The 67,510-nt window shown below is 49.5% G+C and overlaps 6 protein-coding genes and 1 long non-coding RNA gene across 15 annotated transcripts in view; 2 read left to right on the top strand and 5 right to left on the bottom strand.

Annotated features, from left to right (window-relative positions):
* Positions 1–847, bottom strand: part of Ppp1r18 (protein phosphatase 1 regulatory subunit 18) — a 10,957-nt gene extending 10,110 nt beyond the window's left edge. The window contains exon 1 of one of the 2 annotated variants that reach the window (XM_048440770.3): positions 471–847. The gene's annotated coding sequence lies outside the window, so the exon portion shown is untranslated. Of the gene's footprint in view, positions 105–470 lie in introns of those variants that run through there. The other variant, XM_085680023.2, reaches the window with a different exon arrangement.
* A 443-nt stretch (positions 848–1,290) lies between these two features.
* Positions 1,291–4,723, bottom strand: Nrm (nurim). Of its 2 annotated transcripts, XM_048440825.3 has the most exons (4): positions 4,533–4,721; positions 3,171–3,367; positions 2,374–2,550; positions 1,291–2,166 (listed from the first exon to the last, which is right to left on the bottom strand). In XM_048440825.3, exons 1-4 carry the CDS (start codon positions 4,663–4,665, stop codon positions 1,885–1,887), a joined length of 789 nt encoding a protein of 262 aa, XP_048296782.1. In that variant the 5' UTR covers positions 4,666–4,721; the 3' UTR covers positions 1,291–1,884. The 2 variants fall into 2 exon arrangements, with proteins under 2 accessions (XP_048296782.1, XP_048296783.1); XM_048440826.3 differs by lacking the exon at positions 2,374–2,550 and having other exon boundaries at positions 4,533–4,723.
* A 1,372-nt stretch (positions 4,724–6,095) lies between these two features.
* On the bottom strand, positions 6,096–25,331 carry Mdc1 (mediator of DNA damage checkpoint 1). Of its 6 annotated transcripts, XM_087898595.1 has the most exons (16): positions 25,177–25,194; positions 24,860–25,039; positions 22,113–22,248; positions 20,516–20,896; positions 20,359–20,434; positions 18,624–19,831; positions 18,434–18,499; positions 18,195–18,287; positions 15,433–16,131; positions 15,284–15,327; positions 12,510–14,168; positions 12,313–12,435; positions 12,052–12,234; positions 11,672–11,797; positions 11,474–11,584; positions 6,096–8,267 (listed from the first exon to the last, which is right to left on the bottom strand). In XM_087898595.1, exons 3-16 carry the CDS (start codon positions 22,243–22,245, stop codon positions 8,100–8,102), a joined length of 5,070 nt encoding a protein of 1,689 aa, XP_087754721.1. In that variant the 5' UTR covers positions 22,246–22,248; positions 24,860–25,039; positions 25,177–25,194; the 3' UTR covers positions 6,096–8,099. The 6 variants fall into 6 exon arrangements, with proteins under 6 accessions (XP_087754721.1, XP_087754722.1, XP_087754723.1 ...); XM_087898596.1 differs by lacking the exon at positions 24,860–25,039 and having other exon boundaries at positions 25,177–25,331; XM_087898597.1 differs by lacking the exon at positions 24,860–25,039 and having other exon boundaries at positions 25,092–25,185.
* A 3,235-nt stretch (positions 25,332–28,566) lies between these two features.
* Positions 28,567–32,076, top strand: Tubb (tubulin beta class I). Its single transcript, XM_048440802.3, has 4 exons — positions 28,567–28,784; positions 30,113–30,221; positions 30,585–30,695; positions 30,830–32,076. Exons 1-4 carry the CDS (start codon positions 28,728–28,730, stop codon positions 31,885–31,887), a joined length of 1,335 nt encoding a protein of 444 aa, XP_048296759.1. The 5' UTR covers positions 28,567–28,727; the 3' UTR covers positions 31,888–32,076.
* Positions 30,829–42,278, bottom strand: Flot1 (flotillin 1). Of its 2 annotated transcripts, none has more exons than XM_085680016.2 (13): positions 42,138–42,278; positions 41,783–41,839; positions 41,458–41,537; positions 41,292–41,382; positions 40,986–41,129; positions 40,765–40,884; positions 40,361–40,456; positions 40,041–40,193; positions 35,687–35,868; positions 35,552–35,597; positions 34,990–35,127; positions 34,674–34,838; positions 30,829–33,587 (listed from the first exon to the last, which is right to left on the bottom strand). In XM_085680016.2, exons 2-13 carry the CDS (start codon positions 41,801–41,803, stop codon positions 33,558–33,560), a joined length of 1,266 nt encoding a protein of 421 aa, XP_085536142.1. In that variant the 5' UTR covers positions 41,804–41,839; positions 42,138–42,278; the 3' UTR covers positions 30,829–33,557. The 2 variants fall into 2 exon arrangements, with proteins under 2 accessions (XP_085536142.1, XP_048296762.1); XM_048440805.3 differs by having other exon boundaries at positions 41,462–41,537.
* Positions 42,279–42,346: 68 nt separating this feature from the next.
* On the top strand, positions 42,347–43,052 carry LOC125404717 (uncharacterized). Its single transcript, XR_007233346.2, has 2 exons — positions 42,347–42,579; positions 42,768–43,052. It is a non-coding gene; the product is annotated as an uncharacterized LOC125404717 (long non-coding RNA).
* Positions 42,727–43,992, bottom strand: Ier3 (immediate early response 3). The gene is made up of 2 exons (XM_048440828.3): positions 43,740–43,992; positions 42,727–43,630 (listed from the first exon to the last, which is right to left on the bottom strand). The coding sequence occupies exons 1-2, from the start codon at positions 43,947–43,949 to the stop codon at positions 43,358–43,360; spliced, it is 483 nt and encodes a 160-aa protein (XP_048296785.1). The 5' UTR covers positions 43,950–43,992; the 3' UTR covers positions 42,727–43,357.
* Between the last annotated feature and the right edge of the window lie 23,518 nt (positions 43,993–67,510).

The raw sequence follows: 67,510 nt of genomic DNA, 5'->3' as shown, positions 1-67,510 counted from the left end.
GAAGGGGAGAGCGGAAAGCCGGCAAGGGCGCGGGCGCCTCTTCGCACGGGCCCCGCGGGTCCCGGCTGCCTTCCCGGCGGCGCTCGGCCCCGCCCCTCAGTCCGGCCCCCACCCCAACGCGTACTCCGCCCCAGAGGCGGGTCAGGGGAAATACCCTCCTCGGGGACTTTTGGTACCCGAGCGGGTGTGCTACCTACGCATTCTCAGAACTCTGGCTTCCACCCGCGTCCAGTCCCTTCAACCTCGTCTGCCTCCCCCACCAACTACGCCCTAGGACCCGAACGCTCGGAGGACCCGCTTCATGCCTCTGCTGTCCCCAACCAGGGACCCCGCTCTCAGGGGGACCTTGACCGAGAGGGCCATGCACCCGCGGGAACTGCACGGACGTGCAATCTCTGCACAAAGGGGAGGCACTCCAAGGGAGATCAGGAGACACTTCCCTTAAAGTGGGAGCCCCACAGTCAACTTACACGCCTTGGGGTCCCTAGGAGGAGGTGCGGTGGAGCCAGGCGTCGGAAGAGAGGAAAAGGAGAGAGTCAAAGGGAGATCTGGAGGGAGGGTGGGAAGCAGAGGAGGAGGGAAGAGGGCGCCTAGGAGGAGGGACGGCGACTCAGACGGGGGCCAGGCGGGGGCGGCGACCGCTTTGTCTACGGACAATGGGGCGAGGGAAGGGGGCGCAGGGCGGAGCCGGCGAAGGGCGGGGCTTCGCTGCCCTCCTTCCCGCGTGGGACTCTGGTGGCACTCCTCTCTTGCAGTGGCAATCCACAGCTCTTCGTTTTCTGTCTCCAGAGGCCCTCACCCACTTCCTCTGGCAGCCCTGGAGAAGCTGGGTGTCCAGACCTATTGCTCCAGCTGGCCGACCCGGGGCGGCGGCCCGTGACTCAGGCCCCCTGAGGGACGTGGGGAGGAAGCGGCAGCTGCTTGGAGTCAGACCCGCCCTTCCCATCATTCGCCGCCCCTCCCCGTGCTTTTGCTTTCCCTGGCCAGTCTTTGTTACCGTGGTGGTGTGGGCGGCTGCCAGGCCCCAGAGTCTGAGAAGAAATGGCTTTGGGAGTTTGCTCCCCCTCACAGAGATACTCTGTCTCCCATGGGTTCCCTGATCTCTACGCGGAGAAACTAATATTCGGAGGGAGCAGGACTGGGTGACTGGGACATGGGGGCGGACCCGTGGGGTGTGGCCCCAGCCCGGCGGTCGTCAGAGGCTGCTGCCACAAGAACTTGGCCTCATTGGCCTCAGCTTCCTTCCCACACTTGGTCCGGCGGCTTGAGAGACATGGACAGACAACTGGGTACCATATGTAGAAAATTTTTAATTTTTCTGCAGCGCATATCCTTTGAGAGAGCAGGAAGCCCTGAGTCAGCCCGAGTTAAAAACGGGAGACTCCGCGGTAGGAGACCGAGTTAAAAAACAGGAGACACCTAGGATCTGTAGGGCAGGACCTATAAGGAGGTGGAGAAATGAAGGCAGGAGTGGGGAAAACGCATAGCGGTACAAGAGATATCCACTACCTGCAAACTTGCAGACTGGCCCTGGCATAGCTCCTTGAAGTGGAAACTAGGAAGGGGATCCCTGAGGTGCAGAACCCAGTAACAGTACCGGGGAGGGAGTGCTCAAGGCAGAGCCCTTAGCCTTGTATCACACCCCAAGAGATGACATGACTTTGTACCCACTCTTGGTTGGTGAGAAATGGACCCTGGAGGCCAGTGGCTGAAACTCTAAATTTAGAGTAGGGGGATCTGGACCCTGGAACTGAGGTCTCAAGCAGGGGAAGTGACAGCCCCTTCAGCACATGGTTTCCAGCCTCTGGTCTGTAACAAACGGCCTGGAAGCTAAGGGATTTTGATTTTTGAGGAAGAACAGGCCCTAGAAATGGAGCTAGCTCCTCACTCTGCTTCCCCGTCCTGGGGTCTGGAGAGAAGCTGTAGTTTTCTTTGTAACTGAGACCGAAGGTAGCGGAGATCTTGCTGGTCAAGCCCGTGGGCCAAGCCAAGGTAGAGGGTAAGGAGAAGAGCCAAGAGGAGGCGGTCAGTGCCCAGGGTGGGAACCACCCACAGCACTGTTAGAAGTTCCACACATACTGGGTGTCGAAGATGAGAAAAGAGCCTCAGAGCCCGAGGAGACTTCAGAGCCAGAGGCTCACCCAGCCCCAGTACGTGGTAATATACCTAGGAGAGAGGGAAGAGCACGGAAATCAAGCCCGAGCCTCTGGTCCAGGCATCCTCCTCAAACCCAGAGACCTATAGCGACTGACCTTTGAAGGCGAGCCGAAAGAAGACCGATCAGAAAAGGAGGCAAGGGACTACAGAGCCAGGAGCAATCACAGTATGGGAGGGAGAGAATTGTAGACTCAGGCAGGGATGTGGGATCCTCACCTGTTTGAGGCCCATTAGTTCAGCGTAGTCAAAGACCAGAAGGATGCTGAAGATGAGGAGCCAGGAAATGACGTGGAGCACAAAGCAGAGGAGGGGCACCCAGGTGGCCCAAGGTTCAGCTCGAGCCTCCCACAACACTGGGCCCCTGGGTACAGTCTCCCAGTACCGCATCACCAGCTGGGGAAAAATGAGAAACTAAGCATGCCAGGGATCTCCCTGGCTCCACAGTAACCTACCGCTCTTTCCTCTGAGTATAAACAGTAAATATTTATCATGAAGAGGGCTCGGGATGGGGTATGGAGGATATGAAGATGATCCATTTCTACACAGGATTTACAAAACGGATAGGATGGGGGCTGCTGGATACCCTACCAAACTAGCCTATGACAAACACCCAATGAGAAGACTAATTGGAAGGCGTCTTCTCTTGAAGACCTAGGTTTGGAAGACAGGAACTAAGAAGGATTTAAGACTTGAAGCAAGCCAGGCAGTGGTGTGCAGGCCTTTAATCCCAGCACTCAGGAAGCGGAGGCAGGAGGGAGTTTCAGGACACCCAGGGATAGGCAGAGAAACAAAGAAACAAACTGAAGCAAGACAACATGAACAAAGTTGCAAGGGTGAGACTCCTCAGGCTGTGCTGGGGAATGTCAGAAACACAGGACTCTGCTGATGAATGGGGCATGTGCTCTGGGGGGACAGGAGCTGAGATTCGGATCCCCTGCTTTCTTACACACTCATCTTGTCCCTCCAGTGTAAGCACGCCACGAATTATGTCTCCCGTGGCAAAGGCCTCATACCTGCAAGGCCAGCGCTGTGCAGGCCACATACAGTGACCTCTGAAGGACTCCAAAGTACCGGGATGTCCACGCCTTCACTGTCTCAGTTGCCATGAGGCTATGTTGCACCACAAACAATAGCAGAAGCCCAAGATCCCAAGCCAGGGAGGTAAGAATGCTTCGGTCCTGTAAGGCAGCCAACCACCCATAGCGGGCATCTGAGGGAGTTGGTTAGGGAAGACAGGGACAAAGGATCAGTTAAGGTTAGAACATTCCCTTACCCTCATCTTCTTTTGGAGCCCTATTCCACGTCCTTGACGTTTTCAAGATCTTGTCAAGGCCAAGCCCAGTTCAATTTCCTGTTCCTTCAATCTCTCATCTTCTCTAGCCTCCTTCTGGGGAAGATTCTTAGAATGCCGGTAGGGTCATTATTAAAACCAATGCGGGAGGACTGGAGAGATGGTTCAGTCCATGTAGTGCTATGTAAGCACCTGAATTCGATCCCTGGCACCCCTACAAAAAGCCTGGCATGGTGGGGTGTGTGCTGGTAATCTCAGTGCTGGGGAGGCAGAGGCAGGAGAACTCCAGAGGGGCTGGTGCCATGGATTGCGGTTAAGAACACTTGCTGTTCTTTCGGGGGAACCAGTTTGCTTCTTGGCACCCACATGGCAGCTCACAACCATCTATAACCCCAGTTCCGGAGGACCCATCTGACCTAGATGATAGGCTTCTGGTTTCAGTGACAGATTCTGTCTCCAGAATACATGGGAGACGGAGGCAGGTGGACCTTTGAGTTTCAAGCCAGCTGGGGGTACATAGTAAGACCCTCTCTAAAAAATAAGGTGGCTAGCCCCTGAAGAAAGACACTCAAGGTTCCCTTCAGCTGCACCTGCACACACACAAACAGAAACACAAGCACACATTCCACATATATTCTCTCTCTCTCTCACACACACAGAAAGGCTAGAGAAATCACCTTTGGTGTAGTTTTCTTTCTTTTTTGTTTTTCTGAGACAGAGTCTCTCTACAAACATAACCCTTACTCAATAGACCAGACGGGCCTTGATCTGAGAGATCTGCCTCTGGAATGCTACCACGGGCCCACGGTCGCGGTTTTCTAATGTTTCCTCTTTTCATCTTTCCCGTCCCTAGTTCTCCCCACAAAAGCTACCCCCACCGCACCCTTACTCGGTCAGTCCTCACTCCCCAGCTTCTGCACAGGACGAACTAATCTTGGAGTTTCTGATTTAGCCTTCTGTTCCCTTCCCGTTGGCGCCTGGCAGCTTTGGCCTTTCCCTGTCATTTGTTTCCACGCCCCGCCCTCTCCACGTTGCTCTGGCTCCTCCTCTCCGCTTCAGCTCGCCCAGGATCCCTGCGGCTCACCCGGACCACCGTACTCTGGGATCCCTCCAAGCAGCGGCCGCAGGGAAGTGAAGCGCACGAACTCCACTCCGGTGCCAAAGGCCAGGATGAAGGAGGCGAGGGCCGCCGGAACCAGCAGCAGCGCCGGGGCCATGGCGAGCGCCAAGGAGCTTGCCGAGGAGGCGGGCTCGGGGTTCCCGCGGCTGCTGGCCCCGCCCAGGTCCCGCCTTCGTGGGATGCTGGCCTCAGGGCGGGGACCGCGAGAGGCGCGTCATAGCGCGGAGCCTGGAACCCTAGTCGTCGTCAGGGCAGCGGCTCTGCAGCCACCCGCGTGGGTCGAACCTCAGTCAGGCCCGTGTTCACGTGGAGTGGAAAGTGAAGACTGAGCCTCCCTTGCGTGCAAACCAGACCTCAGCCCCTGGTGTGCTGGGGTTGCAGGCGGCGTCACCACGCCCAACATAGATTTTTGTTTAGTGATCGTTTTAGAGCTGTTCGTGATGGTTCGTGCCTGTAATTCCAGTACTCAGAAGGCTGAGGCAGGAAAATTTGAAGTTAGCTTAGACTGCACAAGGAGACCCGGTCCAAAAGGGCCATAAGAAAAAAGAAGACTACGTGGTGAAAGGATCTGTCCCCACTGTAGCTCTCCGAGTACAGGGTCCTCAGAAGACACGAACTTATTCCTTTAGTTTGCAGATAAGGCAGGGCCAGGGAGATAAAAATACCCAACACTAGCAAAGGCAAGGCCCTCAGGTTGAGGGATAGAGGAACATCCTAGCAGCACCCAGCCTGGGCGCTCCCACAGCCTCTGGATCAAACTGCCATGCATTGTAAAGCGCATTTCCTCCCCACCCGGCTCTCGGCTTGGGAAATTTGTACTGAGAGGGCTGCGTCCGAGAATATCAGTTTTTTTGAGGAGGTTCTGTCTGCATACTGCTCTCTCCACTTATTTAAATGGCAGAATCTTCATGTAGCCCAAGCTGGCGACGAACTTGGCAATTATATAGCTGAGAATAGTCTTGAGCTGATGTTCCTGCCTCTGCAGGATTGCACCGGGGCATCAGTCTAGCTCCACTGTTCTTGGATCTCTGAGCGGTCGCAGAAGGGCTTGTAGGTGGAAAACGAGGATTGCACTGAGGTTTCTCTTTATCCTGCTTCACCCTTAAAAACATTCATAATCCAAGCCCTAGAAAGGAAGATGCCTAGGGCTCACTGGCAGTCAGCCTAGCCTAACCAGGGAGCTTCACGGTCCTAGTGAGATACCCTGTCTCAAAGAAAAAGTGGACTCCTGAGGAAGGACAAAGGCTGACTTCTGGTTCCCATAGGCACCAAATTAACAAAGGTCTGGGACTACAGTTCAGTGGTGAAGGATTTACTTGAGCAGTATTGCTTCAAGCCTTAGATTCAACCCCCAGCAACCCCCTAAAAGAAGAATCATAAAGCTTCAGTATATACTTGGGGTATAAATGAGTTGTAAAGCAGTTGCCTAGCGAGAGCAGGGCCCAAAATGATGTCTACCACACGGAGAGAAAGCAGGCTATATATACTACACCAAAGTAGTTTTCTAACACAGTTCACAGCAGAAAATTATACAAAGCTAGCAACTATGTTTTTATTGAAATGAAATTTACATAGCAAGGTGGCATTTAGTACAGTAGCATTTAATATTCTGCACTATGTACAATCACTTCCTCTTTCTGGCTCCCCACAGTGAAACTCTCCACCCCTTTAACATCTCCCCTGTCCTTGGAGTCTGGGATGCATTGATCTACTCTTTGTGCATTCCCCCATCCTGGATATTATCATGCAGGTAGAATCAAATGTCCTTTGAGTCTGTTTCTTTTACTTAGGGTGTTCTTTACACTCATCATCAAATACCGGGTTTTTACTTCATGTCTGAGCATTCCTTTTGGTACACACAGCATATTTCATCATTGCTGGACGAACATCTACAGTTTCTCTTTTTGGTTTTTCAACACAGGGTTTCTCTGTGTAACAGCCGTCTTTGGCTGTCCTGGAACTAGCTCTGAAGACTAGGATGGCCTCAAACTCAGAAATCTACCTGCCTCTGCCTCCCAAGTGCTGTGATTAAAGGTGTGTGTTGTTAACACTACCCAATCATCTACACTATATCTGTATCTATTATGAAAAGCAATAGGGGGCTGGGAATGAGGCATGGCGGCAAAATCATTGCTTATCAAGCATAAAGAAAAAGAAAGCCCCACCCAAAAAACAAAAACAATTATCAAGTGCCTGTTTTCCATTGTTGAGTCTTGTAGTTTTAGACTGGGCTCTCCTTTGCTAAGTTGCCAAAGCTAACCTTGAACTTCTGATCCCACTTGCCTCTACCTGGACTGTTCAGATTGAAGGTCAAGTATAGAATTTCCCAATAGGAGAAAGAACAGCATTGCTGGTCATATGGTAAGCAGGTAGGTCAAATGAATACTGACCTACCGTAAAAATTATGAAAGCTAACCGCAAAAAAACATTAAAAAAAAAAACCCTTTCTTTCTTTTAAGACGGGGTTTTACTCTGTAGTCCAGGCTGAACTGGAATTTGTGAACTTCCTGTTTCAAGCCTCCTAAGTAGTGGGAGTACAGGAACTGCGCCCATGACTAACTTTGCACTCAACTTTAAAGGAACTTAAACTGTTCACTGCGGAGGCTAAACCAAATACCAGCAGTGCCCAAGAGTCCTATGTTCTCCATCCTGGAAAGTGGTCAACTCTTAAAAACAAATACAATTTACTCTAAATTGATACTGATAAATAAGTATAAACTCAGTCTGTCTGGTGTTGTCACACCAAAAATTCGCCATCAGGCAGGTTGAGTGAGCGCCAACCTACACAGAGATGACCACAGCTAACAGAGAGCATTGCAAAAGCGCATGAACACCCTTTCTAACCAGGTCAGTCACAGACCAGAAAACATGCCATGAGCCACTCACATCTTCTCAGTTAGGCACTCCTGGGAGCTGCTTTACTTTGAGTAAGAATCCTGGGAAGAGCCAGGTGCTGGTGGCGCACACCTTTAATCCCAGGACTCGGGAGGCAGAGGCAGGTGGATTTCTGAGTTCGTGGTCAGCCTGGTCTACAAGAGCTAGTTCCAGGACAGGCTCCAAAACTACAGAGAGACCCTGTCTAAAACAAAACAAACAATCCTGGGAAGAAATGGGAAGTGACAGCTTCCAAAGACGGGCACACTAGGATGCTGGGCCTGGAACAGCACTTTCACCAGAGCCCTCAGCACGACGGCAAGTGCTCTGCCACAAAACTACCCCCAGCTTGGGTTTGGACAATTTAAAAATGGACATCTTACGGAAAAAGTCCTTTTCTTTTTTCTTTTTCAAAAGCCTTACCCACATTCCCAATATCTTAGGTCTTTGTGAAGCCCTGAGGGTTTTTTGTTTGGTTTTTGAGAAAGGATCTCATTATGTAGCCCTGGCTGGCCTGGAACTCACAAAAATCTGTCTACCTCTGCCTCCCAAGTGCTCACATTAAAGGTGTGGACTACCTTGCTGGGTCTTAATTGTGTATTTATATTTCTTTTTCCAAGTGTTTTCTAGGGGTGTTTGCTGATAGATTTGTATTTTTTAGGAAGATAACATTTCTAAATTGGAGAGAACAAAGGCCTCTGGTGTGGCCTCCTGCTTCAGCACTCCCGTCAGGAGGAACTCAGAAGAGAGGAGGGGCAGCCGCAGGCGAGCGGGGACAGCACAGCACGGAAGGTCTTCAGTGCAGGTCACGACAACTCGCCGAGGCTGTGAGGAGCAGAAGAGACAGAGTTAGAAAGGAACAGATCAGGATGCCCTATATATATCTACAGGCACACACACACACATGCGTGCAGGAACATACAAAGCATACATGAAATACACCGTCCTGCCTATCAAGTATTCTTGCCTCAAAGGTTAACTCAAAACACATCAGCCTACCTTTCACTTTCTTTTTTGAAAAGCGGTCTCATACTAAGCTGGCCTGAAATTTATTATGTCGCTAAAGATGATGAACTTCTGGTCTTCTTGCCTCTACCTTCAGATGCTGGGATTACAGGTATCTATTACCAAGGCCAGTTTATGTGTGTTAGGCATCAAACCAAGAGTTGCTAAATATGCTACCTAGGCAAGCAGGCTGCCATGTGAGCTCCTATTCCCAGCCCCCATTGCTGTTTTTATAATTATAATTTGCACAAACCAAGCCGGGTGGTGGTGGCGCACACCTTTAATCCCAGCACTTGGGAGGCAGAGGCAGGCGGATCTCTGTGTGTTCGAGGCTAGCCTGGTCTACAAGAGCTAGTTCCATGACAGGTTCCAAAACTACAGAGAGACCCTGTCTCAGAAAAAAGAAAAAAAATCACACAAAACATAAAATATAGTGGGATAAGATAAAAATGATACAAACAAGGAAACACACAGAAAAATCCTGACTGGGGAATATTCTCAGGGACAGCTGCCCTAGTCTTTGTTGGGAAGTAAATTCCTACAAAGGCAGGGGGTCAGGTGGGTGGAATCTTACACAGTAAGAGAATCAGGAAATATAACAAATATATGGGCTTTATATGAACTTTAGCTTTTTGTTTTTAAGAAATGGGGGTTCTCGCCGGGCACTGGTGTCGCAGGCCTTTAATCCCAGTACTCAGGAGGCAGAGCAGGCAGATCTCTACAGAGTTTCACAGCAGCCAAGGCTACACAGAGAAACCCTGTTTCGAAAAACGAAACAAAAGAAATGGAGTTCTCACTGTGCTGCTCGGTCTGATTTTGAACTCTTAAATCCAAGTGACCCTCTTGCCTCAACTTCTTTGAGCAAATGGTAGATACTACAGGTATGTACCACCATGCTTGGCAAAATTCTGCATCTTTCAGCTAGCTGGTCACAGTAGCACAGACCTATAAACCTCAGCACTTGGTTGAATAAGCCAAGAGGTTGGTCTGGGCTACATTGCCACGAACCAACAATGGCACAAAACCAAACCAAACCAAAAAAACAAACAAACAAACAAAAAAAAACCAAAAACAAACAAACAGCTCACTGTCACCATCAAAACAACAACAAAGCTTTTAATCCCAGCACTCAGAGACAGAGGCAAGTAGATCTCGGAGAGTTCAAGGCTTGCCTGGTCTACAGAGTGAGTTCCAGGACACTGAGGGTTATGTAGAGACCCTGTCTCAACAAACAACTTAAAATAACAAAAGCCATCTTTAAGGTAACTGGAAAGTTTGTTGAATGGAGAAACTATGATGAATTTTGCTGGAGATCTGCAAAGGTGCTGTGACTACTGAAGAAAAGGCAGATACTTCCCACAAGTGTGTATTTAAACACAGAGGAGGAGGACATCATGTAAGAGAGGCTCTTGCTGTGGAACATTGGCTAAACCTTAAGTTTGCCTCCCGTGTCAGGTTGGACCACAGAAGTAAGCGGCCACACCCTAGTAAAGTCATTTTCTGTTTGACGGCTGTGGGAGAATCTGAGACACTCGAAGACAGCCCAAGCTGGCCTCAGACTTGCCAAGGATGACTTAGAACTCCTGGGCTATTCTACTTGGGACCCCCAAATGTTGGAATTCATAGGCATGCTCTGTTTAGTGAGGTACAAGGGTTACTTTGTGTTTCTTGCCAGCCTCGATTTTGCAGTGAGCCAAAAACCAAAATAAAACAAAATTAAAGGAGGGGGGAAAGCCAGGCATTGCTGGTTAGCAGTACTTCAGTTGAGGCAGCAATTCTCAACCTATGGGTTGAAAATTCTTGTGGCAATGAATGAACCTTTCACAGAGGTCACTTAAAGACCACTGAAAACCACAGATATTGGGGCTGGAGAGATGGTTCAATGGTTAAGAGCACTGGCTGCTCTTCCAGAGGACCTGAATTCAATTCCTAGCACTCACATAAAGGCTCACAACCATCTGTAATGGAATCTGATGTCCTTTACTGGCCTGCAGACACACATGCAGGCAGAACATTCACACATTTAAAAAAAAAAAAATGCCGGTGGTGCAAACCCTTCAGAGGCAGGGACAGGTGGATCTGTGAGTTCAAGGACAGCCTGGTCTACCAAGTGAGTTCCAGGACAGGCTCCAAGGATACAGAAAAGCCCTGTCTTGAAAAAACAAAAACAAAAAAAAGAAAGAAAATCACAGGTATGTTTACATTACGATTCAAAACAGAAGTTACAGTTTTGAAGTAGCAACAAAAATAATTAATGGCTGGGTGGTGGTGGTAGCACAAGCCTTTAATCCCAGCACTCGGGAGGCAGGGAGATCTCTGTGAGTTTGAGGCCAGCCTGCTCTACAGAACTAGTCCAGGACAGGCTCCAAAGCTACAGAGAAACCCTGTCTTGGAAATAAACAAAACAAAATAAAAAAACCAAAAAAACCCTCCCACCAAAACGAAAACAAAAAACCCTCCAAAACTAATAATAATAATGAATAATGTAATGGCTGGGCTGCAGTGTCAGAAGGTTGAGAACTGCTGGGTTAAGTCTAGGGGGCTGCTGCTAAATTGAGGCCACCTAATTACAGAATTTTAAAAAAAGATACAATCAAAACTGTTGAATATGGGCACAAAGTATATGGATTTGGGTTTTTTTTAATTAAAAAAATGGGGGCTAAAGAGATGGTTTGCAATAACAGGTTTGGTTTCCAGCACTCACATGATGGCTCCTATTCTCCATGCAAAATATAGATATTAAAAAACAGTCTGGGTGGGGGAACAGTCACGCGCAGTCCAGGCTGCTATTTTATGAGTATATACCTAAACTTCTGTTCCTCCTGCCCTCAAGTCCCAAACACTAGACTGCCAACGTGTGGCCCCACATCTGGCTACTTGAAAATATTTCACCCTCAAAACAAAACTCAGTCCACTGCTGTCAGCAGCTCTCTTCCCTTACTCTTGTCAGCCTTGGTCCCCACCCTGTCCTCACCCCACAGCCTCTCCGGCTGTCCCCCCTCAGGCTCTGGACATGCCCGTCATACCTTGTAGGAATGGGGCATGCTGGGCAGGACGGTGCCTCCACAGCAGCCAATGATCTCTGCCATCTGAGCTGGAGGTGGCTGCACGCGAGGGGTCACATGAATCTCATAGCCCTAAGAAAGAGGTGGAGACAGGATCTGCACTGAGAGGCGAAGGCCACTGGGCAGGACTGAGGCATGTTGCAGAAGGCAGCCCCTCACCTCCAGTAGTTTCCGTTCCCGAGCCCGGCTCAGGGCATCCCGAAGGCTGAAGCTAAAATTCTTCTCTTGTTCAGGATCAGTCACCAAGTAGTCATCAGGTGGCAAGAAGTAACCGGCCTTTCTGGACTAAGAGGAAGAACAGGCAATGGTTCATCTGAAGAGAACTCATTATGTCTTCTTTCTCCTTTCCAGTGCTGAGGACTCACCCAAGACTTCAAGCACACTAGGCAAGTGCACTACCACTGAGTCATTCAGGCCCTTACAATAAACCTCTTCAAAGCAGCCTCTGCCTCACTAACACTCCATTCTCCACCTCAGCTCCTGTCACTACTTCCTGAGGGTAGGTGAGCAGTCCTTTCCTCTACTCACCATCTTCTTACCTGATACAGCCAGTTCAGGGAGAGGATGGGGATACCCTTCCCCAGAGCACACAAGAACTTGACTGTCCTGCGGATGCGATCTGTGACTAAGTGGGAGGCCTCATTTACTGAGCTGGCCAGACTGCCTCCCAGAGCCAGGACTGCACGCTCTCCACGAGAATCCACAACTCCTGTGAACAGGACCTAGGGGACGGTATGAAGATGGTCACAGCAACCCACATCAGCAGCATACACCTCAGTTCCCAGCCACTGGTTTCCTACCTTGGGAGCTACTGCTTCTTGGTTAGTTTTAGTCCGCCGGCTTCGACTTGGGTTTCCCTGGGTCTCATCTTCTGCACGGCCCCTCTTTCTCTTGCCTGGTGCCGGAATTGCTCTCTCCTGAGGCTGAAAATCCCATCAGTGGGTATTTGAGTCCTGTAGCTCCTGTTCCTAGCTAGGGGGCCCTGACTGACTCTTACCTCTTCCTTCACTGGCATTTCTGGAGGATCTTCTTCCTTAGGGACAATGGTCATCTGGGGAACTTGTCTTCGGGGACGTTTTTGAAGTGGTGAGTTCGCGGTAGTGGAAGGCTCCTTGCGGACTCGAGAAGTCTCAGGCTGGGGTTTGGGAGTGAGCCCTGATCTCCCAGCTGCTTCCTTTTGCATCAGAGGAATGTGAGGGGGGGTCTCTGGAACCTGGGCAACGGCAGCCTCAGGAGCGACTGTAATCAACTCAGCTGCTTCTAATGTCCCTGAGCTTTGGCTGGTTGAAGATTGGGACTCAGGTTTAGAGGGTGTAGAGTAAGGCTCATGGTCAATGGGAACTATGTGGGAGTCCTGTTTCCCAGCAGCCTTCCGCCTCCTTCGGCGATTGCCTTGAGGAATGGGCTCTGAGGTTCCAGGTCCCAGGTCAGGGGTAGTGGATGCTGGGGAAGCACTTAGTGGTGAGGACTTCAGTCTTATGCTCTGATCTATCACCTCAGGGGTAACAAGACGGTCTGTGGAGACGGAAGGCTCAGAATCAGGGGCTACTGGTTCAACTGATTTAGAATCCTCAATGGAGGGCTTACATGTCCTTCCCCGAGTACCCAGAGCTGTGGGCTTGGAGGCAGGAGGTTCTCTAGATGTGAAAGGCTGAAGTTCAGGGGCTGTGGAGATGCCTGCTTCAGGAGTTCTGACAGAAGACCTACGCATCCTGCCCTGAGATGAGGGCTCAGGGGTGACAGGCTGTTCTGTGGAGGTGGCAGGCTGGAGTTCAGGGCCGGTGGGGACAACTGGTTCTGCGGTCCTGATAGATTTACGTGACCTGCCCTGAGAGGACTGAGATGTGAGATTAGGGGTGACAGGCTGTTCTGTGGAGATGGCAGGCTGGAGTTCAGGACCTGTGGGGACAACTGGTTCTGGGGTCCTGATAGACTTACGTGGCCTGCCCCGGGTGGCCCGAGATGTGGGTTTAGGTATGACAGCTTGTTCTGAGGAGGTAGGAGGCTGAAGTTCAGAGACAGTGGGGACAACTGGCTCTGGGGTCCTGATAGGAGACTTACGTGGCCTGCCGCGGGTGGCCCGAGATGTGGGTTTAGGTATGACAGCTTGTTCTGTGGTGGTGGGAGGCTGGAGTTCAGAGCTAGTGGGGACATTTAGTTCTGGGGTCTTGATGGAAGACTTACTTGGCCTGCCCCGAGTGGCCCGAGGTGTAGGGTTTGGGGTAACAGGCTGTTCAGTGGTGGGAGGCTGGATTTCGGGACCTGTGAGAACTGATTCAGGTGCCTTATCAAAGGAACTATCTGTGCTGCCCTGAGTGACCTGAGATGTGGGTCTGGGGATGGCAGGTTGTTCTGTGGAGGCGGGAGGCTGGAGCTCAGAGTCTGTAGGGACAATCACTTCTGGGGTCCTGGCAGAGGACTTATTTGTCCTGCCCCGAGTGACCTGAGATGTTGGTCTAAGGGCAGCAGAGGATGAGGGGGTCATCCTGGAGGACCGCCGAGGCCTGACATTAGGCTCCATGTGAAGACTCTCAGGAAGGTGTGGCTCAGAAGGGGAAGACTGCTTTGGGCTCTGAGAGGTGAGGAGACTCTGAGGTGGAGCTGAAGCTTCAGGCACTGGAGAAAGCAGGCAATGGGCTGGGGGTTCTGGATCACCCTGAGGAGAAGGACAGGCAAGTGACAAAAGGTAGCAAGAAAGAGGTTAGTGGGCCTGGAGAGATGGTCTTCCAGAGGACCTGAGTTCAATTCCCATCACCCATATGGCAGCTCATACCTGTCTATAACTTCAGTCCTAGAAAATCTGACACCCTCACATAGACATACATGCAGGCAAAACACCAATGAATTATAAAATAAAAATAGTTAAAAAAAAAAAAAAGAAAGAAAAGAAAAGAAAAAAAAAGAAAGGTGGGCATGGATCTTGATCTTTCTCAGTGTTCCTGAAGGGCCTCATGTGATTGCTGTGTCCTCCCTCCACTCATCTTCCTGCCTCTACTGCCCAGTACTGGGATGACAGGCCCATCAGTATGTCTGGCTTTGATTCTATTTATGGGCATGACATGCTCACTGGCACTTCTTTCTGTGACCTCTCTTTAGGCTAGGAACTCCTTGGGGGAGGAAGCAATCTTTTGGATACCGTAAGAGGTCTCTCTCTTCATAATTCCAGTACAGTGTTCTGCACCGGTGGGTGGACACAGGAGTTAAGACATGGGTGGACAAAGAGGGCAGAAGCACAGACTTCTGAGTCAATAAAGGAAACTACCACTTGGGAACAATGGGTGGCAGAACACAGGAACAGAAGTTAACTAATGAGTGACGAAGAAAATTGAGAGCATGGGATTACGGAGTTCAGTAAGCAAGGCAAGCAACTAGGATCTGAATTTGAGCTTCAGAACCCATGTGAAAAAGTCAGGAATAGTGACATAAGCTTGTGATCCCAGAGCTAGGTAGGTAGAGACACGATGGTCCTCTGAGCTTGCTGGCCAAGCAGCCTAGTCTACTTTAACAAATTCTAAGCCAGCTCAAGATCCTCACCCCCACCCTTCCCGAAAGTCGGGTGGTTTCTGATGAACACCACACAGGCTGTTACTTGGCTTCCTCATGCACCTCCCCAAACACACACCCTCAGCCATGCACAAATGTACATGCAGTGAGAAAACAGCAGCTACACAAAGGAATAGATTAAAGGCAGGCTGGGTAGACAAAGAAGCTGCCAGGGATGGGGCGACTTGTGAAGTAGGGGCAGGACAAAAAGCAGCTGAGCTTGCTCACCCTGGAAGCCTTTCCAGCAGATGTCATCTTGCACCTCAAGCGGCCTAGTCAGAGTGAAAACAGGAGTGGCTGAGTTCTGTGCAGCCCGTAGTGCATGGACTAATGCCATGAGGGCTGCACAGCACACTGCCTCCCTCGACCTCACTTACCTCTCTGCTGCCTCCCGGGGCTCACGGGGTCTCCCTTTCCTCCATCTCCCTGGCTCCCAGAGACTGGCAGGGCTGATGTCAGTCCCTCAAGGTCCCCCATGCCAAGTCCAGGCTTTAGTGTTGGACTGGCAATCTGCTCTTTCCAATCATGGCTCCCTCCCTCAGCCACCCCTCTATCTAGGTTCACTTCTAAACCAGGTGGCTCCCACTCTCTCTCTCTCTTCTGTGTGTCTTTGGACATCTCCATTTCTACCTTCAAACTCTCCCTATTTCCTTCAGGATGCCCACCCTCCCCCTTGTTAGACTCCTGTTCCTGTTCGTCTCTAGCTAGCACCGTTTTTGGCTCTCTGTCCTCTATCACCTGAGGTAGTTCTTCCCCCATCACATCTTCTCTCTCACTGTCTGATGTTCTTTCCCTGATTTTCCTTCCCAATGGCTCTCTCTCAGGGGTCACCCTGTCTGCCGTTTCCTTTGGTATACCCATGGCTTTCTCCATAGTTTGTATCTCTCTGCCTTCAACTCCCAACAGCTCTGTGTGAACCAGATGCTGGTGTCCTGGTGGTGCACTAGGTAGAGATGGAGGAGATCCATGAGCTTCAAGGTGGGTGGCGATGAGCTGGGGTTCGGAGGCCTCAGGTTCTCCCAGACAAAATGGCTGTGTAGCCAAAACCTCCCAAGGCACATCCAGGGCACCTGAACCTAGAGAGGATCAGAAAAAGGAGATGGGCATGCAGGTAAAGAAGACAAAAGGGGCTAGCGAGATGGCTCAGTGATTAAGAGCACTGACTGCTTTTCCAGAGGACCCGGGTTCAATTCCCAGCATCCACATAGGCAGCTCATAGCTGTCTGTAACTCCTGTTCAAGAGAATCTGACATCATTATACCAATGCACATAAAATAAAGTTAAATAAAGTTTTTGTAAAGGCAATAAGGCAAAGAGCTAGGGCACACTCACAAATGGCTAAATGGGTTACTAAAGGCAAGCTTGGAATAGGGTGGCAGTTAAAACACTACATGCTATTTAGGAGATTATAATCTCTGAAAAACAAGAATTGGGTATGTGCATGAGGAAAGTACTCCCGGGCATGCGTAAGGCCCCGAGTTCAACCTCCAGCCTGCAGAGGGGAAAAATTGACTTTCTGGGCCAATTCCAAATCTCCTGAACTAGAATCAGGGTAAGGCTCAGTAACCTGCTTTTATTTGTTGTCTTGTTTTGTTGTTTTCTGACACAGGGTTTCTCTGTGTAACAGTTCTGGCTGGCCTGAAACTCGCTTTTATAAACCAGGCTGGCCTCAAACTCACTGAGAACCGCCTGCCTCTACCTCCCAAGTGTTGGGATTAAAGGTATGTGCTATCACCGCCCAGCTTATTGTCTTAAAAATATCTATTTTTAAATTTTTATTTACATGTATGTGTGTATATTATGTGTGTGGGTGCCCATGGATCTCCAGAAGCTGGGCATATAGGCAGTTGTCAGCTCCTGACATGGGAGCCAAAACTGAACTCTTGTCCTCCAAACGGTTGCCACTCTTAACCACTCAGCCATTTCTCTAGTCCATCTCCCTGCCCTCCCCCACCACGAGACAGGGTTTCTCTGTGTACCCCTGGCTGTCCTGGAACTCACTCTGTATGTTAAACTGGCCTCAAACTCACAGAGATCTGCTTGCCTCTGCCTCCCGAGCGCGGGGATTAAAGGTGTGCACCAGCACTGCCCCAGCTCCATCTTTTTTTTCCTTTTTTGAGACAAGGTCTAACGTAGTCCAGGCCTTAAACTTTCTATGTAGTTTAGGCTAGCTCTGAGATCTTGCCTCTGCCTCTCAAGTGTGTACCACATGTGTGCTATGGATTTCTTTTCCTGGTGAAATGGAGAACACCAGTAAAATACCAAAAGAATATGAATGGTGGTGCTGGAGATACAGCTCAGTTGGTAGAGCGCTCATCTAGCATTCATGAAGCCCTGGTCCATCCCTAGCTGGATGTGGTGTCACACACCTATAATCCCAGCTCTCGGAGAACCAGAAGTTCAAGCTCATCCTCAGCTGTATGAACTCTTTGTCTTCAAACAAACAAGAAATTAAAATGAGTATGAGGGGTTGGAGAGATGGCTCAGTAGCTAATAGCACTGGTTGCTCTAGCAGAGGACCTGGGTTCAGTTCTGAAAACACATGGTGGCTCACTACTGTTCTTAACTCCACTTCCAGGGGATAAGACAACCTCTCCTGACCTCTGTGAGCAGCAGGCATGCACATGGTGAACATAAGTACAGGCACGCAAACACTCATACACATAAAAACAGATAAATCTAAAACAAGACTTGTAATTCCTGCACTGCGTGTACTACGGTAATAAGGCTGTAGAGTACTGCCTGCACTACTGCACGGTTGGTGAGCTGGGCAAGGGGCTGCAGACTGACACACACACTGACACACACATACACACACACACACACACACACACAGACATGGGTCACTCTTGAAACAAGAACGCCAAGAATGCCTCAAGAATGCTAACTGTATTGTGTTCCAGGGCAGCTTATATAGGATCTCCTTGACAAATGGCTATACCCTAACTCTCAGCTACAAGCCCACCAGAAACCATTCCCCTGTCTTGTGCTCAAAGTAGCTGCAAGCACAGAAAAACAAGTTGTTTAGAGGAAATTCAGGGTCTGGGGGTCCACAGTTCCCAACAAGACAGACTATGAAAGGATGTAGAGGAAGAAAACAAGAAAACAAAGCTGAGGGTTCAGAGAGACTCTGTTATACCTGGAGTCTGAAGGCTAAGATGGGAAGGCCCAGGCTCTTGGGGCAGAGTACATGGGAAGCCCTGGGTAGGCTCATCTTCCAAACTCTGGACAGCTGCACAAGAAAAGATGGCTGGAACACAGCTCCTCCAGAATGCCCGAACCCCACTCCCCATCTAGGCCATACCACCTTTCAAGGACCACCAGTCTAATCACCCGGCTTTTACTGGTACTCAAATACAAACACCACAATGTCCTCACCTTCTGAGCTCTGGCTCTCCCTTTCTACAAAGCACTGGGTAGCTGGAAGGCACAGATCTTCAGATTCTGTGGGAAAAGATATGAGACAGATAAAGAATCAGCTCTCATCCTCAAGACCTTTACAGTTCTCCTCTAACCTTATAGACAGCTTATTTCAAGGGTCAAGGGCAGAGCAGAGGGCAGCACTTACCGTCACAGCAGTCTTTGGCTCCTTTCTCTCTTCCTGTGGGAGTCTGGGCTCCCTCTCTCTGTGGCTGTGTGGGATCCCCTCGAGTACCTGGTGCAGCAGGTGACCTGCTTTGGGCCCCCACCTCAAGCGTGCTCTCCAGCTCAGAAACAGCTGCAGCACACACTCTCCCAGCGTCTTCTGCTACTGGCTGCTGGCTCATTCTTACATCTGCCACTGCTGAAGATGAACCTTCCCCCACAGCTGCTTCCCAGGCCTCCTCAGAAGGCTGGGCTTCCTCTAGAGGCAGCTGGTGCTTCTCCCCCAGGGTAACAGCTGGCTCTGGTGGGACTTCCTCCTCTACTTGTGCAGCATTGTTGTCTACTGTAGCAGAGGCCTCATTTCCCTCTAGATGGCCGCCAGGGGAGTTCATGTCCACATCCTCACCCACATCTCTGGCTCTACTGGGAGGCTGGCTCTCTGTATGCCTGACAGTGAGAGCCTCATCTATGTCCATGGGGCTGTCAGGGACCATTTCTCTCTTTCCCTCCTCCACATCCGTGTCACTGTCTCTCCCAGAGGCACTCTGGCTTCGCTCTACAAGGACCTGTGGTTGGGACTTGACCTCTTCCATGCCCGTGTCTCTGCTCCACAGAGTAATTCCCTTCTCTTTCAGATGGGCCAAGGTGAGTGCTGCCGAGACTTCACCCTCCTCGTCTGTGTCGCTGTCAATCACCATGGGTGTGTGGTTTGTCTCTGGAGGGACAGCCACTGGCGTCCTGCCCTCCTCCACATCTGTGGCTGGGCTGCCCTGCAGATGTGCCACTCCAGGTGCTCCAGGATCCCTTGTACCAACTCCAAGCAGGACTTGCTTCTTCTTTCCAGGACCTACAAATGGGGTCACAGGAACCCCCTCTCCTTCCACATCTGTGTCGCTGTCCTCCCCAAGAGTGAGGCTCCTCTCCAGAACTGACCCAACCTGAGCTGCTCCATTGCCAGCCTCACTCTTGACTTTCGTGTCCTTGAACTTTGGCTCAGTAGGCTGCTGTGCCTGTGCCAGCTGGATGCCAGCTGTCATTCCTTTAACTTCAGGCTGCTCAGCCCCTGCACTAGCTGAAAAGGATCCCCCCACTGCCTGCTGCTGACCCTGCTCTTCATCTGTGTCACTGCCCACGTCGAAGGGCAGAGACAGCCCAGGGACTCTCGGGACTGGAGAAGATGCCTCTTCATCACTGCAAAGACAAAGAACCCACAGGACGCACTTCCATGAGAGCCTTAAGAGCAGGCACTGCTACTGCTGGCAGCTGCTTTTCCCGTCTCCACTGAGTATACCAGAAATGCTCACCATAATTTAATTTATCTGAGAAAAAGATTATGCCTAGGCTCTCACCTCCACCTTTCAAGAGAATCATCTTGGGGGCTGGAGAGATGGCTCAGAGGTTAAGAGCACTGCCTGCTCTTCAGAGGTCCCGAGTTCAATTCCCAGCAACCACATGGTGGCTCATAACCATCTATAATGAGATCTGGTGGCATACATGCAAACAGAACACTGTATACATAATAAATAAATAAATCTTTAAAAAAATCATCTCATCTCTTCAAGATTGACACTTTAACTCCTTATTCAAAAGTGCAGGTGTCTAAAACCAGGTAAGATGGCTCAAACCTGTTATAGATGGCTCAAACCTGTTATCCCAATACTCAAACTGGATTGCCAAACAAAATGAAAGACTCGGTTATCTGGTGCTTTGGTACTTACCTCTCCGGAACAACTGTTGCTGATGGCGATGTTGGATTTCTTGATCCATTTGCCACACACCTTCCAGAAGGAAAATCTGGCAAGAACAGGAAGGAATAAATTGGAAGCTTACATCTTCATCCCTGTATTTACACACACTCCCAAGGCACAAACTTACCCACTTCCTCCTCTGAATCCTCAGCCAACAAAACTCTGGAGGTCTGGGATTCTCCCTGTATTCTGGGGGTCCCTTCTATAGTTAGAAATCCCCGAGAGACCAAAGGTGGAGGGACATCCAAGCGACGGTACTGGCAGGGAAAGTCTGCAAACAGAATTAATTCCTGGTCCTTCAGACGATGGCTCACTCCAGGGGTTAGGACCTTAGGGGGCTTTACGAGTTGAGTGCCATTGAGGCTCCCACAATCCTGGAGGATAGGGGCTTTGTTGTACGCAGAGATCTCAATGACTGCATGCTGTTTAGAGATGGATGGAAAAGGCAGGGTCACAGAGCAGTCAGGGCTTCTGCCAACTACATTCTTGCCAAGGTAGAGAGGGAAATCTAAGGATTGAAAAGAAACATAATAGGTCAAACAGAAATATTAAAACCAGAGGAATCCTGGCCTAAAGATGATACCCTACTATTCACTCAAAGCTCTTATAGGGATCAAAAAATAACCAGCAGAGGAGAGCATTTACTTTTGGTCAGAGTAGGATTTTTTTGTTTGTTTGTTTATTTATTTATTTGTTTTTGTGGGGGTGGTGGTGGTGGTTGAGACAAGGTTTCATTATGTGGCTTTGGAGCCTGTCCTGGAACTCACTCTGTAGACCAGGCTGGCCTTGAACTCACAGGGATCTGCCTGTCTCTGCCTTCTGAGTGCTGGAATTAAAATCAGGTATGCGGCGCCACCACCACCTGACTAAAGAGCACTTACAATACATTACTCACCTGCAGTATTTTATCTACTCACACTGTTCTTGTTTTTTTCTAATTGCTCAAACTTGAAAACACAGTTTTATGCATACTAGCTAAGCACTCTTCCCTGAACTACAGCCCTTGCTTTGTTTTTGATCCAGGGTCTCATTATGTAGCCCAGATGGTTTTCAAACTTACTATGTAGTCTAGGCTATCCTCAAACTCTAGATTCACCTCCTGAATACAGGAATCACAGACACTACCATGACCAAAGGGTGTTTTTCGTTGGATAAAATACACAATACAGGCTGGGCGCAGCGGCACAGGTCTTTAATTCTAGCATTTGAGAGGCAGAGGTAAGTGGAGCTCTGTGAGTTTGAAGCTGGTCTACATAGTGAGTCCAGGACAGAAAGAACTACACAGAGAGATAAAAAAAAATATACACAATACCAATCTAAGCATCTCAATCATTGTGAGGATACTGTTCAGTTGTATTACATTATCCATTGTCCTTCTATAATCACCAATACCCATTTCTAGGCCACAATGTATTTTAATTTAAAAAATTATATGCCTGGCTGGGGTTTTTGTGTGTAGCTGTAAAAGCTACAAAGAGAAATCATGTCTCGAAAAAACAAAAAAGAAATTTCCTTATTATGTATTTGTGTGCACCTGTATGAGTGTATGTCCACCATGTCTGTGCAGGCACCCTGGAGCTACAGGTACACATGGCTCATCATGTGGGTGCTCTGACCACAAACCAGGTCCTCTAAAAGAGCAGTAAAGTACCCTAATTACTGAATCATCTCTTCAGCCCCCATACTGCATTTTTATTTCAAGTTCTTAATCAATAATTCCTGACCTCGTTCTGGTCCATGAGCACTACTGAAGAGACGCAGCCGCCCTATAGGCTCCAAGCTATGCCCCAGGGACCCATTGGATATTTCTGTCTCCTCTTCTTCAGCATCCCAGTCAATAACCTGGGTGTTTTCCATGATCTGTGAAGAAAACACATTATCATTGTTCCTGTCATTAGTTTATATAAACGCTTATAGAGGAAAAAATAACTGGAGGTAAACCTGGATACATATGGAGATGATGCTTTTCTTTCTCATTTTCTGTTTTTCCCCAGACACAGTTTCTCTATGTATGGCTCTCCTGGAACTCACTTTGTAGACCAGGCTGGCCTCAAACTCAGATCTACCTGTCTCTGACTACTGAGTGCTGGGATTAAAGATGGGAGCCACCATGAGGTGACTGATGCTTTTCTGTCAGTCATTCTGAAGTATGTAAAAATACTGGGGGGGGGCAGATAGTAAGAATATGTCAGTGGTAAATTGTTTGGCTAGCCTATTTGAGGCCATATGTTCAACACTTAAAACTACCAATGCAAAATAAAAAACAACACACTTTTTTGGGGGCTTGGTAGTAAATGGCACACCCCTTTAATCCCAGCACTTGAGAGGTAGAGATGAGTGATATCCGAGTTCAAGGCTACACTAGTCTACATAGTGGGTTCCAGGACAGTCAGGACTACACCGAGTAACCCTGTCTAAAAACAAGCAAACAAAAATCTTTTTTGATTCAAACATGTTGTCATACATCTGTAATCCCAGCACTTGGGGTGCTGAGGCAGGAAGATTAAGAGTTGGGAGACTTAGCCAGGTACAATGATATACACATGGTATAGCAGGTATAGCACTTGGGAGGCAGAGGCAGCCAGAGTTCTTTGAGTTCAATGTTGGTCTTATATTTGTAGTCTACAAAGTTAGACCCTGTCTCCAACAACAACAAAACTGTGTGTGGAAACCAGTCTTGGGTACTAAGATTTTGTCCTCCAAAATGAGACAAATAATACAATGTGCATATTTATACTTTTGGTCATGACAAAGAATTAAGGTTCAAGAATATCATTTACAAAGGGGTATTTTATGGGATTTTAGGTGCCAGAGACTAAACCTAGGCAGCACACAAGGCAAATGCTCTACCACTGAGCTAGACTATAAAGTATATAAAAGCATGAGAAACTGGATTGAGGTGGTGTAAAGTCCACAGCACCAGCTACTCCGCAAGCTGAAGCAGTCAAACTGCCCGAGTCCAGGAGCTCCATGTAAGCTCAGACATGTCAAGACCTTTTTTAAAGTTGGGCAGAGGTGGCGTATGCCTTTAATTACAGCACGTGGGAGGTAGAGGCATGAGGATCTCTGAGTTCGAGGCCTGCCTGATCTACAAAATGAGTTCTAGGACAACTAAGGCTACAGAGAAACCCCACTTCAAATCAAACAAACAAGACCCTGTTTTTAAAAAATAGCAAGATGGGCTGGAGAGATGGCTCAGAGGTTAAGAGCACTAACTGCTCTTCCAGAGGTCCTGAGTTCAATTCCCAGCAACCACATGGTGGCTCACAGCCATCTGTAGTGAGATCTGGTGCCCTCTTCTGACCAGCAAGCATACAGACAGACAGAATACTGTATACATAATAAATAAATAAATCTTAAAAAAAAGGAAAATAAAAAATAGCAAGTTGAGCTGGGCGGTGGTAACACACCTTTAAACCCAGCACTTGGGAGGCAGAGGCAGGTGGATCGGTGAGTTCAAGGCCAGCCTGGTCTACAAGAGCTAGTTCCAGGACAGGCTCCAAAGCTACAGAGAAACCCTGTCTCAAAAAAACAAAAAATAAAAATAAAAAACCAGAAAGTTTAGCGGTTGAAGGAATGGCTCAGTGGTTAAAGAGTTCAACGTGCTCTTCAAGAGGACCTGGGTTCAGTTCCCAAAACCCACATAGCTCACAGCAGTTTGTAATGCAAGTTCCAGGGGATCTGACACCTTCCTTAGAACCAGGCCTCGCCTGTGTGTAAGTGTGGTGTTGAGAAATTGCTATATGAAATATACTGTTTTCTGTATTTTTCTAACCTCTAAGGACACAGAGAACTTAGGAACAAGCTCTGACCCTTGTACAAAGTCCATAATTTATACACTCTTGTCAGCATACCTCAGCTTGAAGTGCAAAGAACCACAAATGCTAACCTAGAGACTTACGTTATGTTAAAAAACTGTTTTCATTTTTCCCCGCCAAGACAGGTTTCTCTGTAGCCCTAGCTGTCCTGGGACTCACTCTGTAGACCAGGCTGGCCATGAACTCAGAGATCCGCCTGCCTCTGCCTGAGTGCTGGGATTAAAGGCGTGCACCACCTTGCCCAGGTCAAACTGTTTTAATACTTTAGGCTGACTGACTGATTTATTCTTCCGAAGAATCCTGTAAATATAACCTTTTTTTTTTTTTTTTTTCAGATGAGAAACGACACAGATGGGTTTTAAGGATCCTGGTAACGCCTTGGCAAGAGCCTAACTGATCCGAACTCTGTTTGGATTAAATTCAAACACGTCTTTCACAAATTCCTCCAGATCGGAACAGGTGGGACTGTATCTACATCTCCCACCCCCACACTGGGGTCCGGCTTCTCTAATTTACAACATTAAGGGCACCTGGCCCCTTTCGCGATATTTGGCACATAGCCTCAATCAAAATAAACCCTGCTCTCATGGGAGCTCCATCTCCAGAGCTACAGACTAAGGAAAAAAATTCAAAACTACACGGGTAGGTTTTACCTATAAAGATGCCACACATGGGGAAGCCGTTGACAGGGAAAGTAGGGAACCCCAAGAAGGAAACTCCGTCCTGTCAACCCAGCCGACGCCTACGACTCTCGCTCCAATTTGAAGAGCAACCATCTTTGACCCACGCGCGACTGTGTTCCCTCGTGGCCTAAAGATTCCGAGTCACCGAACCTACACCGGGGCCATAATTAGCGTGAGGATCTAAACGGGCAGCCCACATTACCTCCGCCCAGTGACTCCTAAGGCACGCCCCTCCGGCCCGCGAGAGGCCTGGAGGAGGTAAGCGGGGCGCGGGCGGCCGAACTCACCTACGAAACCCCGCGCGCGCGCCACCAGTAACGGCCGCCGGCGGGGTGGCGGGAATGCGGATCCCGGAAGAGGGCCGATGCGTTGATTGGCTCCTGGAGCTGTCTTTTACAGGTCGGAGCGCGCCGATTGATTAAAATCCCGCACAGGAAGCCCCGCCCCCACCTCGCCCCTCACAGCTTTAAAGTGTGGGTAGCGGCGGGAAACACGCCGAAGGAAACGCTGGGGACAGACAGGGGCTGGCGGGGGGCCTGAGAATCCAGCCCGGTGATTGGCCAGCGCCCTGGGCCAACCCACCGGCGCGACGTCATCCAACCGCACACTTCCCGCGCAGATTTCCAAACGCCTACCAGAGAGTCTGGCGCCAGTACCTGGCGGCGGCTAGAAGGGCCGTACCATAGACTTCGTCCCGAGGCCAGAGCGCCCTTCTCGGTCATTCCAGAAATGGCGCCGGCCGGCTCACGAGAAATGAAGGGTTGCAGGCTGCAGTCGTGGCTGGAGGTTGCAGATTGGAAAACTGCCCGTAGGCGTGGCGCTTGAGAACTCCCCATTGCAGAGGAATTTCATTTCTTTTTGGTTTAGACGGCTTAGTAAAAATATATATAAGATGACGGACATTTTGAGGTCAGCTTCCTAAATGGAAAATCCTAAATAAAACAAACGTGGCTAGGCAAGCTGTTTTGCTAAAACCTCAAAGCTGTCATCTTTCAAAACACCGAAAAGAGAAAAATATAATAATTTATTTCATTATCATAATAAAAGATGAAAGCATAGCAAGAAATTGTGCTTGGGTAGTTTAGGGCTCTTTTCCATTGGTTATCTCGGTATGTTCACAATAAACAAATCAGCACACGTTTGAAGCTCTAAGTTGGATTCCTTCCCCATGTTCCTACCGTTAATGGGATAAATTCAAATTCAAGAAACCAAAAATAATTGCTTTCATTGTTAGCATCACCAAAACCAAAACATATTTTTTAATGAACAAGGCGACATTAATGCTAGTTAATGTTCTTTTATTTAAAAGATGACTTTATCTGGGTATTGATTGAATATTAACAATGTCTTTGATACATTTTCTTTCTGACAGAGAAAGGGTCTCACTATGTACCTCACGATGTACATAGTGAGGCTTAGAACTGACACATCAGGTCAGCCTTGAACTCCCTGATCCTCCGGCCTCTGTCTGGGCCAACACACTTCTACGTACTACTTATCACACCTCTCTAGCTCTCTTTTAAATATTTCATTTAACTTTATGTCTTGCTTTGGAACTGGAGTTAAAGACAGTTGTGAGCTGCATGGGAGTGCTGGGAATTGAATTCGAATCTTCTGGAAGAACAACCAGTGCTCTTAACCACTGAGCCATTGCTCCAGCCTCATTTCCTTTTTTTCTTTTTTCTTTTCTTTGGTTTTTGAGACAGGGTTTCTCTGTAGCTTTGGAGCCTATCCTGGAGCTAGCTCTTGTAGACCACAACTGGCCTCGAACTCACAAAGATCCTCCCGATTGCTGGAATTAAAGGCGTGTATATTTTCTCCTTTTCTTTCTTTCTTTCTTTCTTTTTTTTTTTTTTTTGGTTTTTCGAGACGGCTTCTCTGTAGCTTTGCAGCAGCCTGTCCTGGAACTTGCTCTGTAGACCAGGTTGGCCTTGAACTCACAACTCACGGAGATCTGCCTGCCCCTGCCTCCAGAGTGCTGGAATTAAAAGGCTTGTGCCACCACCACCCGGCGGCTTCCTCTTTTTCTTAAAGAGGTATTTATGTGTATTAGTACCTTGCTTGGATGTCTGTCTGTGCACTCACTATTTGTGTGCCACATGCCTGCAGAGGACAGAAAAGGGTGTATGGTCCCTTGGAACTGGACTTATGGATAGTTGAAAGCCTTTCTGTGGGTGATGGGAATTGAACTTGGGTCTTCTTCGAAAACAGCAAATAGTCTTAATTGCTGAGTCATCTCTCTCCAGCTGAATGTATGTTTTGTTTTCAAGACAGACTCTCATTTTGTAGACCAGGTTAGCCTTCAACGTACAAGAATCCTTCTGCCTCAACCTCCCTACTGCTTGGGAAGCTAGGCAAAAGCTAATTTTACAGTCTGAAACTGTACCTCAGGCTGTCCAGTAATTCTCATAAATAGCCCAGGTTGACCTTGAACTTCCTGAGATCCTTCTGCCTCCAAGTTAGAAAACACCAGTGTAAACCAGCCCTGTTCTGATTCTAGTTAATCATTTTGTATCCCTTTACAACTTTACAACCTCCTCCCCCCCAACACCAACCCGAACAGGGTTTCTCTGTAGCTTTGGAGCCTGTCCTGGACTGAACTAGCTCTGTAGATCAGGCTGGCCTTGAACTCAACAGAGATCTGCCCGCCTCTGCCTCCTAAGTGCTGGGATTAAAGGCGTGTGCCACCACCGTCCAGCTCCCTTTACACTTTTTAGGGTACTTAGTTTCTATCAAATGAACCCTGGGAAGCTTATGGGCTCTGACCTGAATCCATTCAGTTCCCCTATCCCCTTTTTCACAGTTGCAGGACTCTGCCACAGCCACACCTAGTGAATAAAATCAACCAACCAAAAACCCAGGTGTCTGAGAGGCATCAGAAGACGCTGATATTCAAGTAGGAATTCTATTTCAGTCTATATTAACAAGAAGGCTAGGATGTCTTCACTGTCGTCCTAAAGGCCCAACCCCACCTCACCACCCCCACGCGCAGATTTACACTTTCACCCTTCATGAGCATCCCTCCTAGGCAACATTTCTAGTCTGAAAAGTCCTTGCAATTTTGTTTCTCTTTCGAAACATCCTTGGGACAACTCCCTCAGAAACAGGAGGACAATCCTTTTCTTCAGGAGGGATGCGAGGGAGTGATGGTGCTTACTGAAGTTCCTGTCTTGGGACCACAAAGAACTAGATAGTATGTATCAGGGCAGGACGCCACATTTCTCGGGACTTTCCGCTGAGCTATGCAGTCTGCCCTTACCAGATCTACTGGGGTGGGCAGCTTGCTGGGCGTGCCTATCCCATCTCCCAATTGAGGGCACCTCAGACCTCCCAAAACTTCTTAGCACAAAAACCTCTCTCAGGACTAGAGGATTGGAATCTCGTGAGAGGTCAAGTTCCATTAAAAATAAATACAATCACACCCACTCGCAAACTACCCACTAAACCTCCCACAGTATCCACCCATGCCTAACTTCATTTTGCAGCGTGGACAATAGAGAACTACAACTCCCGAAAAGGACTGCGCTCGCCAGTGGTTCCTAGACCAATGGTCGCCTGGCACGTGATCTAGTGGTCGAATCAGCGCCGGGCTGGAGAGGCTTTGTCTGCGACCAGGGGCTCCCGCCTATCTCCCGCCCCCGACCGCGCGAACGCGCGCCCCGCCCTGCGCGCCTTCCCTCCTGCGCTCGCCGGCCTCTCCTGCCTCTTAGAACCTTCCTGCGGTCGTGGTCGCATCTCGCTGCTCCAGCCTCCGGGGCCACGTTCCATCCTTTCAGCCTGAGACCAGCCCAGAAAGAAAAACAATTATCTTTTCTTGCTCGGTACCTATCTTAAAGCCATGAGGGAAATCGTGCACATCCAGGCCGGACAGTGTGGCAACCAGATTGGTGCTAAGGTAAGGATTTTAAAATTTAGGTGAAAAATGTGATGTGGACATGAAAAATCCAGGTTAATCATGAGTGATGTTACCAGGGGCTTGTATTCTCCATTCGTTAGCTCTGCCCCGCAAAGTTTTGCACGTATCAATATAATCCATATTTGTGGCTAGCATTCTGATGCTGAGAAATGGAGAAATATTTTTCTTGGCACATTTTCGCAAAGCCGTTAAAAGAGACCTTAGTGTTTAGGGAACCGGGAGTCTGTGGAACTGTAAAGTACCTATCTAGAGGTGTTTTCTAACGGTTCGAGAACTGGAGAGGAGAGATGCGGAAACGATCCGAAACAAAGCCGAAGCAAGGTTTTCCCCTTGCGGCACCCCCACCCCCACCCCGCCTGAAGGGCCTTGAGCAGGGCTGGAGGGGGAAGGGGAGAGGTTGGGCGGGCAGCTGCAGAGATCCCTACGGCGTGGTCCTTTGCGCGTTACCTCTCAACAAAGGCTTGGAGAACGTAGGGCACATCTGCAGGCTTGTTTTAGCTTCTAGGTAGATGATGGTTCTGATTCTGTGTAGGGGGCTACTCTTACTTTTCTTGCCTTTAAGAAATCTTAGGGTGTGACCTCATGGAAAAGCTAGAGGCTTGTGTGCCTATAAGTCTCGGAACTGTGTGTGCGAGAGAGAGACTATTTAGGACAGGGAAAGCTAGCAAAGGAATAAAAATCTGAAGCCATGCTTTTTTTTTTTTTTTTCTTTTGCGCGCAATTACAATGTAGCGGGGGAGGGGTGGGGAGGAGGAAGTGCGGCCGCTAAATTGTAGCCGAAGGGTGGGACCCTCCGGGGGCGGGGCTACCGCCCCTGGCGCGCAGGGACAATGCAGCCTTAGCCGGCGGGGGCGCACTGATCCCGCCCCTCGTGCCAGGCCCCGCCCACGCTACTCCCGCCTTTGTGGGCTGCCTGAAGACCGGCCCGCCACCGCAGTCACGTGGAACGAGTAAGGGGTGGGCAACTGCAGTGGCCGCACCTTTCTCCCCCAACCCTCTTTTGTGCTGGCCTAGAGGGGCGGTGGCCATCCAGAAGCGCTTGGCTGGGTTCTGGCCAAATGGGCGGGTGGATGTCCAGTCCGTCCGTCCATATGAATGCTCGCAACCTTCATCCCCTTGAACTTAATCCTAGCCACAAATACGGTGATTTTTTTTTTTATCCCCCTGGTGGAGGTTCGGCAGGCAGATAACGGAATTGCAGTTTCTACACCTCAGCTTCGTTCGAGCATGGCTAGAATTGAAATGCGGGCGGGGAGTCATCCCTTAGGACTTGAGCCATTGATGGCTCATTGCTCTTCTCTGTGCAGTTCTGGGAGGTGATAAGCGATGAACACGGCATCGACCCCACCGGTACCTACCACGGAGACAGCGACCTGCAGCTGGACCGAATCTCTGTCTACTACAATGAAGCCACAGGTAAGGGCGAAAATCCCGCTCCTTTTTCGCTGTTAACACTTCTCCCTGGTCTTTTCAAACTCTACGCTATCGAGACAGGATCTGATTTTGCAGTCTGAAACTTAAAAAGATCGGGCCACCTCCCAAGTACTGGACGTAAAAGGCGGCATCCCCATGCCCTGATTTCCCACATTATAATGTTAAACCATTTGCATGAAAAATCTCCCTTTTCCATTAGACACCCACCATAAGGGGCCAGAGATGAGCTCTACTGCCACCAGGTGGCAGTTCCTGGAATGACAAGTTTAGTGGTTTGTGTCATTTCCCACCCAAAATTGATCTTCACTGTAGAGGGCTCTCAAACGTTTACTTGAATCTCTTTAGGTGGCAAGTATGTCCCACGAGCTATCTTGGTGGATCTAGAACCCGGGACCATGGACTCTGTTCGATCAGGTCCTTTTGGCCAGATCTTCAGACCAGACAACTTTGTTTTTGGTGAGTTACATAAAATTTATTTTCATGTACCAAGAGGGATTATTCCAAAAGTTGGAAGATTAGTGATAATCATGTATGTCTCTTCTCTATCTTAGTGACTAAGCTTTTAATTTTCTTCCTGTCCACATTTCCAGGTCAGTCTGGGGCAGGCAACAACTGGGCTAAGGGTCACTACACAGAGGGAGCTGAGCTGGTCGACTCCGTTCTGGATGTGGTGCGGAAGGAGGCCGAGAGCTGTGACTGCCTGCAAGGCTTTCAGCTGACCCACTCTCTGGGTGGAGGCACGGGTTCCGGGATGGGCACCCTGCTCATCAGCAAGATCCGAGAAGAGTACCCTGACCGTATCATGAATACCTTCAGCGTGGTGCCTTCGCCCAAAGTGTCCGACACCGTGGTCGAGCCCTACAACGCCACCCTCTCCGTTCATCAGCTGGTCGAGAACACCGATGAGACCTACTGCATTGACAACGAGGCCCTTTATGACATCTGCTTCCGCACCCTCAAGCTCACCACGCCAACCTATGGAGACCTGAACCACCTCGTCTCGGCCACCATGAGCGGTGTCACCACCTGCCTCCGCTTCCCAGGCCAGCTCAATGCTGACCTCCGAAAGCTTGCTGTCAACATGGTGCCCTTCCCTCGTCTCCACTTCTTCATGCCCGGCTTTGCCCCGCTCACTAGCCGTGGAAGCCAGCAGTACCGGGCCCTCACTGTGCCAGAACTTACCCAGCAGGTCTTCGATGCCAAGAATATGATGGCAGCCTGTGACCCTCGCCATGGCCGATACCTCACCGTCGCAGCCGTCTTCCGCGGGCGGATGTCCATGAAGGAGGTAGATGAGCAAATGCTCAATGTGCAGAATAAGAATAGCAGCTACTTTGTGGAATGGATCCCCAACAACGTCAAGACAGCAGTCTGTGACATCCCACCCCGTGGCCTCAAGATGGCGGTCACCTTCATCGGAAACAGCACGGCCATCCAGGAGCTCTTCAAGCGCATCTCGGAGCAGTTCACCGCCATGTTCCGCCGGAAGGCCTTCCTCCATTGGTACACGGGCGAGGGCATGGACGAGATGGAGTTCACTGAAGCCGAGAGCAACATGAATGACCTCGTCTCCGAGTATCAGCAGTACCAGGATGCCACCGCAGAAGAGGAGGAGGATTTCGGGGAGGAGGCAGAAGAAGAAGCCTAAGGCAGAGAGCCCCGCATCACCTCAGGCTGCTTAGTCCCCTCAGCTTTCTTCAGCTGCCCATTTTTCTCCTTCAGTTTTCTTTCTGCTGCCTCTGTCCTGTTTTGTTTTTGTTTTTTCACTGGGGCGGGAGGGGGGAAGTGAACGGTGCCTGGCACATAGTAGGCGCTCAATAAATATTTGTTTGTGGAATGTCTCCTTTCTCTTTCCACTCTGACAAACCTACACTTCTGCCATTCTGAGTGTTGCCCTGTTTCTTTCTGGTACCCATTTCTCATGACTGTCTATTTCTATTATATTCCCCAGGAATCCGAGTTGTGCTCGAGAGTCTGCCTAGAACAAGTCCATTACTAAAGACCCAAATAGTGGCCACCATCCTAAAGCTAAGGAGATCAGGAAGGGAAGAGGGGTGCCAGGTAGAGGTCACTGGGAAGAGGGGTGGGGTTTCCAGTCAAGGCCATTTACACAGGGGAATCCACTGAGGCTTTTTCAATTGACAGGTTTTTCTCTGCCTCATCTCTCAGCCTCAGGGGAGGGATTAACAGTATTATCTCCATTTATAACCTCCAGCTGTCCTGAGCCAAATCTGCCATTGGAGGTGTCCTCCCTGTATTCCTTCTTTCTCTAAGGCGGGAGTGGAGCAGAGCCTTGGTCTCTGGCTGTCCATTTCACCTCCAAACCTGGAAAGGGGTGCTGCCACCACCAGGGTGTTTGGGACCTGTCTCTGCTTCTGCCGTTTTCTTCCTGGTTTAGTCCTACCCTACCCTTCTTTTTTGTGTTGAACTTGGCTGCTTTTTTTTTCATATTGAAAAGATGACATTGCCCCAAGAGCCGACAAATAAATGGGAGTTGGAAAAAAGGTGTGAGGTGTGGTCATTCAGGGTCAGGTCAAGTCATGGCCGAGGCGTGGGGCCCAGCTCAGTATCCAATCCTATCAGCCCTATTCATATCATTCTGTAGGGTTGGGGGTGGAGCATTGCCCTATGCTCTACCACTGACCTGTGTCCCTGCCCTGTTTCAGGACACAGGTCAGTGGTAGAGGTTTCAGTTAGCAGTGTCTCCTGACTGCCCAGGCTGCCCTTAACTACTAGGTGATTGGGTCTGAAAGCCATAGGTGGTCAGGGGCTGCCACACTACTAGTTGATAAGGTACAATGGGCTTTGATTTAATGTATAAAGCAGGGTGTTTTAGGGTTACCTGCGAATACCGTATCACGTACTCTGGCATCTGCTGTGGTACCTCAGATGGTGTCTCGCTTGCAGAAGTCTGATGCCCAGTATGCCCTGCAGCCCACCTCTAGTGAATTGGGTTCTTGCTGGGTAGTTCAGGCTGATGTGGAACTTGTGATTCTCATGCTTCTGGCATGCTGCAAACTATATCAATACTTGGTTTATTTAACAAGGGTCATCTTTTGGTGTTGAAGAAAGAAGCATCCAAACAGGTTCACACAGTCTAGTTTAATCAGGAAGTTAAATAGTTGGGATGGGCTTAAGTGGCATCTTCAAACATCAGACACCAGACTTCGAAAATCTGGGCACTGGCAATGGGCTGAGAAGGGAGCAGACCCCTCCAAGGCAAGGCACAGACTTTGGCAAGGAGACAGGGTGCACCTCTGCCAGGAGGCATGCTCAGGACCAGGAGAGGTGCATACAATGACCACTGCGGCTGATGGCTCACGCTGTCCGCAAAGGCTTGTGATTCACCTAGAGGAAAAGAAAGGGATGTGTGGGACTAGGCACCGGCTCTCCCCAGCAACCACTTGGAAGGATGGGTTCAGGAGGGCACTGAAAGGGCCAACAATCTTGGGTGAGGTGGCACGTACTCAGGCAGATCAGTCTGGTCTACAGAGCAAGTCCAGGCATCAATGTCCTGGAGATCTGTCACTGAAGGTCAGAGGGACCAGAGCTTTGCATACTTCTCCATAGCAAGGAACCTAGCTCAGGTTTCAAGGATGGTCCAACAAACCCAGCTTGGTGAAGGGTGCTTTTAATTTTGAGATGGTCTTGGCTCACACCTTAAATATAGCACTCAAGAGGCAGAGGCAGGTAAATCTCTGAGTTCAATGATAGGCTCAAGCTACACAGAGTAACCCTAATTCAAAAAACAAAGACAGGGTTTGTCTTGCCTGGCAGTGGTGGTGCATGCCTTTACTCCCAGCACTCAGGAGGATGCCTCCTGAGTTTGAAGCCAGTTTGGTCTACAGAGTGAGTTCCAGAATAGCCTCCCAAACAGGGTCACACTATGTAGCCCCAGATGGTCTCAAATTCACAGATCAGCCTGCTTCTGCCCCCTGTGTGCTGAGATTAGAGGTTTGTACGTCTACACCCAACTACACATTTTTGTGGCACACATAACATTGCCCTAGGCACTCTGGAAACAATCTCCCCAATGCCCCAGCAAGGGGGCTGTGACTTACAGCATTCTGACCTTTGCCGTAACCCACAGGTGGGGAGGCTCTCCCAGCCGTGGGGGCCACATTATTTAACATGTTGGAGGGAGTTCTCTTGCATGTGCACTTGTGTGTGGAGGGCGAAGGATAACCGCGGCTGTGGTTCCTCAAGCACTGTTCACCTCTTTGTTTTCAGGGTCTCACTGGCTTGGAACTTGCCAAGGAAGAACCTGACATGGTGGGTCCTCAACAGGGTGACTTGGGGCACCAAGGAAGCACTGTCTGTGACTTCCCGGGTTCCTGGATGCCCATCAAGCACTTAGCCTACTGTATCACATGACACAGGTGTACACGCATGCACGCACGTGTGCGCACACACACACACAGGATCCACCCTCACCTGGGAGATGCTGACACCCGTGAGTCTCTCCACACTCTCTGGCAAGCGGCTTAGGATGTCCAGTACTTCCCCGGTCACTTTGGCTGCCCCCACCGTTCCATTTCCACTAGATACCAGCGTGATCTTATTGGCTGAGGTCAGGGGACCACTGATCTCTTCTGCCACCTGGTGGGTAGAGATAGCTCAGACCACAGCTCCCATCAAACTCGCCCAACTACTGACCGGAACGCCTCACTCTGGTCACTGGCTTGCAGCTGGCACTCCTAGTCACCTACTTCACCTCACCCCTCTCCCAGAGTCCCACCCGCCCCCAGACCTGGGGCAGCTTCTCTAGCAGCATGTCCAGCTGGGCGGCCTCCTGGTACATCTGGAAGGCTTCTGCCTTCTTAGCCATTTGTTCAGCCTCGGCTCGGGCGCGCGCCGCTATGGCAAAGGCCTCCGCTTCCCCACGCATCTGTAGAGGGTACAGGGCATTTGAGACTGACGGCACTCGTTAAGAATATGAAATTCCGACGGCAATGAGTTGACTCAGAGAATAAAGTGCTAAGTTTACCCCCTAAGTTAAAATCCCCGGGATTCACATGTATGGAAGAAGAGATCTGACCTCCACCCTGGCAAGATAGTAGTAGTACATGCACCATCCTGTCCTCCGTATTAAAAAGCAAAAAATAGACAGCTGGGTGCAATTGTGCATGCCTTTAATCCCAGAACTTGCAGATCTGTGTGAGTTTGAATCCAGTCTGAGGTTTTATACAGTGAGTTCCAGTCTGCTGTTTTACACAGTGAGATAGTCTCAAAAAACCAAAACAAGCAAAAAGGATTAAGAAACCCTGACCAAGCCCTTCCCTGTGCCAAACAGGAGCCATGCCCCAACTTACCCTTACAGACTCAGCTTCGGCCTCTGCCTGCATGATCAGCTGGGCCCTGGGGATAGAAGAGAAGTGGGTTCATTGTCGTACACTTGCCTGCCTGAATGTCTAGGGGCCAGGACGGGCGCGAGAAATGGGTGTTACTTCTCTGCTTCCGCCAGGCGTTCAAGCCGGTAGCGCTCAGCCTCCGCAGGCTTGCGCACGCGGGCCTCCAGCTCCTTCTCGCGCCGGGCGATCTCCTGCTCCTGCACTGCCACCTGCTGGGCGCGCTCCACCACCTGCACCTGCACCCGCTGCTCCTCGATCTGCTGCTTGGTCTTGGCCACCTAGAGAGCAAGAGGCACTCTAGACAGGGCTAGGGAGCAGATGCCCTAACCCCCCACCTAACACTCCCCGCCCTCCCTCCCCCTACACACCGAGCCAGGCAGAAAAACCAGCAATACGGTGTGGAAGAAGCCCATGAAGTCGCTTCCTGGTCTGCTCAGCCTACTGGGTACTGGGATCCATTTCAAGGACAGAATTAAGAGCAGGTAAAAGCCTTAGCATTAGAATGGGTAAGGTTGTAAGGTTGTGTGTGACCAGGTACGGGTCCTCCCTTGGGTGAAACAAAGCATTCCTCCTAGGTCTTCTACTTGGGTAAAGTACACTGAGCCCCTGGTGATTACGTCTACCTCCACGGTCCTGTGCACACGTCCCTCTCCACTTCCCTCTGCAGCGATTCTTAGGGGAAGCTCAATGGTCACTACTGCCTTTTCCACCCTGCCAGCAGGTATTTTTTCCCCATCTTTTGCATACAAAATAGATTCAAAAGAAGTAGATAGGGAAAAAGCGGCTCCCCCCCTCTTGCCTCAAACCGCTTGGTTCCCTTCCTAGCAGCAACTGCTGTGACCAGCTTCCACAAATTGCGTGTGTATGTTCACATTTCTCTTTTTTTCCATTATTATTTTTATAGTTCTTCAAGACAGAGTTTCTCTGCATTGCCCTGGCTGTCCTGGAACTCAATCTGTAGACCATGTTGGCCTTGAACTCAGAGATCCGTCTGCTTCTGCCTCCCTTGTGCTGGGATTAAAGGCCTACACCATCACCGACCTCTAAAGACTTATTTAATGTATACGGCACTTCATCTGCATGTCCATCTGCACACCAGAAGGAGGTGTTGGGTCTCATGGGACTACAGTTACAGATGGCTGTGCTGTGAGCCACCATTCAGAGCCTGGGAATTGAACTCAGGACCTCTGGAAGAGAAGCAGTGCCCTTAACCACTGAGCCATCTCTCCAGCCCTTTTTCTGTTTGCTTGTTTTAAGGTAAGAAGTTGTCTCTCTGTATTCCAGGCTACCTTCAAAGTACACAGTCCAAGCAGGCCTCAGACTTGATGTGATCTTGGACTAGCAAGATGGCTTAGGGCATAAAAGCATTGTTCTTCAAGTCTGACTATCTGAGTTTGATCCTGGGGACCACATGGTAGGAGCGAGATGGTTCTTGCAGGTTGTCTCTGACCTGAACATACATAAATGGAATTAAATTAAAAACGATGGCGGGTGGGGTGGGGAGATAACTCAGCACTTAAAAGCACTGGCTGCTCTTGCAAAGGACCTGTGTTCATCACCTAGCACCTGCCTGGCATCTTACAACCATCTGAAACTCCAGTTCTAGGGGATGTGATGCCCACTTCTGGCCTCCACAGGCATCAACACATGAACACAGAACACATCAACACACGAACATACAAGCACATAGGCAAAATACTAATCACATAAAATAAAAACAAGTAAATCTTTTTTGCTTTTTTGTTGTTGTTGTTGTTGTTTTTGAGACAGGGTTTCTCTGTATAGCCTTGGCTGTCGTAGAACTTGCTCTGTAAACCAGGCAGTCCTTGAACTCACAGAGATTCCCCTACCTCTGCCTCTCAAGTACTGGTGCTGGGATTAAAGGTGTGCTTGACTACCACAGGACTGCAGTGACCCTTTAGCCCCAGCTATTGTGGAGTAGAATATTGTGTTTAACTATGTAAAGATGTGTCGTGTTTGTTTATGCTGCATTTGTCTAATTATGTAAAGATGTGTTGCTGTTTCAGCTTGCCTGTCCAAGGTATCTGTCTGGTCTAATAAAAAGCTGAAAATAGCTAGGCATAGGAAGGACACGCAGGGCAGGCGGGCAGAGAGAAGAGGGGTCCAGCCAGTCAGACACGGAGGAAGCAGGAAAGTGGATTAGACTGTATGTAGATGAGGTAAATGAGGCAGGGCAACTCGGAGATGAACAGAAATGGGTTAATGTAACTTTAACTCAAACTAGAAAACTAGCTAGAAACAAGCTTAAGCTAAGGTCGAGCATTCATAATTAACAATAAGTCTACGTGTCATGATCTGGGGGCTGGCGGCCCACACACACACAGCATTTGGAGGCGGAGGCAGGAGGATCTTTGTTAGTTCAGGAGCAGCCTAGTCTACATCCTTTATCAGCCAATCAGTATTGAATTTTAAGTGTTTTTGTTTAAAAGACACCCTCTAGACAGGTGGGTGGTGCATGCCTCTAGCCTCTAATCCCAGCACTCGGGAGGCAGTGGAGCTGTGAGTTCCAGGACAGCCAGGGTTACATAGAGAAACCATGTCTTGGCAACCCAAAAGATACCTTCTAAACGAGGCATGGTGGTACAAGCCTGTAATCCCTGCAGTGAAGAGGCTGAAATAGGGAGCTGGAGAGACGGCTCAGAGGTTAAGGGCACCAGCTGCTCAACCAGAGGTCCCGAGTTCAGTTCCCAGCAACTACATGGTGGCTCACAGCCATCTAGAGTGGGATCTGGCGCCCTCTTCTGGTATAAACTTGTACATGTGGAATAGAGCATCATCTACATAAAACAAATCTTAAGAAAAAAGGATGAGGCTGAAACAGGAGGATTGCTATAAGTTTGAGCCCGGTTTGGGCTACGATGTGAGACATGGTGGTGCACAATTTTAATCCTAGCTCTCGGTTGAGGGTAGAGGTAGGTGAGATTGAGGTCAGTCAGTGGTCTGTATAGTCAGTTCCAGACCAGACAGGAATATAGTGAGTCCCTGTCTTGAAGAACAAAAGAACAGTAATAAAGACACCTTATATAAACACACAGAGCTGATGCATTCCTGTGGAACAGTAGCCAACTGTACTTTAATTCCTGTCTGAACAAAGGTAACCTAACACACACTTTCTCCATAAGGCACATCCCAGCGTCGGTGCTAAGGGACCCCACAGAGCGCTTTAGTACTACTTGAGTGTTGTTTCACTGTGAGCGTGTGTGTGTGTGCGCGCGCTATATCCTCAGTCCCAAGGGTCATTTGAAACAGCAGGATTACTAACAAAAAGCACAAAAATGCAGAAATGGTGTTGATGATACCAGGTGAAATCGTTTGCGGCCCGCGAGCTATTTCATTTCATCTGCAGACAGCTTCAAGATGTCCTCCGCATCCCATGCCTGCCCATGCCTTACACGAATGCTGCAAGCACGGACCTGGGGGTCGCCCTCTAATCCCAGCGAGCAGGCAGATTCGCAACTGTGCAACCCATGAATGACAGGGACCAGCTATTCCTTTTGTAATATAAAGGGCTGCCCATAGAGCACTTTCTACTAGTCAAAGCCCATGTCTGCTTCCTTTTTCACCCTCTTCTTTGATTAAGCTTTGGGGTACCCTGCACAAGTGAGAGAAAACTTCTCTTCTTCTGAACAGGTGCAGACTCATAAAACACAGATTGGTGAGTGGAACACAGGGTGGCTCATGACTCTGGCTTCTATCTGCAGCCAGGTGTCCTTATAGACAGGCCCAGGCTAGCCCAAACATGGTGACCCTCTTGATCAATCAAATTAATGCTTTTCTTCTTTTTTCTTTCTTTCTTTTCTTCCTTTTTCTCTTTCTTTCTTCCTTTCTATTTATTTATTAATTTTTGTTTGTTTTTTGAGACAGGGTATATCTGTGTAACAGCCCTGGCTGTCATGGAACTCATTCTGTAGACCAGGCTGGCCTCAAAATCACAAAGATCTGCCTGCCTCTGCCTCCTGAGTGCTGGGATTAAAGGAGTGTGCCATCACCGCCTGGCTCTTTTTTTGGGAGGTTTTCAGGTGAATGCTCTAGTCTGTATGTGTGTGCAGATACACATGCATGTACAGGTGTGCGTGTACATGTGTTTGTGGAGGCCAGAGGACATTCCTCTCTAGGCATCATCTACCTTTATTCTGAGACAACTGGCCTGAGGTTCAACGATTTTGCTAGCCCAGCTGACCGGTGATCCCCCAAGATCTACCTGTCTCTATCTCCCCAGGCTGGGGAGCGTGGGGATCACATGTGTGTGCCACTCGGCATGTTTGTCAACTGAGCTTCCTCTCCAGTCTCTGCCCGAGACTCTTAAGTCACCTATCATAAGGGGGAGAGGGGTCAAAACTGATCGAAGTCTCTCCCAGTCCAGGCGGAAGAGAGGAGAAGGGAGAAGGGCTACTGAGCAGCCTAGACTCGCCCAGTTTGGTCCACTTACCTGCAGCTGATAGGCCAGGTCAGCCTGTGCTCGGCGGGTGTTGACCTCGATGTCATAGGTGGCCTTCTTCAGCTCATAGTCTCTCTGTGCCTTGGCCATCTCTATTTCACTAAGACACTGGGCAGATACCTTCTCCTGCTTGGCCTTAGCCTCCTAGGTCAGATTAGTGAGGAAGGCCAAAGGGTAAGGGCCCGCTCTCCGCCAGATGTCTCTACTGTCACCCCCCCATGACCGAGCTGGGCCCTCCAAACCCCCTTGTGCCCTTGTCCACTGGGTGTCTAACAAGCCAGCAGAGACCAAGCAGCCCCCATCTCCCTCACCCGTATCCCGGCATCTCTTTTGGCCTCTGCTTCCCCAATCCGAGCATCCTTCTGGACTTGTGCTGTACGAGCCTTCCCCAAAGAGTGCAAGTAGTCCTGTGGGAGAACGGAACCAGGGTCTCAGGAGGGTGTGAGAGAGGGGATCGGGGCTTTGTCTGCTCTGTGGTGCAGGGGTTGAGCCAGAGGTCCAGCACGTCAGCCTGGGTCAGCGATTTACCGCTAAACTTGTTCTTTGTTTGTTTTCCCAGACAGGGTCTCTTGATTACATAGCTCTGGCTGGCCTGGAACTCACGATGCAGCCCAGATGACCTATGGATCCCTGCTGCCTTAGTCCCCACCACCTACCACCAGGGATGGGATGACGAGCTCTAGCCACCAAGCCTGCCTCAACTGTCCATTTTCACCTGGTCATCATGAATGTCCTTCAAGGTGTAGCTAACCACGCTGATGCCCATGTTGACCAGGTCTGAGGAGGCCACTTTGAAAACTTGCTCTGAGAATTTCTGTCTGTCCTTATAGATCTCCTAGAGAGAAGAGTGAGGAGGAGGAGGAGGTCAGATTCATCGTCTGCCACAGACAAGCTGGTCCTCAGGTGCCACTCAGCCTGGCATCCCCCCAGTCCCACCTCCACAGTCATGTGGGCCATGATAGCCCTCTGGTGGCCCTCCAGCGTCTCCAGGGCAATGTGGGCAATCTCGGCCTCTGTCTTCCCCAGGAACATCTGGCAGGCGGCTGCCAACATCTCCTTGTTCTGGCCCTGGATTTTCACCTGCAGCCACAGTAGAGAGAGGAGGAAGAGGTAGGTGCCTTGGGGGCAGCGGAGAAGGTGAGAGCAGCAGAAAGGCAGATTAGAGAAGTCTGTGGTCAGAGGTACTCAGTGGCCAGGGAAAGGTGGGTGTGGGCTTTGGGAGGAAGGCTCTGACAGCCTCACCTGGGCAATGCCCGTGACTGAGATGGGGACCCCATGGCGGGTATAGACCTTCTCACTCTTGACATTGAGGGTCAGTGTGTTGAGAGAGATCCTAGGGGGAAAAGGAGAGACAGTAAGGAAAAGAGCAGAGAGGAAAATGGGTTGTCTCCTGGGATTCTGTGACTACCTACCTCTGGATTTGTTGGATGCAGGGCAGGACAAAAACTCGGCCCCCAGCCACCATGACTGGGGGGCTCCTGCAGAACCCTGTAAGGTGAGGGCATAATGAGGCCATGGCAGAGCCAAAAAGACTATGGGGTGAGGGTGATGGGTGGAACGCACTCACTGGGAGAATCTGGGAACTGAGGGACAGCATTCCAAGAGCATTCTTGGAAAATAGAGGCCGGGAAGCACGGTGGTTTGTGCCCACCGTGGCCAGAAGGTTGGGGCTGGTAAGGAGAGGAGGGGGGCTTAGGAGTGGAGCGGGTGTCACTGGCTGGGACAAGACTTACCGGAGACCACCATGGCCTCATTTGGGCCACAAGTGAAAAACATGATTGAAGCTGCAGCTGGGGGGGATGGAGAGAAAGCCTTTGCAGAGGGGAAGGGGCCTTGTGGCACCTCCTCCTCCCTCTTATCAGGAGCACGCTCTGCCTCTGCCACCGCCCAATCCCGTAAGTGCCCCATGACAGTCCTAAGATCCCCAGGGACTACTTCCTTGCGTCTGCTGATTCTCTCGGCCTTCCTTTCCTGCGCCCCCTAGGCCCTCCATCCCACAAAGCTCTCCCGCGCCCAGGGGTCTGCAGACGGTTCCGCATTCTCCCCTCTTCTCGGCTGCCCGTGGCTCCTCCTCCCCTCCCCACTCACCTTCCGCTACGCGGGAAGCAACCTTACAAGGGGGTCTTGGGAAACGCGCGCGGAGGCGCCCAGAGTCCTAGAATGAGGCGTGGGCAGCTCGGACACCCAGTTAACTGGAAGCTGCGCTAGCGCCCCCAACCCGGCCGCACCCTGTTGCTGCAGCAGACGCGACCCCGCCCCCGACCAACCCCCTCGGTCCGCCCCTTTCCCGGCAGGCCCCGCTCGGGGCCGCAGCACTCCGGCTCTCGGCTGCGCTGGGGGCTGCCTGGCGCTGTCCCTCCCCAATTCCTCCCCCCGCGGAAGGAAGCCACGCCCCCACGAGGCCACGCCCTCCACGTCAGGTCGTTGGGTACCCGCCGTCCACCGTGAGTAAGCAGGTTGCCACACTACCGGCTAACCGGGAAAACCGCAGACCTAGCAATGTATGACAGCATCCGGTGACCGGATATAGGTCTGTAACTCCAAGAAAAAGAGCTCGGGCCCCAAGAAGGGGTGCGGACCAGGGACCTAGTCACATCCTCCCGCCACCTCCTTTTTTTTTTTTTTTTGTCTTTTTAATTTTTGGTCGCTGGGGGAAAAAAAACACTTGGAGAACTGCTGATAATAATAACCGGCAATCAAGTTTATTCGTGTTCACAGAACATACTAGGCGACCCTCGGCATCCGCCCTCTGACTATCCATGGACCCAAGACTCCCGCAGCCGCCCCTGAGAAGCAACCAGGAAGACATCAAAGGCCACGGACCGGATTCCCAAGGGTCTGCCGAAAGCCTTACAACAGACTACAGAGTTGGGGTGCTGGAAGACGGAGTGTTACCCCTAAACCTATGACCTACCACCAAGTCTAATCCCCAGGTGCTCCCTCCCACCACTCTGTCTCACCGACCCTATAACTCATTAATAAATAATCCAGATATCTGTGTTACAGCAAGGGGGCATATCTCGCACCCCTGCATAAATTAGAATAAATATTATATACACCCCCTCCTTCACCTAGGAGGATATACATAAATACATAAATATTCATTAGGACACTGGGAAGGCCTCTGTCCTTTTCCAGTAGGCTTAGAAGGGACGCACAGTGCCTCGGGCTCCCCAAGCACTGGCTTCTTGGCTGTAGTGTTCTGAGCTGGCGTTGCCTTGTAAGTCCCAGTTTGGGATACGCTCTGGCGCACCAGGTACGCCTGGTGCCTCTTTCGTTGTTTTCGGACTGAGTGCGACCGGTCGCATTTAGAAGGCTGCTGGGTGTTGCTGAAGAAAAGCTTTGAGGTCCAGAGCGTAGTCCGAGGACTCCGAGGTCAGATTGAAGGGCTCGAAGATCGGCAGCGCAGTGATGGGCGCAGAGATGGGTTCAGGTGACGCGGCACTGGTAGCCTCCTCTGCGGCCAGGGTCTGCGATACACCTTCTTCAGCCATCAAGATCTGGCAGAAGATGATGGTGAGCAGGAGAAAGAGGACCCTCTTGGCAATGTTGGGTTCCTCGGTTGGCAACTGGCGCCGGACCTGGGAAGAGATAAAGAGGGGAAAGTTAGATCAAGGTCTCCGCGTCTAGTTGTTCCCGGTAGGTACCACAGCGACGCGAGCCCCTGCTGCCCACTCCGGCGATACTCACCACTCGAGGGTAGAGCACCCTTCGGCTGCGTTTTCGATGTCCGCGGGAAGTGTTCAGACGCGTGGTGGACGCTACCGCCGGCTCCGGGAGAGGGTCGAAGGTGAAAATCTCGGGACCGGAGCCCCGCCGGAGTTCCGAGCTGGTGGAGGGAGCGGGAGCCGGGGCCCGCAGGCCAGTCATGGTGTGGAGATGGTTGCGCGAGTGGCACATAGTTTCAGCGCAGTGCAGAGAGTGAGGAAGAATGCAGGTCTCCAGCGAGGCGGCGCTAGTTATATAGTCAAAAAGGGGGACGGTCCCACGGAACTCCGCCCTTCTCAGCTGGGGAGCAGTTGGCTGCGAAGGACTGGAAATTCCGAGGAGGAAGCAAAAAGTGTAGGTGGAGCCTTGACTGCCTACTCCTTAGGTGCCCCGGTGCACGTTTTGCCCCGAAGTAGTGAATGCTGGCGGGTGCAATCGCTGGAAGTAAACACATGTCCGGACCTGCGGTGTCTAGAGGGGTCTCCCAGACGTGTAGCAGATGATTCAGCCACCATCGTTAGAGACGCCCCTCAAGGGATCACAGAAAACACATCCACATACTTGGAAGTATGCGTAGAAAATACACATGCCAGGAGGGAAGTCATTGCACAAACTTCCAAGAAGACGAAGAACACACTAAAACCCACAGCCCCAGCTTTGCTTGCCGCGGCATACGTGAGAACGCAGACACACATCACATGCATTTCACAAGCACACACGTGTGTGCAGTGACTGCTAGCGACACCCCGGTGAAGTTATTCAAAGAGGGGTAGAGCGGGGACAAGAAGCCAGCAGCCTCTGTTGGATGGGTCACAAAATAAGACACCAAATGAAGAGCTCTGAAATTGTGAGCTATCGTGCCTTGTGTCGCATGCAGCGCCATTCAGAACCCCCAGGAATTCTCTGCTGCTCTGGAGACCTCTCTCTTCCTGGACACAGAAGTCAACATTTCGGGGACCCGTAACAGTTTGAGTAAAGGTGTTGTGGAAGTCACCCAGCACAATATGAAGCTGTGACCCTCTTCCCTACGGCTTGCCAAAAGGGTATCTTGAACCCAGGAGTTTGGGACCAGTCCAGGACATAGCAAGATCAGCTTCAAAACATACAAAAAACCAAAGAAGGGGTTGGAAAGATGGCTCAGTGGTTAAGAGCACTTGCTGCTTTTGTGGGGGACCTGGGATCAGTTCCCGGAACTCAAAGGGCAGCTCACAACCAGTTCCAGGGGGATCTGGTGCCCTTTCCTGGACTCTGTAGGCACCAGGCATGCATGCAGTCCACATACATACATACAGACAAAATACTCATATACATAAAATAAAAGTGAAATATGTTTTAAAATAAAACCAAACAACTCCTCCCCCCCCAAAAAAAGCCAGGTGAGATGGCTCAGAGGGTAAAGGTGATTGTTGCTAGGTCTGATGACCCGAATTTGACACCTGGGATCCACATGGCAGAAGAGAAGTGGTTCTTAGAAATCCACCCTCTGACTTCCACATGTGGTCTACTTATGCCCACACATACACACGTCCAAATAAATAATCAAATTATGTACAAATATATATGTGCTGTTGAAAGCTCCGAGGTTAGAGTTGCAGGAGGGAAGCAAGCCAGATACAGCTGTCACTTTGGTCTGAAAGGTTTTATCCTCTGGGCTTACAAGGCGGCCATGACCGGAACTCTCCGGAGGGTCCTAAGAAGACTATCAAAGGGGACCCTGAGGAGCTGGTGCTCTGACTAATCAGTCAGGAAAACTTCAGCCAGAGTGACCTTTGAGATGACCCAATAGGTGGGATATGACACATTCAGATGGGAACGGGTGACTGTGAAAAAAAAAAAAATGGACAGAGTCAGCAGAGACTCAGAGCTGGAAAAGTACAGGACTCATCTGGAGGAAAGCAATGTCACAGTAAGTTTCCTGGGGAATGCTAATGGCGGGCGAGGAATTAGACAGAGAGGAGCACTCACGGGGCAGGCCCCAGACTGTGGAGCACAATCCAGGAGAAGAGCAATCTAAGCTGGGAACCGACTGGGATGGGGCCATGAGCTACTGGGGGGGGGGGGGGGCTCAGGTAGAAGGTAACAGCAGCCCAAAACAAGACCAGAAGAGATATTGCTGGCATGAGATCACCAGATTTGGGTGATTTGGGTAATAAGTTGGCGTATCGTCGGAGGGAGAACACGTAGGAGCCTTAAAATAGAACTGGCTCCAGGGTGAACCTGGCTCAGAACTTTATCTCGTTTTGAGCCCGGTAGAAGCTGTAAGCCACCTGTTAAGGGTGCTAGGAGCCAAACTGCGGCCTTCCAGCCTTCTGCAAGAGTGGCAAGCACTCCTACCACCTGAGCCTTCTCTCTAGCTCTCAATAATCTTATTAAGTAAAAATGAAAATACAGAGCTATAAGGGTACACATACTATTCACAGACTGGCTAGGGCCTCCAGGCTTCTGAAATGTGGATACGTTCCTTTAAACTTCCCAGAGAAACAACGTCTTAGGAAAAGCTGGGGAGCTTCTGAGCTTGCTGAGGATCCGGCTTTGACTAGCACCCGCATGGTGGCACACAACCACCTTAACTCCAGTTCCAGGGCCTCTGATAGTTGATAGTGTCTCTGATCTCCTCAGGGGCCAGATATGCAGTGGTGCACAGACACACATGAAGGCAAAACACACACTTAAAAAACAAATTTATTTATTTTTAAGATTTATTTATTATGTATACAGTGTTCTGCCTGCACATATCCCTGCAGGCCAGAAGAGGGCACCGGATCTCATTACAGATGGTTGTGAGCCACCATGTGGTTGCTGGGAATTGAACTCAGGACCTCTGGAAGAGCAGCCAGTGCTCTTAACCGCTGAGCCATCCCTCCAGCCCAAAATGAATAAATTTAATTAAAATTTTTTGTGTGTGTGTTTGTTTTTCAAGATAGGGTTTCTCTGTAGCTTTGGAGCCTGTTCTGGAACTCTCTTTGTAGACCAGGCTGGTCTTGAACTCACAGAGATCCGATTGTCTCTGCCTCCCGAGTGCTGGGATTCAAGGCTGTACCACCACTGTCTGGCTAATTAAATTTTTTTTTAAAAAGGAAAAGCTGAAATTTCTATTTTAAAACTTAAAGACAAAACCCAAAAAACTGGAAACTGAAAATGGGGCCTCCTGTCTGCTAGGCTAATGCTTTACCACTGAGCTATATTCAACCTAGAAGTTTTCTATTTATTTATTTATTTATTTGACTTTTCAAGACAGGGTTTCTCTGTGTAGTCCTGGCTGACCTGAAACTAACTCTGTAGACCAGGCTGGCCTTGAACTCACAGAGCTCTACCTGCCTGTCTCCCGAGTGCTGGGATGAAAGCCATACACTGTCATGGCTTCCAACTCAACCTGGAAGTTTTAAAAATTATTATTGCATTTATTTGGGGGTGAATGGGTCACAGGACAACTTTCCTTCCACCGTGAGGGCTTCACTGGCCTGAGCTCAGGCCGCCAGGCTTGGTAGCGAATACCTTCTCCTCCCGAGCCATCTCGTCAGCCCTAGAACTGCATTTACACCAATCAGGAAACACACGGGGCAGTTTTTTTTTTCCAACCAAGGATGCTTAGGAAAGCACATAAGCCTCACACTTGTGGAGGTCTCACTGCTGTGTATGTATGTGACTGTTTCCTGGGATTGGTATCCCCATCTAAACACGGGAGACAGCTTCCACATCACATGCACCTCTTCCTGTAGGAGAAACAACCCTCTTTCTCATATCTGCCTTGCCTATCTGCCAGCGTCCCCAGGTTTGCACCTGAGCGGAGGCTACTACACACCTGCCCACACTCTCCTCCTGGGTACCTCACACATGGAGAGGATGAGAGGAAACTGTTTGGTGGGAGAGACGGGGAGGCCCCCAGGTTAGGAATGTATCACTTGTTTGTGATGGAAAATTTCTTCAGGGCTTCAGTCAGGGAGGGAAGAGAAAAGAGACCTCAGGTTCAGGTTTCAACACAAACTCCCACATCTGGAATTCTGGCTCCAGCTGGGCCTCGTTAGCTTTACCGTCCTCCCCAGACAGGGACATTTCTTGTGGCCAGAGCAGCATGGGCTGCCGAGATGACCCAGAGAACCCAGCTTGTTGCCGGTCCTTCTCTCCCAGTCTTATCCCATTTTCCAGAGTCTCTGGAGACTCTGGGCTCTGCCACCCAGGAAGCTGGGGAAAGGTGGAGAGTGAGTCATTAAACCAAAGAGGGGGCGTGGAGTGGGGGCTGGGGGGGGGAGTTAAAGCCAGGAAGTACCAGAGGCTGAGAGCATCAGCTGGGCCAGTGCCCGGTGTTCTCATCCTAGAGACACAGGCCCTTGGCTTCCCTTCCTCTCCCAGGTCAGCGTGTTCCTTCATTTCCTCCCCTGACCTGGGGTCTTGTCTCCCACCAGCACCTCCTTCTCAGCCTCTTGTTTATTTACTTCACAAACTAACAAAAATAGTTGGTAAAAAGAATTATATCTTGGTTTACGCCTTTAATAACTCTTTTGGTGCTGGAGATTGAACCCAGAACTTCTTGAATGCTCACCCGGTACTCCGTCTCTGAAGTACACCCCAAGGCTGGGTCTAATCTCATCTTTAGGCGTGTACAAGTCACACATGCTCTTTACCTCCATGCGGCTTCATGGTACCCTCAGTAGGTGGCCTGGTGCCTCGTTGGGGTTTAATACAAAGTTTTAGCTTCAAAAAACAAAAAACAAAAACCCCACTTGTCTTGTGTGTATGGATCTTTGGCCTGTATGTGGGTCTATCCAACCATGTGCAGTGCCCTTGGGGGCAGAAGGCAGTGCCGATCCCCTGGGATTAGAATTACGGAAGGTTGTGAGCTTCTGTGTGGGTGTTGTGGATCTGATGAGGCCCTTACGTACGGAGCCATTGCTCCAGCCCCTGAACGCATGGTTTTAGATCTGTCTCTTCTAAACTTCATCCCGATGTTTGTCCAGCTTTGTCCCTTCAGAACCTTGCTTGCACTTCCTCTTCAAAGCAGAAGTTGGAGTCTACTCAGCTGTGGCTCAGGTTTGTCTGTTCCTCCTGCAGATGAGGAAGCCCCTACCTTCTCCTTCACCAAGTCTTTGGCATAGGACTAGGCCAGGGTTGCGTCCCACCTGGAGTGCCACAATATGGCTTACCATAGCCTAATGTGCAACCCAGGGACCTGGGAGATGGCTGCAGACAGAAGGGGGGAACAGTAGACCTTTGAAAGTGTGTGCTTCTGAGAAAGAAAAGCAGGACAGAGAGATGCAGCCAGAGATTTGAGGGCTGAGAAGGACAACCAAAGGCTCCTACTCGCACGGCATGTCGATATGTTGCTGACCGAGACAAGTCTGAGGTGGAAACCACGGGAGGCAAAAGGAACGTATTACAAGCTAGTGGCACTGAGAAAATCCGGTTCTGTTATTTATTAACCATGTGATGCTAGGCCGGTTACTCTTTGAAAACCTGTTTCCTCAATTAGCAAGTGGGCGGACTGGTCTTTCAGTTAGGCAGAGATTAAATGCTTGGTGCACAAGTTATCATCACGTTACAAGACACGTCGCATGCTTTCTCTCACATTTGCTATCGAGATCATAAAACCTAAAAAAGAAAATGAAAGAAGAAACAGGGATTCACTGAGAGGAAAATAACCAGTGGGAAGACCACCGGGAGGAGGAAGGCGATTCTGAGCAAAGCATACGATACAGACAATGCCATAACAAAGCAAAGCCCTTCCCTCTAGACAATGAATGCACACTACTAAAAATAACCAAGGTGCTGGCTCAGTGGTCACATGCATTTGCTGCTCTTCCAGAGGACTCTGGTACCCATAGCCAGCAACTCACACCAGCCTGCTCCAGCTCCAGACACCCAGTGGCCTCTTCTGATCCTAGGGGACACCTGTAATCGTGTGTATACGCTCCAATAGCCACACATACACAGAATTAAAACCAAAATGAATCTTAGAAAAAAATGAATTGAGTATGCCAGCACACGCCTTTAATGCCAGGTGGTCTCTGTGAGTAGGACCAACCCATTGACGTAGCAAGTTCCTGAACAGCCAGGTCTACATGGACAGACCCTGACTAAAAAGCAAAAGAAAATAAAAAGGACAGAGGCAGGAGGGTAGTGACCCTATTCACCCCCCAAAGAAAGAGCCAGAAATAATAAATAAACAACAGCCTGAAGTCCACGCTACTTGGGTAGCAGCCATTGTTGTGAGACTGGGGGCAGGAGCTTTGGGGAGCAAAGATGGGCACTGTGAGCTGGCTCCAGCGGGAAAGCAGCCTCACTCGATAAGACTCTAGGAGATGCAGTCTGCAGTTCCTTCTCCCTTCCCTTCGCTGTCCATCTCAGGCAGTTTTTGTGGTTCTTTGTTTATCACCGAGAAAGGAGACTTCTGCATTCCTGCTTCTTGCTCAGCCAGTGCAAGCGATTTTACACGCTCACCCTTGCTCCCGACTGGCCTCCGTGCACACACAGTCCAGCAGGAACAATTCTGGCCAGAGGCGTACACTCCCTGACGGGAGTAGAGCACACCGTGTGTCTTAGGCAGTTAATAAATGACCCCTGAAGCTGACTGTTAGCTTCGACGAGGTCCTGGCAATTTCCTATGACGCAAAAAAGCGGAGCAAGTGTGCCTGGAGCACCCAGGCAAGCTGCAGAGGTAAATGGACCACCTGCCCTGTGATGCAGCTCAGTCTGGCCCAGCCCAGCTTGGCACAGCTGCATCAAAGGTGAGCTGGAGTCTACAGAGAACAAACTCTCCACACCCCTGTTCTCCCACCAAGGCAGCCTTCCCATACCGGCTTTCAGGACCCAGGTTTTCTCTTTGACTCTCAGTTTCTTTCTTGCCAGATTATTATTATTTTTCTATTTATTTGCTTAGTTTGGTTTATTTTTTTTAAAAAAAGGGTTTCTCTGCAGCTTTAAATCTTGTCCTAGAACTCACTCTGTAGACCAGGCTGGCCTCAAACTCACAGAGATACTCTGCCTCCCGAGTGCCGGGATTAAAGGCACCAGATTATCATTGTATGAAGGTTGACTTGTCCATTTTGTTGGCTGCTGGTTCCAGTTTTCCTATTCCCAGGAATAGTGGGAACACGGTGGAAGGGGAGGACCAACTCCCACAGATGGTCCTCTGATTTTCACTCACATACTGTGGCTGGAATGTTCACACACACACACACACACACACACACTCGAGTTTTTTTTTTAAAAAAAGGCAGGGACTCGTGTAGACCAAGTTGGCCTTGACCTCTGACGTGACTGGGGATGACCTTGAACTGATTGACCCTTCAGCCTCTACCTTCTGAATGCTGGGGTTACAGGCAAGCGTGACCACCATGCCTAGTTTACCAGGTACTGGACTTTGAACACAGGGCCTCCTGTATGCTAAGCAAGCACTCTACCAACTAATCTACAAGGCCCCACACTGCTTTCTGACACAGATCTTGCTTTGTAGCTCAGCTTGGCTTCCAGCTCTTCTTGATCTTAGTCGAAAGGCCAAAGAGTGATAGCGATGCCCCTCACCTCCCTGCCTATGCCTCCTGAGTATTCCTCACTCACTCCATTTAACTGAAATTTTAAAGCCACCCCCCACGCCCGGGGATGGGGTGGGGTGGGGATGGGGGTGAGTGTGGGTGGGGTGAGTGGGGGTGGGTGGGGTAGGTGGGTGGGGGTGGGGGCTGTGACTCAACCCAGTGCCTTACACATGCTAGGCTAGCACTTTTCCCAGTGAGCCACACTGCAGCCCCCTAGAGCTGGGCATCTAGATCAGCAGAGACTGACTGGAAAGAGCTAGGGACCGGGGATTCTTTACATCAGTACAGACGCAATCATATGGGAGTCGGTCTGCCCCTCCCTTCACTACTCCCGTGTCAGTCATTGGGGCTGAATCTAGGGCCTCCCGTGTGCTAAGCACTCTCTTGCTGAGCCACAGCTTCCCCCACCCCCGCACACCTTTTTGAGACAAGATCAAAACATAATCACCGGGGAAAGGTACAATGAATAAAGTTGTCTCTTGCTTTTTCCGGCACCCTGTATTTACTGGCGACTGTTCTCTACAGTTGAAGGCCTTACACCGAAGGCCCGCCAGCCGAGGTCTATTTCCGAAGCCCCGAAGCCCCGTGATTCAGCAGCGTCTCTCACAGATCCCCGAAAGTCAGACGTGCCTCCCTCCCCCTTTCACAACAATTGCCAAAGGCCCTTTTCTTTAAAGGTTCGAAGGGAATGTCCCCTCCCAGGGAGGCCTGGGGCCAGAGGTGGTGCTCCGTGGAGGGCTGGCCAGATGCCGTCGGGGATCGCGTGTTAGGACCGGCTTGATCGGCTGCCAAGGGTGAGCCCTGCCGTGGTTTTCTGGGAAGAGTAGATGCCATGTGACTCAGAACCAAGTTAGGGAAAAAACAACCTCACTAAATCCCTGGCACCCTGCCGCCCCAGTATGGCTTTGGCTGTGACCTCATGAAAGAGGAAGCTGGGCCGGGCAGACTGGATATAGCTTTGCTTTCCCTTCGGGTTTTCTCTCCCCGCCTCACAGTTTCCCTAGAGTGTCTGGGCCTGAAGCTGCCGTCATCCTGGCTCCCGAGCAGACTTTCCCTGCCTCAATCAGGGCGTTGAAAACCCCACCCAGCACGGTGGGTGGGTGGCTCACAAGGGGAACGTGGCAGATAGCATGCGCGCTTCTCTTGGTCAGCGTTGAACTCCTTCCCTCGATATCTGCCTGCCCATTTGGAGTTGCTCCTGTCTGCCGAATCTCAAGATGAACCCCAGAATATAGGAGTGGTTGTATAGCTACATTCCATAGTTCAGAAAAGAAAAAGGGGACTCCCACATTCCTGAGCAGCTGAGCCACCCTTGAAGCTGCTGAATCTCAGAGGAGACCAACTTAAGTAATGATGTTGGTATTTAGAACTATTCACTACCAGAAATGAAGACAGTGACGAGCCACAAAGAACCTTCCGAAATCCAGGTGTGTGTGTGTAGTGTGTGTGTGTAGTGAGTTTGAAGTCTAAGGAGGCTACACAAGACCCTGACTCAAAAAACAAAAGCTAAGTGTAGGGATGCGTGTTTGTAATCACCTGGCTGGCTGAGGCAGGAAGCTCGTTCTGAGTTCCAGGCCAGTCTGATTTAAGTATAGAGCCTTAGGTCACTCAGGATGACATAGCAAGACACTGTTAAAAAAAAAACAAAACCAAAAACCAAAAACCAAAAAAAACCAATGACAGAAGAAATGTCTCAATGCCCAAAGGTACTTTGCCTCCAAGCCTGAAAAACCTGATTTCGTCCACATCCCACATGATGGAAGGAGAGAATCAGTTCTTAGAGTTTTCTGTCTCCTTCCCTCTTTCTCATGCATGCACCTATATATGGCACACTAAATGCATAAATGCACTGTAATGACAATTTTTAAGAAATCGTTGAGCCATCGAGATGGCTCAGAGGATGAAGGAGCAGGCTGCCAATCCTGCCACGGCCCACATGGTAAAGGAGAGAACTGACCCCCGCAAGCTGAATAATTGGATATTTTCTTTTTTAATTTTCTCTCTTGGGATACTTTTTGTCCTAAAAACTTTAAGAAAAGATCTACTTATTTTATGTGTTTGAATGTTTTCCAGCCATCCCCGCACAGGTCAAAAGGATGCATCAGACCCTCTGGAACTGGAGTTACAGATGGTTGTGAGCCACCATGTGGGTACCTATTCCTCTGGAAGAGCAGTAAGAGCTCTTAATTGCTGAGCCATCTCTTTAGACCTAATTTGTTCTTTAAGAGATTTATTTTTATTTTTTTGTGTATAAATGTTTCACCTGCAGTATGTAAATACACCTTATACATGCCTGGTGCTCATGGTTGCTAGAAGAGGGGGCTGGATTCCCTGACTGGAGTTACATACAGGTGGTTGTGATCCACAGATATGGGTACTAAGAATTATAGCTGGGTCCTCTGCGAGCAGTCAGTGCTCTTAATAAGACCGTCTCTCCAATCCCTATTTTGTTACTCTCTCTGTCTTTTTTTTTTTTTTTTTTTTTGGTTTTTGAGACAAAGTTTCTCTGTGTAACAGCCCTAGCTGTCCTGGAAGTAGCTCTTGTAAACCAAGCTGGCCTCGAACTCACAGAGATCCACCCACCTCTGCCTCCAGAGTGCTGGGATTAAAGGTGTGCACCACCATCGCCCAGCTGTTACTCTCTTTTTTTATTATTTATTTATTTATTTGATTTTTTTTTTTTTGAGACAAGGTTTCTCCGTAGCTTTGGAGCCTGTCCTGGAACTCGCTCTGTAGACCAGGCTGGCCTCAAACTCACAGAGATCACCTGTTTCTATATCACAAGTGCTGGGATTAAAGGCAGAGATGTATTTATTTTTATTTAACGTGTATCTTATGTGTGAGAGCCTACATGTATGCACATCATGTGCTTAGTGAGCAGAGGCCAGAAAAGGGCGCTGGGTTCCCTGGAGCTGAAGTAACAAGTGTTTGTGAGCTGGCCTGTGGGTGCTGGGAATCCAAGCCTCCTTGCCGCAAGGGCAGCAAGTGCTCTTAACCACTGGCTTCTCTGGAGTCCTTATTTTTATTCTTTTGTTTGTTTGTTTGTTTTGTTTAGTAGGAAAACATCATACCACAGAGCCACAAACCCAGCTTACTGGTATATTTTTAACTTCAGGAGAATTGCCAGCCTTTTTCCCCACCGTGGTTTGGTTCTTGGGATAGGCCTTACTTTGCGTTTCAGGTCTCAGACCTTCTGCTGTAGGTTGATGACAGGCAAGGTTGCAATTGCCACGCCCAGTTTCGCAAGACTGTTAAAGAGATGGCATTGAAATGTCCCTGAGGTAAAAGTCTCGCTTTAAAAATACAAGCCAAAGCATTTTCTTTGTCAAAGACAGGTTCCTACCTGGGTTACCTCAGGGGACAGAAATGAGCTGGCATGTTACCAGAAGCTTCTTCAGACCTGCACAGCCTGGGAGGCCACAGCAGCTTCAGCACCAGCCTCTCCCCATTGGCTCTGCACCAGTGCTGTGTGTGTGTGTGAAGTTACCAGCCCAGGTCCTGCAGCTCAAATGACACCCTGCATGCAGAACGGCTAGGTGCTAAGCGCTGAAATCCAACCTCGCCCCCACAGTTATTGTCTATGTCTTTGTTTCACGGTTGATGGACTTCCTCAAGACTGTATAGTCACACAGTGGGTGTCAGCTTGAATCCAGGTCTCCCTCATCCTGGCACATTGGCTGTAGCAGGCTAGGATGGAGTAGGGGAGGCTAGAATCAGTTCACCATGGTCCATTTCCATGTTTTAACCCATTTACTTTTCCAGTGAGCTTTGGAGAAGGTAAGGTTGGTCCTCTGTTGGCGGTTTGGGAGAAGGCCCTGGAGGCACTGAATAGCTGGTTGAGGCAAGCTGGATTTGGCTACCAGGAATTTTGGCTTCAGGAACAAAACTGAACAATGCTCAGGCTTCCTCCCTCTCTGAGGCCCTCCTGACTTGCAGCATGCTGCTTACTGCCCTCCTGCTTAGGTCTGGTGGTTTGTGCCTCTCTAAAGGATTAATTTCAAAGGTCGTATATATAACTCCCTGGGCTACAGTTATCCGGCTGGTTATTCTGACCCAATGCCAGTCCTTGGGGAGAAGCCAGTACCCCTAGCTTGGGTCCTGGTTTAGGGGGCAAGACAGCCAGTGAGTATGAACCAGCCCTAAAGTCTTTCCTCCAACTGAGGTGCGCACATGAGACTCTTGGAGGTCTTGAGGTCATTTCAGAGGACCATTTGCAGTCGTGGGTGAGTTCATAGCACCCGAAGGCAAAGGCAGAAGAATCATGAGTTCAAGGTCACCCTGGGCTAAAAAAAAAAAAGAACAATAACAAACAAAACCAACACAAAAAGATTAGAGCCAATAATGATCAATCAGCAAGTGAGCTGGTGACCGGACAGGAAAGGGCGGAGGAGACACAACATTCTCATCTCACAGAAAGAGGTGGTACTGACTGTAGGCTGGAGAGGACTTGGGAAGACGTGGGTGCAGACCGATGGGGTTAGTTTTGTGTGTATTGCTAAGGATAAGCCCAGAGAGTGACGTGCACCAAGCAAGCGATGCACAGCGCCTCATTCCTAGCTCTTCTGTTTCTTCCAAGAGTCAGGTTCATCCCCCCTCTTTTCTTGGTGTCTTCCACTGACTGTTCAAGAGTCTGGAAACCACTTCCGAAGAAATCTCTGAAGAGAGGGAAACACAATTACGGTCACAGCCACGACCCACACTTCTACGGAAAGGAAGCCCAGAATGCGAAAGGGAACCGAGGCCACTGAGTTCCCATTCTCACTGGCCATATGGAAAATCAACCAGTCCAGAGCGATCCCAGCTTGTGAGCTCCGCAGTCCTCCCAGCAGCCCTCCAGGACACTGGCGTGTGGCCGAGGACACGGCTGCAGGCCCCGGGGTGGCTGAATGTGTTGTGAACCCCACACTCGCAGGCTGACCGTCAAATGCCTCTCAAGGAGGTTAGGACATGAAATACCACTCCTGGGACCAGTTATAGGGCTCACACGTCTAAAGATAGCGCTGGGGAGTTAGAAGTAGGCAGACCTCTGTGAGTTTGAGGTCAGCCTGGTCTGTGTATCAAGTTCTAAGCCAATTTAGGGCTACATAGTGAGACTGTCTTTTTTTTTTTAAAAAAAGTTTATAGGCCAGACAGTGGTGGTGCACGCCTTTAATCCCAGTACTCAGGAGGAGAGGCCAGCAGATCTCTGTGAGTTTGAGGCCAGCCTAATCTACAGAACTAGCTCCAGGACAGGCTCCAACAGGACAGAGAAACCCTGTCTTGAAAAATAAATAAATAAAAAAATTATAACCTAGTTAAGGGAACATAAGCGATAAGAATATCTACATAAAAGTATTCTATATTTCCGTGTGCCTCCATCTCACACATAGTCATGAGCATTATTTCAGATATTAGACCCTAAAAAGTACTTTTCTCCTTCTATGATGATGCAACAGAGCCAGGTATAACGGCCAATGCCTATGAATTCCAGAGCTTGGAAGCTGAGGCAGGGGAATTGTTACACATATGAGGTCAGCTTGTTCTCCACAGTGAGACCTTGTCTCACCCCCTACACACACTCCCCACAGAACAAAAAAGGGAGATGGAGCCGGTGACAGAGCTGGCTGAGCGTGATCGGAATGCTAAGGCAGAAAGCAAATGTTCCGGAATTCCCTTGGAATTCCCTGACCATGGCACAGGGTCTTGGGTGAAGCAGAGTCAGGAAGAGGGTCACTGTGACACCAACCTGGATGAGACTCCTTGCTCTCTTTCTGAAAATGAAACTTGCCCATTTTTTCCCTTGGGGTTTCTTTTCTTTCCTTTCTTTCTTTTCCTTTTTGGTGTTTTTTGTTTTGTTTTGTTTTCCAAGAGAGTTTTTCTGTGTATCCCTGGCTGTCCTGGATCTTGCTCTGTAGGCTGGCCTCAGACTCACAGAGATCCGCCTGCCTCTGCCTCCCGAGTGCTGGGATCAAAGGCACGCGCCGCCACAGCTCGGCTGGGATCAAAGGCGCGCGCCGCCACAGCTCGGCTTCTCTTGTAGTTGTTAAGGAGAGAATTGAAATATCAATTTTAATTTCTAGAAGATAAAATTCAGATTGACAATACTTAGTGGTCTCTTTTCTTTCCACCTAAACGATCAGCATATTAAAAACAAAACCAACACCGCCCGCCTTCCCTCCCCCATGCATTCACAGAACTCTAGACACAGCGGTTTGGACACTCAGCGGCAATGCTGCACGAACTGCCTTTATTTCGTAACCCTATCCATGATGAGTTTCCACTGGCCTGTACCAGCACCCAACCCAGCACGGTTATATAATTCCAGCTCTGCCCTCAGTTCCTGCCGCGAAGAACACAAGAATCCCAGCCTTGCCCTCCGAGCAGGCTTGCCCGGCCTGGTACATAGCCACTTTCTTGCCAGTAGGGATTAGGAAAGATTCTGAGTTTCTGAGCCTCTCACCTCAGCTTCCTTACGTTTTCCTAACGCTTTTACTTTTCTTCTTCTTCTTGTGTGAGCCTGCGCAGGCCAGAGGTCAACTTCTGCCCACCCTCCTCACCCTCCACCCCCCGTTTTTCTTTGAAACAGGAACTTTTACTGAGGCCTGGAACTTACTCATTGGGCAAGATTGTCTGGCATGCTGTCCCAGACATGAGCCTGTCTCCACTTCCTCAGCACTGAGATTGCAAGGGAGTGCCCAGGTGCCCAATCATAGTTTTCTCTTTTATTATTATTGTTGTTGTCATTTTGAGATAGGATCTCACATGTAATCCTAAATGGTAGACCAGGTTAGCCTGGAACTCACCTGCCTCTGTCTCCCAAGTGCAGAGACTAAAGGAGTGTACTAGCATATCTAACTAAATTGATTTTACTTTATTTAGTGAACCGGAGAGATGGCTCAGTTGTTGAGAGCACTGGCTGCTCTTCCACGGAACCCAGGTCATGGTAGCTCACAGCCGTCTGAAACTCCAGTTCCATGGGATCTGACAACATCTCCCGCTCTTTCAGGGCACCAGGCACACATATGTGAACAGACATACATTCAGGAAAAACACTCAAACACAGAAAATAACAAAGTAATAAAACATTTTAAAAGATTTTAATCTGAAAAATATTCCTATCTGTCTGTCTGTCTGTCTGTGTTTGTGTGAAGGTATGCCACATGTGTGGGTGCCTGTGGAGGCCAGAAAAAGGTGTCTGATCCTTGGACCTGGAGTTGTTACAGGTGATTGTAAGCCACCTCACATGAATGTTAGGCATCCAATCCAGGTCCTCCATAAGAGCAGCAAGCCCTCTTAACTGCAGAAGCATCTCTCCAAACCCGATGTTTTGGCATTTTGGAGACAGACAGAGTCTCATTCTGTAACCCAGACTGCAGTGGAACTCACTGTGTAGCCCACATTGATGACAACTTCCTCTTCCTCCTCTTCTTCTTCTTCTTCTTCTTCTTCTTCTTCTTCTTCTTCTTCTTCTTCTTCTTCTTCTTCTTCTTCTTCTTCTTCTTCTTCCTTCTTTTTTAAGCTCTTTTTTATTGATATTTATTGAGCTCTACATTTTTCTCTGCTCCCCTCCCTGCCTCTCTCCTCCCCCCTCCAATCTTCCCCTAAGGTCCCCATGCTCCCAATTTACTCTGGAGATCTAGTCTTTTTCTACTTTCTATTTCCCATGTAGATTAGATCTATGTAAGTCTCTCTTAGTGTCCGCATTGTTGTCTAGATTCTCTGGGATTGTGATTGGTGGGCTGGTTTTCTTTGCTTTATGTTTAAAAACCACATATGAGTGACTACATGTGATAATTGTCTTTCTGGGTCTGGGTTACCTCACTCAAAATAATGTTTTCTAGCTCCATCCATTTTCCTGCAAAACTCAAGCTGCTGTTATTTTTTTCTGCTGTGTAGTACTCCATTGTGTAAATTACCACATTTTTTTTATCCATTCTTTGATCGAGGGGCATTTAGGTTGTTTCCAGGTTCATGGCTATGACAAACAAAGCTGCTATGCTATGAACATAGTTGAGCACATGTCCTTGTGGCACGAGTGAGCATCCTTTGGATATATACCCAAAAGTGGTATTACTGGGTCTTGAGGAAGGTTGTTTCCTAATTTTCTGAGTAATCATCACACTGACATCCAAAGGGGCTGTACCAGCCTGCATTCCAACCAGCAATGCAGAAGTGTTTCCTTTTCCCAACAACCTCTCCAGTATAAGTCGTCATCAGTGTTTTTGATCTTGGCCATTCTTACAGGTGTAAGATGGAATCTCAGAGTTGTTTTGATTTGCATTTCTCTGATGACTAAGGATGTTAAACATTTCCTTAAGTGTCTTTCAGCCATTTTAGATTCCTCAGTTGAGAATTCTCTGTTTAGGTCTGTACTCGATTTTTTTTTTTTTAAATTGGATTATGTGATCTTTTGGTGTCCAATTTCTTGAGTTCTTTGTATATTTTGGAGATCAGACCTCTGTCTGATGTGGAGTTACTAAAGATCTTTTCCCATTCTGTAGGCTGTCGTTTTGTTTTGTTGACCGTGTCCTTTGCTTTACAGAAGCTTTTCAGTTTCAGGAGGTCCCATTTATTAATTGTTTCTCTCAGTATCTGTGCTGCTGGGGTTATATTTAGGAAGTGGTCTCCTGTGCCAATGCATTCAAGTGAACTTCCCACTTTCTCTTCTATAAGGTTCAGTGTGGCTGGCTTTATGTTGAGGTCTTTGATCCATTTGGACTTGAGTTTTGTGCATGGTGATAGATATGGGTCTATTTTCATTCTTCTACATGTTGATATTCAGTTATGCCAGCACCACTTGTTAAATATGCCTTTTTTCCATTTGATATTTTTTACTTCTTTATCAAAGATCAGGTGTTCAAAGATGTGTGGATTGATATCCAGGTCTTCTATTCGGTTCCACCACATTGGCTTCTAACTTAAAGCAATTCCTCTACGACCCACAACCCACCCAATGCTCAGTGTGGTATTTGGTTTGTGGCGACCATTTAAAACCTCAGGAGTCTCTGGTCATCTGAGGTTAGGACAGGGTGAAAAGGAGAAGACGCCTACCAGGTGTGTTTGCAAGGCCTGTGATCCCAGTACACTGAGTTCAAGTTCAGGCTAGACTGCAGGATGAGCCCTTGTCTCAGAAAAGCAACAGCGAGCCAATAATCCTCACACTTCAGAGGTGGACGCAGTGGGTGACTAACTCAAGGCTGGCCTGGGTGCATGAGACACCGCTTAAATAAAGCAAAATCCAAAATAATCGGAAAAGGAGATATTAACTAATAGCTCTCTGGTGTTTTGGTTTGGTTTTGAGGCAGAGTCTCTTATAGCCCAGCCTGACTGTAAGGTTCCAATCTTCCTGCCTCTTTTGGGTGCTGAGATTTAAGGAACAGGGTGCTGCCATGTCTAACTTTTGTGGTAGCTGCTGATTTTGAGACAGGTTCTTACTAAGCAACCACTCCAGGCCTGAAATTTGTTATGTAAACCAGTCCTCAAAGTGACAGAGATCCTCTGCCTCTCCAGGGCTGGGATTAAGATGCGAACCACCACAGCCAGCAGTAGTTTTGGTGTTTTGAGACAGGGTCTTATGTAAGTCAGGCTGGCCTGGAACTCACGGACTTTGAAGTCATGATCCTTCTACCTTTTCTCCACAGAATTACAGACAGTGCACACAGGTAACTCCCCTCAAGGACACAACTGTTACCGGAGGAGGAGAGAATGGGTATAAAATGGTTAGAACTCAGAAAACACACACAGCATTCCCAGTCCCCACCCCCAGCTTCTAAATACCCCTGCTAGGGGTAGCCAATAAATCCACCAAAGGTTTTTTTTGTTTGTTTGTATTTTGTTTTTTTTGAGACAGGGTCTCTCTCTGTAACCCTGGCTGTCCTCGAATTCAGAGCTCCACCTGACTTTGCCTCCCTGCTAGCATTAAAGGCATGCCCCACCACCACCAGGCCCAAAGTTGTTTTAAAAAAATACATAAAAATAAACATATCTGTGCTGGATTTTTAAATTTTATTTATTTATCTTTATTTTATGCGTGTGTAGTTGTGTGACCTTACGTGCCTCACACGCATTCAGGATCCTACAGAAGAGGGCATTGGAATCCTGGAACTGGAGATACCGAGAGTTGTGAGCACTATGTGGTTGCTGGGAACTAAAGAGCAGCCAGTGCTCTTAACCACTAAGCTATCCTCCAGCCCTTTGTGCTGGATTTTTCCTAAGAAGACGAATGGCTAAACAATTCTGGCTTTTCTTCCTCTCAGTACTGAACATAAGGATAAGGAGGCTCTGGTTGGGAGTGTTTGTTATGGGGCCTGTGCATGGTGAACTGAATTAGCTGCCTGTCTTCTTCTAGCCCTTGCTGCTCTCTGGAGCAAGCTAGTGCTGGCCACACCAGCTCCCCAGAGCCAGGGGACACCATGCTGGACTTACAGTTCTTTTAGTTACTATTTTTAAAGGTGTGTTTATTTTTACGTGAGTTTACGCGTGTCTGAGATGCATGTGCACATATATACTTAGTGCCTGGGGAGGTCAGAAGACTGAGATTGCAGACGGTGTGAGCTGACATGCGGCGCTGGGAACCACACTCCAGTCCTGTGCAAGAGCAGTACGAGCTCTTAGCCATGGAGCCGTCTTTCCTGCTTCACCATTTTTTAAATATTTGAGTGTATGTGCTCCTGTATGTTCTCCTGTGTGTGCTCCCGTGTGTGCTCCCATGTGTGCTCCCGTGTGTGCTCCCGTGTGTGCTCCTGTGTGTGCTCCCATGTGTGCTCCCGTGTGTGCTCCCGTGTGTGCTCCCATGTGTGCTCCCGTGTGTGCTCCCTTGTGTGCTCTTGTATGTGCTCCCGTGTGTGCTCCCGTGTGTGCTCCCATGTGTGCTCCCGTGTGTGCTCCCTTGTGTGCTCTTGCATGTGCTCCCGTGTGTGCTCCCGTGTGTGCTCCCGTATGTGCTCCCATGTGTGCTCCCGTGTGTGCTCCCGTATGTGCTCCCGTGTGTGCTCCCGTATATGCTCACATGTGTGCTCCCATGTGTGCTCCCGTATATGCTCACATATGTGCTCCCATGTGTGCTCCCGTATGTGCTCCCGTGTGTGCTCCCGTGTGTATCACAATATGCACATGAATAACTCAGAGAATTAACTTTTTCTTCCCACTCTGTGTGTGTGGTCCAGGAATTAAACTCAGGTTATCAAGTTTGGTGACAAGTAGCCCTCAGAATTATCCTGGCAACCCCTGGCAACTTAGTACTAACCCTGGTAGGAGTGTTTGTAACATAGAAACCAGAAATGAAGCAAATCAGGGTCCCTCCACCCCGACTCCAGGAAGATACCCCGACTCCAGGCAGACACCCCAACTCCAAACAGACAACCCAACTCCAGGCAGAGACCCCAACTCCAAACTGTCAGACACCCTGACTCCAGGCAGACAGCCCGACTCCAGGCAGACACCCTGACTCCAGGTAGACACCCCGACTCCAGGCAGACACCCTGACTCCAGGTAGACACCCCGACTCCAGGCAGACACCCTGACTCCAGGGTAGACACCCCGACTCCAGGCAGACATCCTGACTCCAGGCAGACACCCCGACTCCAGGCAGACACCCCGACTCCAGGCAGACACCCCGACTCCAGACAGATACCCCGACTCCAGACAGATACCCCGACTCCAGGCAGATACCCCGACTCCAGGCAGATACCCCGACTCCAGGCAGACACCCTGACTCCAGGCAGACACCCCGACTCCAGACAGATACCCCGACTCCAGACAGACACCCCGACTCCAGACAGACACCCCGACTCCAGATAGATACCCCGACTCCAGGCAGACGTTTCTGCTCCTTCCTTTCCTACAAAGATGTGTGCGAACCATGGAAGGCTGTGTGCTGGGGAGGAAAGGTCTGGCTGTGAGTGGCACAGAATGGTGGCTTCTCTAGCTTTATATAAACTCATTTCTCCCTGACAGAAGCAGAGTCCAGATCAAGGCAGACCAGGGCTCAGGCAGCCGCTCTAGCTAGGGCCTCCCCATCCTCAGCACCTGGCAGACAGAATCTTGGTGATTCAAGATGGGAGCTGAGCTCCACCCTCTTGACCCTCAAGGTCAGGGCCAATGGGGTGTGTGTGTGTGGGACACACTCCTATTAAGACCCCGACAGAAGAAGCTCACAGGAGTGTGTACTTCGAACGGGTTTCAGTGAAGACCCGAGTCCATCTGGCTGCAGGTGGAGGTCTAGAGAAGACCGAGTTGACCTTGTGTCCTGTGGGAGCTGGGAGGAGGAGGTGGATCCTGGGATGGCTTGGGCAGACAGACACCCCACCCACAAAGGAGCAGTACTTGTAAACCTGTGGGAGAGGGAAAGGCAAGCTGGTCTGCCAGGAAGGAGGGGAGTTTGTACTTTAAAGGAGCTAACTGGAAGAGAGACAGGAACGTTGACAAATGAGGTTAAGTAAATAAGGTGGAGACCTGCTCTCTGTGAGGATCTTGGAAAGGAGACAGAAGAACCTTTCATCTCTTGCCATTTCGTTCCTCCAGGCACTGAACTTTTCTGCATGGAGACAAACCGGCAGAGGCATTTTGGAATTTTAATCTGACACACATGTGTGCTGAACCTGGCCGAGAAGGAAGAGACACAGGAAGTAGCAGGGAGCGGATGAGAAGTGAGAAGACGTTGCTAGGAGACGCATTGGGATGGATGGATGGTCTCATAGCGAACTTCTGGTTATGGGGCTTGAGGGTCAGGCTCCCGAGGAGAAAGGAAAAAGCACATGACTTTGAGACTGAGTTACAGAAGCACAACCGTCGGCAGGGACTTGCATTCGAGGGATTCACTGGAGGGTGCTGTCAGGAATCGGAAACTGAGGGAAATGGGATGGTAAAGGGGAGAAAGCTAAGCTGATGCACACTTAAACTGCATCGGAGGGTCAGGAGTTAGGTTCACCTTGGTGCAAAGGCTGTGTGTGTGTGTGTGTGTGTGTCCCAGGGAGGCTGCCAAAAAGGGGTGGCTGAATGCTGGGAACAGGATCTTGGCCCAAGTGGCAGCAGTGAAGAGCACCCATGCAGGCTGTGTTGGATTTGAGGTTGTAAGGAAACAGACCATTGGCAATGGCTAATGTGAACCTGGAGACCCAAGGTCAGGGTTCGCATCTGCAGAATGGGAATAGATGCCCAGGTTGGACTGGGGGACCATGGCACACATTGAACGAGCTTGGAGCTCTTAGAAGGTCACAGACGGACAGAGGGACGCTCCTTTCGGAAGACGGTTGACACCGCGCGGAGGAGGAGGTTGGTAGGGGAAGTGCGCTGTGTGGTCAGCGGCTCTTTGTTAGGACGATGTTGAGGATGCAGAGTAGGAGAAAAGGTTGAAGTGTTTTTCTTCCGTTCGGTGGTTGACCTTTGAGAGAAGAGCTGACTGGGTGAGAGGCCGCAGTGAGCTCACAGTTCGTGGCCTGACGTTCTGACAAACTCCAACCTTCCCCAGGGCGCTTTATTTTCTGTTCCTTTTTGGGGCTGGGGCTGAACCTTGGGCTTACACATGCTGGACAAGGGCTCTTTCCCTGAGCTATAGTTTCAGCCTCTTACAGTTTTTTTTCCAATGTCTACTTTTATTTCAGGTGTGTGCGTGTTTACGTGCATAGATGTGTGTGCACTAAGTGCACGCAGCGCCTGGAGAGGCCAGGAAAGGGCATTAGATTCTCTGGAACTGGATCCATCACGTGGGTTCTGGGAACTGAACCCAGGTCCTCTGTAAGAGCAGCCGGTGCTCTCCACTGCTGAGCCATCCATCCAGCCCATTCTTTAGAATTGTGAGACAAGGTCTTACTAAGACGCCCAGGCATGTCTTGAACTCACTGTGTAGCCCAAGCAGGCCTTGAACTTGCCATCTGCCTTAACCTCCCAAGTAGCTGGGGGTACAGCCCCACTCTCAAGGGAGCCTTTGGATGAAATTCACAAATTGTTCAACTGGTCTAAAACTACTTCATGATCCGGTGGTACCATGTGTCCAGTAAACTGCCCTGGACTTAGTGACACCCGACAGGCTTTGCCATCCTGCAGGTGAGGCACTAGAGCAGAACGGTAGGGACAGCCTTGCCCCTGCAACGAGCAACTGGAACCACCCACAACCTCCTCCACCCCAGTGGGTACTGGGTTCTGGCTGTTGTGGGGCCTCAGGTCTCCAGTGTGGTAACTGGTCTCTGATTAGGACTGGAAACTGAGGGGCTATAAGGAGCGTGGAGAAGGCTTGGAGGTGTTTTTGCTAGCTCAGGCGTTGCTGCCCTTTGAAGAACAGTGTCACATTAGAAATGGGTCTAAACCGGGTGGTGGTGGCACACACCTTTGATTCCCAGCGCTCGGGAGGCAGAGGCAGGCAGATCTCTGTGAGTTCGAGGCCAGCCTGATCTACCTAGCGAGTTCCAGGTCTGGTTCCATAGCTACTGAGAAACCCTGTCTCAAAAATCAAAACAAAACAAAGAGAAATGGGTCTAATTTGTTTTACTTTGCATTTCTCTTGCATGCTGGCTGGTTGCTAAGAGACGAGGCACAGCACCCCACCTCCAGTACTGGGGCTCAAACCCAGGCCTCATGAATACTGACTGTGCTCTACCACTGAGCTACACCTCAGCCCCATGGTTGATGTCACTTTAAAAACACTTATTTTATTTTTAATAATATTTATGTGAGAATGTCTGTGTTTGGGTATGCGAATGTGTAAATCCGAGTGCCCAGAGAGGCCGGCAGGGGGTGTTGTATCCTGCCGGGCTGGAGTTCCAGGCGGTTCGGTTGTGAGCTGCCCAGTGCAGGTGTTTGGAACAACTTGGTCCTCTGCAAGAACGAGTGCTCGTCACTGCTCAGCTGTCCCTCTAGTCCTTTTTTTCTTTTTTTAAGTAAAAGCAGAAAGAAGAGATTTATTTGTTATGGTCACATTAGGAAGCAGAACAACTATGAGGTCTCATATATCCCAGACTGGCCTTGAACTTGCTAAATAACCAAGAATGCCTTAAACAACTTTTATGTTTGTTCCTGAGACAGGGTCCTTCTCTGTGTGCCCTGACTGTCCTGGAACTTGCTACATAGAATGGACCAGCCTTGAAATCACAGAGATCTCCCAGCTCTGGGTCCTGAGTGTCCGGCAACAACTTTTTTTCTTCTGTCCTTCCACTGTGGGTTCTGGGGATCAGACTCAGTTGGAGTGGAGCTGTCACCTCTGAATCAGGCTGGCTTTTTCTTCCTGTTTTTGAGACTGATAGCGTCTCTCTACGTAGCTCTAGCTGTCCTGGAGCTGGCCTCGAGCTCACAGCGATCCACCTGCCTCTGCCTCCCCCTAGGAGCTGGAACTAAAGCACCACTATACTCTGCCCTTTAATAACCTCCTCTTCTGCTTCTCCAGCTTTTTATTACATTGATTTACTTACTATTACACTGAATATCAATGTGTATCAATGGAGGTCAGAGAGGAATCATATCCACCTCAAGTGTAGGGCTTGGAGATGAGCACCTTCGCCTACCAAACCATCTTCCCAGCCTGATAGTATCACTTTTTAAATAACTGTATCACTTTCCTCACACCCCATTGGTCAGAATGGGCCCCCACAGCAGAGTGTCAGTCAGGTGCCCAGGAGAGCCTGTAGCAGGGACTATCTTTGGATAATGCTGTAGTTGTCCCTTATGGTAGAGAGACACATTCCACGACTTCCCATGTATGTCTAAACTGGTGCCGAATCCACATAATATACATCTTTTCTTATATGTATGTACCTATGATGAAGTTTAGCTCATAAATGAGGCACAGTAATAGGTGAATAATAAGTATAATAAACAGCATAATTATTGTAATACTGTAGTAAAAATTGTGTGATGTAGTCTCTTGAAATAGCTTACTATGACCGGACGGTGGTGGCGCACACCTTTAATCCTAGCACTTGGGAGGCAGAGGGAGGCAGATCTCTGAGTTCGAGGCCAGTCTGCTCTACAGAGGGAGTTCCAGGACAGCCAGGGCTATACAGAGAAACCCTGACTTGAAAAAAAAAAAAAAGGTAGCCCACTGTATCGTACTCATCCTGGTGTTTACGGTGACGTGATGAATTGCGGTGCTCGACGCAGGCGTTGTGACATAGCACTGGCTACTGCTGACCCTTTGACGTGTCAGAAGGCTCCTCTCCCCGAGGGGATCCAGGATCACGGGACCGTGATGATGCAGGGTAAGCAGTGTATACAGGATGGATCCACTGAATGAGAGATGAATCACATCCTGGGTGG

Source organism: Myodes glareolus, chromosome 18 (genome assembly GCF_982192425.1).
Source record: "Myodes glareolus chromosome 18, mMyoGla1.1, whole genome shotgun sequence".
In the NCBI taxonomy this organism is placed as follows: Eukaryota; Metazoa; Chordata; class Mammalia; order Rodentia; family Cricetidae; genus Myodes; species Myodes glareolus.
The sequence above is the reverse complement of the archived record's forward strand: the minus strand, read 5'-3'. Positions and strand labels throughout refer to the sequence as shown.

Excerpts from the sequence above, each read along its gene's own strand:
- Ier3 (XM_048440828.3), bottom strand. The coding sequence starts at position 43,949 with ATGTGCCACTCGCGCAACCATCTCCACACCATGACTGGCCTGCGGGCC. Across the intron at positions 43,631-43,739 it reads GGGTGCTCTACCCTCGAGTG|GTCCGGCGCCAGTTGCCAAC; the intron begins GTGAGTATCGCC and ends ATCTCTTCCCAG.
- Mdc1 (XM_087898596.1), bottom strand. The coding sequence starts at position 22,245 with ATGGAAAACACCCAGGTTATTGACTGGGATGCTGAAGAAGAGGAGACA. Across the intron at positions 19,832-20,358 it reads GCAACAGTTGTTCCGGAGAG|TGATGAAGAGGCATCTTCTC; the intron begins GTAAGTACCAAA and ends TTGTCTTTGCAG. Across the intron at positions 15,328-15,432 it reads CCCCGGGAGGCAGCAGAGAG|GCCGCTTGAGGTGCAAGATG; the intron begins GTAAGTGAGGTC and ends CACTCTGACTAG.
- Flot1 (XM_048440805.3), bottom strand. The coding sequence starts at position 41,825 with ATGTTTTTCACTTGTGGCCCAAATGAGGCCATGGTGGTCTCCG. Across the intron at positions 40,885-40,985 it reads TGGCCCACATGACTGTGGAG|GAGATCTATAAGGACAGACA; the intron begins GTGGGACTGGGG and ends TCTTCTCTCTAG. Across the intron at positions 33,588-34,673 it reads CGGGTGTCAGCATCTCCCAG|GTGAATCACAAGCCTTTGCG; the intron begins GTGAGGGTGGAT and ends CTTTTCCTCTAG.
- Tubb (XM_048440802.3), top strand. The coding sequence starts at position 28,728 with ATGAGGGAAATCGTGCACATCCAGGCCGGACAGTGTGGCAACCAGATT. Across the intron at positions 30,222-30,584 it reads CTACTACAATGAAGCCACAG|GTGGCAAGTATGTCCCACGA; the intron begins GTAAGGGCGAAA and ends GAATCTCTTTAG. Across the intron at positions 30,696-30,829 it reads ACCAGACAACTTTGTTTTTG|GTCAGTCTGGGGCAGGCAAC; the intron begins GTGAGTTACATA and ends CCACATTTCCAG.
- Nrm (XM_048440825.3), bottom strand. The coding sequence starts at position 4,665 with ATGGCCCCGGCGCTGCTGCTGGTTCCGGCGGCCCTCGCCTCCTTCATC. Across the intron at positions 2,551-3,170 it reads GCACAGCGCTGGCCTTGCAG|CTGGTGATGCGGTACTGGGA; the intron begins GTATGAGGCCTT and ends ATTTTTCCCCAG. Across the intron at positions 2,167-2,373 it reads AACTAATGGGCCTCAAACAG|GTATATTACCACGTACTGGG; the intron begins GTGAGGATCCCA and ends CCTCTCTCCTAG.